General features: G+C 42.4%; 2 protein-coding genes across 3 annotated transcripts; one reads left to right on the forward strand and one right to left on the reverse strand.

Annotated features, from left to right (window-relative positions):
* Positions 1 to 14,219: 14,219 nt before the first annotated feature.
* On the reverse strand, positions 14,220 to 40,206 carry EXOC5 (exocyst complex component 5). The gene is made up of 18 exons (XM_083863941.1): positions 40,090 to 40,206; positions 35,488 to 35,579; positions 33,023 to 33,170; positions 32,460 to 32,654; positions 28,179 to 28,243; positions 27,698 to 27,726; positions 27,442 to 27,551; positions 26,914 to 26,958; positions 26,666 to 26,806; positions 25,723 to 25,805; positions 25,076 to 25,285; positions 23,736 to 23,883; positions 21,561 to 21,669; positions 20,779 to 20,899; positions 20,284 to 20,370; positions 17,952 to 18,060; positions 16,807 to 17,022; positions 14,220 to 16,660 (listed from the first exon to the last, which is right to left on the reverse strand). The coding sequence occupies exons 1-18, from the start codon at positions 40,114 to 40,116 to the stop codon at positions 16,472 to 16,474; spliced, it is 2,124 nt and encodes a 707-aa protein (XP_083720067.1). The 5' UTR covers positions 40,117 to 40,206; the 3' UTR covers positions 14,220 to 16,471.
* Positions 40,207 to 40,367: 161 nt separating this feature from the next.
* On the forward strand, positions 40,368 to 50,429 carry AP5M1 (adaptor related protein complex 5 subunit mu 1). 2 transcript variants are annotated; one of them, XM_083863358.1, is made up of 8 exons: positions 40,368 to 40,442; positions 45,085 to 45,730; positions 47,035 to 47,262; positions 47,730 to 47,869; positions 48,584 to 48,669; positions 48,771 to 48,886; positions 49,132 to 49,228; positions 50,259 to 50,429. In XM_083863358.1, the coding sequence occupies exons 1-8, from the start codon at positions 40,375 to 40,377 to the stop codon at positions 50,339 to 50,341; spliced, it is 1,464 nt and encodes a 487-aa protein (XP_083719484.1). In that variant the 5' UTR covers positions 40,368 to 40,374; the 3' UTR covers positions 50,342 to 50,429. The 2 variants fall into 2 exon arrangements, with proteins under 2 accessions (XP_083719484.1, XP_083719485.1); XM_083863359.1 differs by having other exon boundaries at positions 45,085 to 45,634.
* The last annotated feature ends 21,372 nt before the right edge of the window (positions 50,430 to 71,801 follow it).

Here is a 71,801-nt window from a genome sequence, read left to right on the forward strand (position 1 = left end):
CCCATGGCATCAGGTTCTTTTGGGATCTTCTGTCAACTCCAGGAGCTGCCAAGTGTGGCCAAAGCAGTGGCAGAGCTGTGCCTGTCGAGGCAGTTCACTGGTCTAGCAACATTTTCTTTTTCTCCCACATGACAAAATAAAAAGCAGGAGAGAATTATTTGTCAGCTCAATCCCTGTGTTAATCTGGTTGCAAGTATAATGTGATTTCCCTCCTGCCCCAGTAGTAGGTATTGCAACACCTTACATATGGATCATTTTAATCTAATATAATCTGGCTGTCTAGAAAGAAGGTTTCCCTCCACCACAGCTGCTTGTGATTAATGCTAAACATACATGCAAAGCTTCAATCAGCAAGAGTGTGCATCTTAGCTGTTCTGCATTTGGTAAATCAACAGTAAACCCTGGAAAATGCAGAAGATGCTGCAAAGCTTTACATGCTTAAGTTATATCCAGCTTTTTTTTTTTTTTTTTTTTACCCCAGATGCTTCCTCTCTTTGCCATTTCTAATGTATCACCATTTATTACTACTTTTCTTTAAGCAAAATTGATTTAAAAGCTGCTGATCACAGGAGATAAGAAGTGTCAGCTCACCTTTACAAAAAAACAAACCCTGGGCAAATACTCATTAACTGTTTTGTCCTCTTCATTTTCCATTCACTTGCTGCAAACTTCAGCAAGAGGAGAAGCATTTCTGCTGGAGCTGAGATCAAGTACATATGTTCTAATAAAGACACAAAGCCAATAAACGATAGCTTTTTTTATCACTGTTAAATACAAACATGTATTCTTATTTTACTATAATTATCAAACTAGGATTAATATAATCTTGTATATTGCTTCCCTTCACGGTGAATTAAATTATGTAAAAAGTCTCCCACCAGTATTCTTACCCAGCAAGAAACATTTTAATTGTAAATTTGCCTTTTGGAGCCTTCAAATGACACACACACACACACACACATACATTAAAAAAGGCCACTACCATGGAAGCTGTGTATCCACTAATCTGTAAATAGACTCCCAGTCCAGGACTCATCTCTGAAATGTGGCATCAATTGCACAGGCTCCCATTTAGTTTTTAGTTGAATAAAGCCATACTAGATACGCAAATAACATCAAACTTGCCGGATTAGAAAGGGGCACCTCATACTCTAAATCATGATTGTCAATCATCACCCAGGATTAAGGGATATAGTTTAAAAACCTAAAAGCAAGCACTTCCTTTTAACTTCTGCCTACTGTGCATTTTGGATTATCGCCCAGAAGAGGCATTACTTGAAACAAGGCTGCCTCCCTTCTGCAGAGTTTGGGAAGTGCATCTTTGCCATCTCCTCACCTCTGCTTGGGGAAAAAAAAAACCACCAAACCCTCTCAGCAAAGCATGCAATTTAGATTTGAGATCTACTGCTGACTGTGATTATATTTATAACTCGCTTTTCACAGAAAAATGGGGGGTTATTTTTGGCTTAATAAGTGCTTTCTGAACACAGACCCCGTTCTTGCCACAAAGATGTAAGGCAGTTAAAAACCAGAGCAGCCACTCTGTTCTTCCAGAGAAGAGTCTGGCAGCCTCCCTGAACCACCAACTTCCTCCTGAAGGGTTTTGAGGGAATTACCTGGAATGTATTTCATTGTGCTCCTTAAAAGCAGAGCAGCATCCCTTGGGTAACTCACCAGACAAGTCACTCAGCCTTCCAGCTCTGTCCCGCATCTCTCCCTCCATCACTTTCCCCACCTTCCCCTGGCTGAGCTACAAGTTGTGCAAAGTGAGAGCTGCCACTTGGAAAGTCTCCCCTTGGCTGTCAGAAAAGACCATGGGATAGGGAGATTTGGTCAACGAACATTAACATTGAGTGTGTATGTCAGCTCACTGAGCTGAGCTCAGGATTGGGACCTAAACCAGGAATAATTTATGGGAATTGTTACGAGAAGTGGCTGCTGGTTGGGCCCTGACCCATAATTGATTACCTGATTTTCCTTGTTTGTGCTTTTCCTTATCTGATGAAAAATTCAGGTCATTTTTGGGCTTTGGGGTTTTTTTCTGCCCAATGAGTGTGGTGCCAACTGATGTACCTGATGATGCAGGTTCTGTTGGAGAGCTGGACATGGATGAACAGCTGTGGGGCTGGACCCAGGCAGAAGAGAAAGCACACAAGGAATGGGGCAGAGAGGGAACCTGTCTGCACAAACAAGGACCTGTTTGCCCTGTTTGAAGGCATTTCCAGCCAGCATTCTGTGTTTCCATTCCTTTGGCTGCTACCAGAGACAACATCCATCCATCCTATTCCATAAAAATAGGATTAAGTCATCTTGCACAGGTAATCAAAGCCTTTTTCAAAATCAGTATTTTTGGGACACCTTTATAACTGAGATGGTCACCAGAACCTGGGGACAAGGGTCATACCCTCACTGATGTAAATTCACAGCTGCTCTGACTCCAACTTCACTCCCCAAAATCTAAAAGAGTCAAAGATCTTGCCCCTAAGGTACAGTTTATGGCTGCAAACTGATTAAAGAAAATATACACTGGTTCTTAAAGCAAGAAGGGGAAAAAACTTAGCTAAGGCTAATCTTATCAACATATAACCTTTTAATCAGATTATTGAAACAACATGTTAATTTATGAAAAGTTCAGCATTCTATTAAATTGCAAACAACATAGTGAATTGCAACCCAACAGGCTGCTTCATTGAATTCATGCAGCCACTCCTGGCAAAGGCATTCCAAATTTGAACTTAATTAATATTCCTACTCCTGGTTTCCATAGTTTCTTTTTAAACATGAGTACCAGCAGAAACTGGCAGTAACTTTACCCATATTCTCAATAATAACCCCCCTCTGGCTGTCAATATGTATGAAAGGAAAAATTTTTTGCATACCCCAAACAGCCTGTCATTTTCCTGTCTTTTGTCAAAAATATGTTGGCAACTTCTTCCCCCTCTTTTTTTGCTTACACAGCTTAAGATGCTTAACTATTTCTCTGCTTGGGTTGTGAGTGAGGCACCTTCCCTCCTTGGAGTACTGACCTCGAATCACAGCCACATTGCAAAAAATAAAAACCCCAAATTTCACAGAGGTATCAGGGGGAAATGCTTTCCTTGGAGAATCAAGAACATGAGTGGCTAAAATGCTTGGGGAAGTACTTGACATTTTCCATCCTTGTTTAGGAACTTCAAAAATTACTTATCTCCATCATGGAATGAGAAGTTATTACTCTAAATATGATTTAAAGCTGTTTTTCTATTCTTATAAAAACTGAACATCAGAAACACGGACTGAGAAAGCCTCACTCACTGTGTGGACAGAAAGCAGGAGAGAAACCCAGCACTGAATCCCACCTGGGCATGGAAAAGGAGGAAAGAGACATTCCCAGCAGTGCCCTGATTCCACAGGAACCTTTCCAGAGGGCAAAGCTCCTCTGCAGCTCCACAACATCTCCCTTTCTGCATGTTGTGGTCCCCAAAGCCATCTTTTACTGTTCATCAAATGAATTCCTTATTCATGATATCCTTTGACTTTTAGGGAATATTCTTTATATTTTGTGTTGGTACAAGAGGAACATAAATATCATATGGGAGGGTACCCAGAGAGCAGAGGGCTCCCATAAAAAATTTCAGACAAAAATCTGCATAGCAAATCCACCTTGAGCTCTGTGCTGCCACAGGACACTGTAACAAAGATTAATCCCTCAAGCTTTGGGACCAGTGACTTCAGATTTGTGCCTTTGGACTTCTGCACAGGAATAACCCCGGATTACTTTCCATGGGGAGCTCAGTGTCTCTGTTTCATCTGGCCAAGCAAACCTCAATTATCTCAGACAGTGTCTGACTCAACCTCTCTTAGAAGCAAAGTTGTCCAGCTGAGCTTTAAACCAGGTGAGATGTCACTGATGGCAGGTGGAAAGTCACTTCACAGTTCCCTAAATTAGGGACCAAACCTAAAATTTTTTCCTAAACCGAAACCAGCAGGTAAGCTCAGGATCTAGTCATGGATATATCCAAACTGATTTTTCTCTCTGAATTTACAGGGAGGGTGCTGAGGCCCTGGCACAGGTTGCTCAGGGAGGTTGTGGCTGCCCCATCCCTGGGAGTGTTCCAGGCCAGATTGGACAGAGTTTAGAGCACCCCAGGACAGTGTAAGATGTCCCTGCCCATGGCAGGGAAGTAGAATTAGATGGTCTTGAAGGTCCCTTCCAACCCAAGCTATTCAAGGTTTCTATTAATTTCTCAAATTGGCACATTAGTTCCATTCTAACCAAAAGTGGCCAAGGCATAGATTTTTAAAAAAAAAAAATTTAAAAATTCCCCTACAAATTTTATGCAAAAAGTTCAATGCAAAGATCAGAAATACAAATCAGGGCATCACCAAAGGCAGGCTGCAGAGTGAGTTCAGCAGCAGTTTGTTGTTTATCCCATCTGTTGACCAGCTGAAATGTGTGAACTGGTGTCCAGTTAGAACGTATGTTAACATACAGGAGATGTGGCAGATGCTGTGTGTCTCACAAGGATCCACAGCACACACAGCCACTCATCCACCTGTGGGACTGCACAGAGGATGCTCCAGAGGGATTTAGAAGAGTTCACAATCACAGAATCATTTAGGGTGGCAAAGACCTCTCAGATCACTGAGCAGAGGGAGGAACCTGTTGGGCATCACTCCCCAGGAAACCAGGCTTGGTTTACTCCAGTGTTCAACACCATAAAAGTAATTAACAGCCTCCCTGACAAAACAGGGTTTAGATGCACACAGTCAAATTAGGTTCTGCACTTCTTTTGGGGCTCTTGAATGCAGTGTTCTTTATGACCTGAATTCACTGCTGATCCTGCTTTAAAAGTGGGGGTGGGAGGACCAGGTGAGTTCCTGAGGTGCCTTTCAATGTGAATTATCCTGTGTCTATCCTAAATCTGGGAACACAAGCAGCTAAGCACAGCCATAGGTGAATTTTCCACCTGCAAAGGCTACACTAAAGAAAAATCCAAATGAGCAAAGATTAACCTCACAGATTCTAAACTGACACAGTGAGTCTACATCACATCCTCAACAGGTACAGGAGCAGACAGTGATGCCAAAACCCAACTAACCCAGCACTAAACACAACAAGGCAACCTTGGGCTGGTCCTGACACCTATTTCATTCCATCAAGGCTGATGTCAACCACAATTTCCAGGATTTTGCAGGATAAGAAGCCTGCCTTCAGGGTACCACGGTGCAGAAAGGTGATGTCTCAGTCTGTCACGCCAAATTCTGCTGTTACATTGAGTTTAATCATCAAGGCTGTGTTAGTGTTGCCTCCTGTGTTGCCAGACGGGGAAACTCAAAGCCACCTGCAAATCAGGAGGGGACAAGATGACAAGCAACTGTTTGACTGGTGAAGATCCTGTTCTTGGAATAGTTCCTGCCTATCCTGCCAAAAATGCCTTGGCTGAGGAGTGTGTGGTGGCTTGGGAGCAGGGATGAAGGGAGGGGAGGAGTGCTGAGGATCAGAGCTGCCTCCAGGTAAGGTAGACCCAAGGCAGAGTTGAAAGAGAAAGGCAGGTCAGATGGAAGGACTCTGGGAGAGATGGGCATCCAGAAGGATGTCCAGCCAAACCCAGGATTTTCTTCAAACTGAGATAAATAATTTCTCCTTGATGTTGGTACTGGCCTTCAGCTTTAGAGACTCTCCAACTCAGGGAACTGGTTAAAAAAAAAAAAAAAAAAAAAAAAAAAGGGATCAGGAAGCCCAAGTGATCCTTCGATGGGGCAAAAAGATGTTTTGTGGTTCACATTCACAACACAGAGAAGGGCAAATAGGATGACTGGAAATAACCTTCCATGCTGCACAGGGGAAAAAAATCTCTTAATTCTTCAGCTGCACTGGGAAGGGCAACAGACATTATTTCTGTTATGGCCTGATAAGCCTTAGCTAGAAATGGATCCTGGAAAACAAAAGGGTGAAAACAGTGAGGACATACGAGGGCAGGTCATAACCAGAGCCCTGCAGGAAATCAGACAGATGTGAGGTGCACCCAACACACTGCCTGAGCAGCTCTGAAACACCAAAAAGCCTGAAAAGCCACTCAGATCAGACTCAGCATTGCAAAACTCCACCTGTGAAGTGGAAAAAAGAATCAGGCCAGAGACTTGTAAAGAGAACAGGAGGAAGACAATTCCTCCCAGGAGCCAGGGATGGAACAGATGGGTGGCATCTGTAGATTGTCTAACTTGCAGCACAGCTGATGGAGCAGCCACCAAACGGTCAGACAGCAGCTGCCACTCAGGCAGGCAGAGCTGGGACCAGGGGGAGCACAGGGAGAGGGGGCCTGCTCTGCTCTGCCAAAGCACCAGCAGGTGTGCAAGGAGAGAGGTGCCAAGCAGAAGGGAACCAAGCTAGAAGAAAACTCATTTTTGTTTGAAGTTAGCCCGTGTCAGATTAAAGAAATCAAAGATCTGTTTAGGGTAAAGCAAGGAGAAATAAAGGAAGCATTTTTTCAGATTTCAGTCCAAGCCTTTTGTCCAGTTTAACCTTTTTTTTCTCTTGCTCCTCCATTTGCTTGTTTCCTTCATCAGTCGAAACAGAATGGCTCCTCCAGGAGAGGCTCATCCCTTGGCTTTGTGATCACCAAAGAGACCAAGATCAAAGCAATTGAGGAAGCAGTTTTCATGCCTGCATCACCCTAACGTGCTCCTTCACACAGCACTGCCATGGGAGATAAACCCCTGAGCAGTGCCACGGCAGCCAGAGGGGCTGTGCGGTTTCCTTGAAGGCAATTCCTGCACACAGAAAGGAAGCATTTGCCTGCTGTCAAATTCTCTGCTCTCCAGTCTGCCACCAGCCTTAGCAGGGAAGCAAAATCATCTCAAGGGTCTTCCTGTTAACAGGGAAGATGAAATCCAATGAGCCACACAAGCTGAACTCATTACAGATGGTTTTCAGGGGTCAAATTAACAAGTAGCCATGGCTTTCTTGGCCTCTACAAGTAGGTGAGGCTATGTTACTCATTAGGCATCTCATTTTATCTGGCTTAAACAAGTGGCTTGCATTCCTTCAGAAGTGATGAAGCAACTGAGACTCTTCTAGGAAGCAAATCATCTGTCCTACTTTAGTTCCACGCCGAGATGAATCAGACTTTGAAACAGATCCCTCCTCTCTTAGTCCATGATACAGAGAGCCTGCACAATGAGCCCAGTGCCCATTTAAACTCACAGAATGGGAATTTGGTAATCAGTCCCCCACGATGTTACCATGCCTGGGGAACTGCTCCACTTTTGCTTCTTTTGGCTCCAGTTGTCTCTTGTGTGGCAGTGCAGAGTAGCTGTGTTGTCTTCTGCAATCTTGTTCCATCACAGAACTGGCTCTGCTCCATTTTCCCTTGGAATCCACACGGTTCAACATCCAAAAAATAACTACCCATTGAATTAAAAAAAAAAAAAAAAAAAAAAAAAAAAAAAAAAAAAAAACCAAACACAAAAACTTTAAAAATGTCACTCTCCCATAGCTTCCTCAGCACATCTAGTTCTTTCTGGGTCTTGTTTGTACAGGGAATGCTCAAGAAGGAGAGCTATTCCTTGTCTTTTTTGGCATGAAGCAATTTCCTGGCACTGACAATTAAAAGTGAGTACACTCCAACTCAAAGCTGGAGACAAGTGTAAGGGGGTGTGTGACAGCACAATTGACACTCGTGACATTTTTTTCTTAAATCAAGCTGACAGATTCTTAAGAAATTCTAAGAGCAGACATTTCCTGAGCCTGATTAGGACCTTAGTGAGTCCTGGAAATAAAGCCCCAGGATGAAGGCTCTTCTTTAGCTGACATTACTGTTGATTTCTGCCCTCGCCAGGTGACGGAACAGTCGAGCACTCGGCGCTACCATTGAATCTTTATTTTCCTGCCTTCTCTTTCTCAGCTTGGCCCCTCACGTTGCTAAATGTGCCATTTTTCCATGAAACAAAGCAGAAAACTGCCCACCTTCCTGCTCCTTACCTCACACGGTGGGTCTGAATGGAAAACACCAACATGGAGAGAATTACACGTTGTACAAAGAACGTCTCTGGCTTTCTCGAGGGAAACAAACCACGGTTTGGATCCTATTGCTGCTGCACAAGGAATTGTCCCTCCTGATCTGAGGGTCCCTTCTGGAATTATGTCTTACAGGGAAGCTGACAGATCTTTCTTACCCTCCCCGTCCTCCCTTCACGCAACCAGCAGCATTATTTTTACAGAATTGTTGTTTGTTAAGACCAAATAAAGTAATTTCCTTCAAAGCAAAACACCTTCACAGTGTAAAGGCTTCAGAGAGATCTTTGCCCATCATTGCAGGGACCACTACAACCTCTAACCTATGTGGTTTTTTTTCCCCAAAGTCACTTTAACATATTTTTCAATTTGCAGAAAAGGGGAGTCTTTTCTTTCTGACAAAAGCCCCACCTTAGCACCCCTCTCATGGAAATATTAAGTGCTATCAGCTAAAGACGCTCCACTGTCTGCTCTGAGTTACACACCAGTCATGGTAGGTTTTAATTTGATTAGTGATTGGGCTAAAAGCAGCTAAATAAAAATTATAATGCCCAAGAGCCACTTAGACTTGTTCAGACTCTTTAAATACCAAATCCCTTCAGCAACACAACATTATCTTTATAGACAAAACTGAGTTTAAAAGTACAAATCTAATTGATCTCAAGTGCATTGGAATTACTATATTTAGGCATTGGATTATGCTCTACAGAAAGCCTCATGCTATGCAGGCAACAAAACTAATTGTGGGAAGACAAAGGTATGTGTCTAACGTGCTTATGGACTTTTAAAAATTCATATTTCCATTGAAGCTGGCGAAGTTGCAGCTGCTCACACCAGCAGTGAGTTTGGCACTGTGCCCTATATGTTGAGCAAACATAAGCCAGCTATTTCTGGTCTCCTTCAGAAGACCTGGACTTCAAGCTCTGCCTCAAAATTACTATTTAAGGCCCTCACTGTTGCAGGAAGAAAAAAGTAAATTAAAAAGCAGCTAAGCAAGATTTTTCTTCTCTTTAGTCCCAACTGGGGGCTCAGTTCACGCAGACATTTACAGCAGATGCTCTGACACTGAAGAAAGATGTCTTTCCACATTTAAAGAAGCTTTTCAAATGTAAGATGCTATTTCAGAATAAAGGAGTTGCCTAGACAAGAGGAAGGAGCAATCCATCCCCACAGCCACTTCTGAGATTGATATATATCAGCAAATATACAAAAAAAATAAAATAAAATAAAATAAAATAAAATAAAATAAAATAAAATAAAATAAAATCCCACATAGACAAAAAAAAAAAAAAAAAAAAAAAAAAAAAAAAGGTACACAAATGGAGAGATTCACTAGCCCAGGTGAATTTGTGTCTGGTTGGTCAGGAACATTCTTTTAAAGTCTTCAGATGGATGCAGGGATTCTGGCTGCTTTGAACTGCTGCTGCTTGCAATTTAGTTGCCTCCCTGCAGACAGATTTCCTCAGGAGGAAAAAACCAGCAAAATCCATATTTTTCCCCCCCAAATACAACCCCAGATCTGCATGTCAGAACAAAACAATTGTCAAGAAACACTGGCAGATGACATGATCCAAGATTACAGAATTATTTTAGTTGGAAGGGGCTTTAAATATCATCTCATTCTACCCCTTCCATGGGCAGGGACATCTTACACTCTCCCAGGTTGCTCCAAGCTCCTTCCAACCTGGCCTTGGACACTTCCAGGGATCCAGGGGCAGCCACAGCTTCTCTGGGCAACCTGTGCCAGGGCCTCAACACCCTCCCAGAATTTCATCCTAATATTGAACCTAACCCTGACAGTTTAAGATATTCCTCTAAAACTTAGTGACTCATCCCTCTGTAGCATTTCCTGCATATCCCAGAATGTCTCCTCTTGATCCTTCTTTATAAAAGCAGATGCATTCACTGGTTAAACACACTGACTTTACCCTCAGAGGCTTCCAAAAATGCATTAAGAAGGGAAAACAACAAGCAATATAGAAGACGATAAAATAGGTCTTAAAAACAGAAAGAAAACCAGAACACCTGAGTTCCATATAATTCAGGAAAATCCACAGAAGGAATCCACCTACTACAAGGGGCTGGGTTGGTTCTTGGAGATCTTATTTCAAGCTTTTCCCTAACAGGCTGGAGGGAGAAGGAAAGGATAAGAAATTCCATATGTTATTTTTTATTTCTTAATGAGCAATTAAAACCACACATGCTGGGAAACAAAGTTAAGTTCAATCTAGCCCAGCTTTACACATTTTAGCAATTCACTCTGCTGTCCGTAGAACACAGCAATATAAATATTGCTATCTCTGTTAAAATGAATTATTGACAATTTTAATACATGTTGCACAGTACATATTAATATAGAAAAATACATGTTATCAGCAGCGCAATGTTGACCATGTACTAATCCATTCCACCTGCTCAAATATTAGTGCAAATAATTATATATTTGTAATGCATCATTGCTGTCTAGTTTGAATCTCTGCCTCCAGAATAAATGTTTCTTCTCTGAAGTTGTTTGCTATTATGAGTAAAATGTTATATATTCATACTCAAATTGACTTTGGGTGGATAAGTAAAATGAGCAACCTTCAAAATTCCACTTGCCTAAGACTTAGCAAGTCATTTTAATGAATTGTTTACAGTAAAATGGATGTTATAAAAATGTTTCAAATGCAAGCTCCTGTTCACTGGCTTCTCCACAATGCTCAAACATCAGTTAAAGCAGTGGAGGGTTCACAATGACCACCTGCAACCCAGGTGAACCTGAACTGTTTATCCTGACACCTGGAGCTTGGAATTGCTTCTGGACACATCTTTTCTCCACAGTCTCTTTCTTTTGAAGCAAAGAGGGGTCCTTGATGAGGCTGAACCCCTGACAGAACATCAGCTCCTGTCCCCAGCAGGCTGATGGCCACCAAGAAAAAGCAGCTGCCCATCCAAGACACTGCCAGGGCTCCTCTGTGCCAGGATAAACCCTTGGGAAGGGGCTGAGAGGGGCAAGGGCAGCCCTGAGAAGAGATCTCTGGTGGGGTTAAGGTGAATCCATTTCAAGGGAAGAGTGTGCTGCAAACAGCCTACTTTGGGGAGGACAAATAGCCCCAAAATTGTGCACACAAAGGGGACAAATTAAAAGGGCCAACACCTCTTAGCCTGTTCTCTCCTCTCTCCCTGCTAAATCCAGGTCTGAGAACAACAAAACACAGCATGAGGAGCCTCAGCAGCAGCCACTGACCCTGAACCAGCACTTCTTCCTTCCCACTCTGGATTCAGGGCCTTGCAGATGATTTTGGCTTTCAGTGGAAAGAGAGAGAGGTGGTCACTTCAAGAAGAAAAATTTTAAAATATCAACTTTCAAAAAATGTCACACATTGGAGGATCAGCAGAACAAGGCAGCAGTGACAGCTGTGGCTCCCTTGAGATGGTCACAAATGCTTTACAACCTACATTAGTGGGGTGGAACAACTCTGACCCCACAAAGAGACTGGATAATAGGGAAAAGTTTTTCACTGAAGGCTGGTCAGGGCAGGCAGAGAATATGGGGGCTGGTTCCTCCCAGCAAAGATGAGCTGCTCAGCTGGGACCAGGACAGGCAAGGCATGGGAAATGGGAATTGGGAATGGGTGGGAATGGCCACAGCCTGTGGCTCAGCCATGCTCCAGCCTCAGCCTCAAGGTCTTCCCTCTCCACAGAGGAAAAACAGCAGTGCAGATGAGAAGGATTTTGGGACTGCTACAAGCAATCCTCAGACTTAGCTTCATCCCATATCAGGATGAACTGAAGTTACAAATAAATAAATTACCAAGAAAACTTCAATCAAGTACCAAAACAAGTGATTTTGATTTAAGCTGATCTCAAAGATATTCTTCAGAAATGGCTCAACTTTGCATTCCATGTTACTTTCCTGGCACGTTAACTGAAGGTTAAAGCTGAGATATCTGACAGTTTTCCCCCCATGGTTGGCTCCTTACATGAAGTTTCAATATAATGTACAGGTCAGGGGAGAGGAGATGGAAACAGAGACTTGCAGAGATGAGAGAATTTGGGGAAGGTAGAGGGATAAAGGGGAAGGGAGCTACACTTCTACCAGGCTCCATGTGGATGAAGAAGCACTAGATAATACGTAAAGGTCTCCAAGAAGCCACACTACAAAGTTAAAGATTTTTGCCTCTCTGGCAAAGTGGTAACAGAGGGGAAGGGATAGTGCAGTGCTGAGATCTGAAAGGAAAACAGGACACAGGGACATAAAGCTAATAGAATAAAAGTAGAAACCAAGGTTTCCACACACACTGAGGGCTGTATTGACACAGGGCTGTGCCCCACACAAGAGAAAAGACGACAGGCAAACACAGCTGCTTCCCCACTGCAAGATAAGCAGAAGATGTGGTAGAGAAATCTCCTACCAGCAAAAGAAATTAGAATGGAGGGGGGAAAAGACAAGCAAAGCACTGAACGTAACTGGGCAGGAGATCTGCCTCTCTCCCCCCCTTAAAACAGGTGTAGAAACATCAGGAAAGAAAAAAGGAAAGTCTACAACATGCCAGCCTTGATGCAGAAGCAAACAGAAATCTGTCTCCATTTACAGCTACCACAGAGGATGTGATGGGGAGGAAATAAAGCCCAGAAGCCAAAATCCAGCAGAACCTGAGGACAGGAAAGGCGCTCCTACCTTTTTGTTGTCCCCTAGAAGAGAGCTGGTGGCTGGCTTGTCCCTCCTGCTGCTCCTGGGACAAGAAAGGCAAAGGGTAAGGGCTGCTACCAGCATTTAAAGTTAGCCAACCAATTGTGCAGATATCTGCTTCCTTTGTACAGAAAAAAATTATAGCCTCAAACTAGTTCCCCTGCCCATGAGTGGTTCAACTCAAGTGTTAATCTGAATTAAGAGAGTTATTGCCATGAAAACTTAATCAAAAGAGCCACCTCCTGCTCTGGAGTTTGTAACGACATCCAGAACCGAGAATATTGTTTACTGCCATTGGATTGAGAAACCTGGAACTTTGTGTTTTGAAGGACAGGAAAAGGTGTACCCAACCCAGGAAGGGACGCAAGGGCCTCACCCTCACCAAGGCACTTTGCAAGACACAAAATCTCCTACAGAAACAGAGCAGCCAATTCGGGCAACACTCTATCACACCACCAATGAATTAAAATAACTTTGTGAAGAGGAAAATAAAACCAAGCCCCAAATCCAACCCCAGTCCTCTTACCAGAGCCAGGATAGCCTGACTTGTCCTCTGCCAACATCACACCACCCTCAAATCCAGCAGTCACTCACCTTCCCCAGCCCACTTTGGTCTTCTAAGAGAATCATAAGCTCAGCTCTGGCAAATTCTCCTTCCCTCCACTGAGGCTGCACCTTGCTGATGCATTTCCACTCCTTGCAGACTCACACATCACTACCTGTCCTTCACAGCAGACACTCACTGGGTTTGGATTCTCCTCCTGTTGAATCCAAGTCTCCAGATGAATGAACAGCTCCACAGCCAAGTGTTTTAGCCAGTTCCCCTTCTCTGGAGGCTGATTCCATTTCAGGGTGGGACGTAGCTGTGGGAATTCAATGCCAATCCTGCTTTTTCTCCTCGGTTGATGTTTGTGTTGAGTTTCCATCATTCCTATTTTAACCTCCTCCTTCATGTGCTTCTTCATTGAAAACTGCTCCTTCTCCATATCCCTTTTTAGTTCATGTCTTCTTCACTTCTTACCCTCTATTTCTCTATTTTCTATATCCCAGCACTTCTCTTTCCCCATTTTTTTGCATTATTTGTGAAGGATTGTTACAGAATTCCTTCCTGCCCTCTGTGCATACACAAACAGAACAAAATAGCAAATGACCTCAATAAATTACAGGACTTGGAAAAAGCACAGCTTCTTTTCCAGCCTACAACAGTTTACTGCAAAGCCATTTTCACCAATTGTAGACAACATAATTACACACACACACACTCTCCCCCCTCTCAGGTTTGGCTGCCAGCCTGATAAATAAATGCCTGTGTTGTAGGAGGGAACATTAGACAGGCAATACTTTAACTCATTATATGAACATTAAAAGGCATATTTGTATTTTAGATACTACTTTATTGCATTCATAAGCCACTGGAAATATTTCTCTAAATTATATGCTATAAGAGCTCTAAACTTAAAAATGTGTGAAAATTATAGTTCCCCCACCCCATCCCAATCCAACTTGTATTATAAAATAAACTTACTGACAATGCAGCCTTCTCCAGAAATAGAGACTTTCAGTGTGTGCACGGGGAGGTTTCTTAAAGGAAGGAGAAAGCTCACACCAGTGATAAATTTGGTCAGTAAAATTACTTTTATTCCTTTTTTTTGTTTGTTTTTTTCTTTTTAAATAGAAGGGCTTATACAATTGAGTATAAATATCTTTGAGGAACATGGAAATGAAATGAAAAAAGTAACTGGAAGGAATTTTTTTTTATTGAGGAAGAGTTTACATATCTAAGTGTTCACCTACTTTTTGCTGCCTCCTCTTAACAGGCATAATGGAAATATTGCACTGAGCATATGCATGGAAAACACAGCTAATAAAGCAAGGGATATGGTAAATACATTTCATACAACCTTAAAAAAATTCAAACAGTCATACAACAAGTTCTGAAGCACTTCTGTGATCTGCAATCTCAAGACGATGTTCACTGTTCTGAAGTGTTAGCAAATTGACACTTTTATTTTTATTTTTTTGTAGAAAGGTTTTGTATTGGTTCATAAAACCACAGCCTTAAAATTGTTGGCTTTCAGTTACAGAGGTAACAGAGAGGTATCATCTGAATTCACATCAGAGCTTTTGGAACAAAAATGGCAGCAGTACAAGCAGGTGCCTCCTCCAGTGTCCCTTTGTGGCTTTGCCATGGCCAAGGAACAGAGCAGAGCAGCCCAGCCAGACTCCCTGGATCCTGTGAGCCAGGCTGGCATCCATTCCCTTGTTTACCCAACAGAATACTCCCCCTAAATCCAAAATGAAGCAGGAGAACCCCAGCTAAGCAAGAGAAGTTCCAACAAGTCCTGTCAATATTGACCCCACTTGGGAATTCATTAATAGAAGAGGAAAATAAAATTTTTTGACCAACCCATAAAGTGAATGGATAGAAATGCTGCTCTGGAGGTGGGAGACAAAAAAGTTTCCATAATGTGCTGAGCCCACAATAGAAGGAACATGTTAGAAAGGATTTATTCCACTGCAGTTCCAACCTGGTTTCCACAAGAGCCCACTCCGGAAAAAAAAAGGTCTATTTACAATAATTTCCAGCTGTTTGTGGAAAAGCCACCCCGGATGTTTCAAACACTGCTGTTGCTTCAGTTCACTGTATGCAAACACTGTGGGTCCACGCCAGGAACTCCTGAATAAACCCTGGAGCACAACAGACACAGAGTAACCTCTGTCCAACATCAAAGTTACGATCAGTGGAAGAGCAGCTTGTACACACTTCAACATTTTATATTGCTCAGGCACTGAGGATCAATTCTCTTCACCACGAGAATTTGCCACTCTAGGTTTTTGCTGGAGCTATTCCTGCCACATAGGAAAAGCTGGGCTACATTTTATCCTTCCACTTCGTTAGAATTTGAATCTATTTACATACAAAATAAGACAGGAGAAAAAGTTCTTTTACAGTAACCCAACAATGGGCACCTTCACTTGTAATAAGGATGCCTTAGGCAAGGCAGCTGCATTTACTTCAGGAGCATATATAAAATTCAGTGTGCTGGTATCAAACAGAAACAATAATGTCAGATCATACAATGCCAGTACATTCCAGTGGGCCCTTGACTATTACGTAAAGAAAACCCAAAGCCAAAGAACCAAAAATAAAAAAAAACAAAACCAAAAACTTTTCGCCACTTTAGTTCTGTTTAGAATGCTACACAATGAATAAATTATGTCTTTCTGGGATAGTGTTTTACTCCTACATCTCAAAGAAATTCCAAGCTAATTAATTAGAGCAAGAAATTACATTGAGCAGGATAACGTTTTAAATGAAAGAAATGACTTAGAAACACCAATCAAAGATAATTTGATTATGATTAGCTGTGCTGAAGTCTAAGTCATTAAAATTGATGAAGAATGTTTTTACACTGGTCTAGTCTATGTAATCCATTACCTACGCTATGCTCTGTAGTTCCAGTCTAACAAATGGTATCTGATAATTCAATGTTGAAGACTAAAATACTTTCAATGCACCATTTGCTCTCCTACACCAACATGTTTCCAATTAAAAAAAAATAAAAATCAGTAGCAAGTAGATTTGTGAAATTCTTCACTGGGAGAACTTGAGTTAACATGAAACATCATCCAGATTTTTACCTGCTCGCCTTCTACATGGTCAGGTTTAAATATGGCTGCTGCTTTATCCTGAACAGTCACTGTCCCACGAAAGTTACACCCATGGTTGGTAAGAAGTAATTCCCTGTGCTTTCTAACAACTGAGGCTGCCCAAAGGTGCAAGGTTTCCTGCCATGCTCTCAGCTGAAGTGACGAGCGAGACGAGCAGACCTGTAGTCGACACGCAGCTGGACAAAGGAGTGAAGGATGTTCTTGTCCAGGTTAGCAAGTTGTTCTCCTGAGCAAACCTGCTTCAAATTATCTGGGGCTACAACCAGAAGGTTGCAAAGTGCATGCAGGGTATCAAAGAGCTGTAAGACCAGCGCAATCTGTGGGCAAGAGGAAACAAAGGAAAAAACAGAAATAATTAGAGTTGCTTGAAGTCTTACAACAGAATATCCATTCTACATCTTCAAAACTCTTTCTCCCAGGAGAAGATTTACAACCACCACTCCCTCCTCGTGGACAGGCTCACCTTGAAGTCTTTGGCACACTTCCTGTACTCAGCCACATCACAGATGGCCAGCATTCCTCCCATGCAGCTGTAGGAATATTGCTGTAGGTGCTCGTAGATGAGGCGATGGAAACGGACCCCGAACTCCATCAAAACAGTGTCCACATTCTTACCATCCATGGAATTCCTGATCTTTTCCACCTGTTTTCTAACATAGCCACAGACTTTGACACAAGCCTAGATGAATAAAAATAAAAAGAAGTAAATAAGAATTAGGTAATCTGCTTTCCTTCACATCACAACTTTAACATCAGTTGCTAACTTTAACCAAACTCAATGATGTGTTATAAAAGTTTATTCTCCAATTTTCCACATTTCTTTTTATTTGCCACACAAAGATGAAAAAATGCAAGTAGAAAGATGGATGCAAGAAAATATTCAATTAAGTTATAGTTCCTATCAGTTCAGAATAGAACATTTTAATTTGGATTTTTAATCCAGTGATCCACCAAAGGGGTGCACGATTAAAAGCCTCTTGTGAGTCACAATTGTAAATCCAAATTAACAGCCATACAGAGATTTTCACCCTTCCCACAGAGTACCACACTCTATATGTGCTACAGCTGCACTTCTCCCATTCCCACCTGGCTGCAGACATTCAGGGAATGCTCTCACTTCTTCCCATTGGGTTTGTTCCCTACTCCTCCCTGCCTTTTTCCCCAGTGTGAGCCACCCCAGCAGCCCCTAGGCTGGGATTCAGACACACTGAAGAGACACCACTGTGCAGCAAAAACGTTCTGCTTTGCCATGTTCCTGCCATTCTGAGAGGAAAAAAGCACCCAGCAACTGAAGAGTACCTGATAATTGATTTTCTGAAACTGATAGTTTAAAGCTAATTATCAGCTAAAAGCCTTGTTCCAAATTTGGACCTCTTGGGAGGGGAAAGAATGTGCCAGTTCCTCCAGCACCCACTGATTTGTGCCTGACACCAGATAAAAACTACTCCTGTTCCTTTTCAGCTTGAGAAAACAGTCCACAACAGAGTTTGGAGGTGCTTGGTGCAAAATGGAAGTAAATTAAGTAAATACACATGTTGTCTAACAGGAGGTTGGTAAGGAACATCTTGTAACTGATAACACTCAGGAGCTGGGACTTGGCTTACTTACATTTGTATATTGAATCAGAACATTGTTTTCATCTTCTGGTTTGAAATCTGTCTTCTTTTGTTCTGCAGCCAAGATGTGCTTCATCTGTCCAATCATACAATTCAGTGTCCTTTAAGGTTACAAATACAGATTGAGTTTTAAGGGGAAATTTATAATTTCCTTGACTTTTTTATTTATATATACTGGCATAATTCTGGACAAAACTAAACAGCAGAAAGCAATGAGGGGGAAAAAACTCCAGCATTTAACATTTTTTTTACAGAGAAGATCTGCTTGATTTTATGTAAGCAGGTAGAAAAAGAAGCATCAGCCAAAAAAAAAACCCTAAAAACTTTTTCCTCCAAGTTCAGTGTCTTGGAGCAGAGCACAGCCTGCTGCTTTTAAAGGGGACACATTAATTGTGAGGTAATCCATTCAAATCCAGCTCTTCAGAGAAACTGGATAGCATCCTTTAACACAGAGAGAATCCAAAGGAAGCATTCCAAGGAGTTTAGCAGAATTAGATCACATTGCATCAGAAAAACACTTGGAAAATGAAGGAAGAGTGAGGGGGGAAAAGAAACTTCTTCCTTTGCCAGAGGCTGGTATTTCTCTTGTTCCCAGGAATCTAATGGAGTTTTACAGTATCAATTATTTCTCCTTTATAGGATTTATCTGTCCAGAGCACTATCTAAGGTCAAGGCCCTGCTTTCCTTTGAGCCTAAAGCAAAGATCAAACAGCAAAGCAGGTGAGAGAGGCTGCAAACCTCTCCCAGTTCCCACCTTGGTCAGGAACATCCCCCTGCCTCTCTTCCCCTCCCCTTTCCTTCACACCCCTCATCCTCCCAACCTTCCCAAAGAAAACTGTCAAGGACATTCCAGGTCTTGAAGGATTCAAGCCGGGGTGGAGAAGAATACATGTATCCAGAGAGGGAAAAAAACTCTTTTTTTTCCTGTGCATAGAGCTCAGGCTTGTAATTTCAGATTTACTTTGTTTCACAGTCCACATACCAACAGAAATTTAAAGAAATAATATCTTGCATTCTCCTCAATCTCTATTTGGAATAAACACTCCCAAGGAGGCTGTTTACACAAAATACATACTGAGAGAAAGCCAGTTGAACTAATTCTGTTTGGCTAATAAATCACTTTTACTGAGGTAGATAATTGCTGTGAATGGTTTTCAAGAAGCTGCACTTGGACTTTCCCAGATTGGATAAAGCTGAAACCATCAACGTTTCAAAAATTTGCTTTATTTTTTAAACTCATTTCTTTAAGCAAGACAATCAATTCTCAACAGCATCAGTAGCACCACAAAGCAGCATGAAACAGCCCCACAAACACATTTTACATGTAATGTTCATCTCAAAACTAATCTCTCTTTTTTATGTGCTGAAACACAATTTTTTTTTTAATTCCTCATCCACAAACCTTTGAATGTACTGTCTTCTGACAAGAACTTGTTCTCCTAAGCCTTTAAGAGATGAATTATTTAACACAAACAGATACAAACCATTGTAATACTGATGTCTGACCTGTATCTGTCTAGATCTAAGCTTATGGCCTCAGTGCTTCAAATATTTCCAACTTTGTGTTTAAACCTCTAAGGTCACCTGCAGCAGGAGCAGGTAAAATCTCAATTGCCACCTTACATCCCCTATTTCCACCTTTCTCCTTCCACTTGCAGAAAATAATACACCAAACCAAAAGTAGGGCATCACACAACAGCTCCATTTCCTAATATTAAGCTCGTTAGTTTATTATTTTCCTCTGCTGCAAAACAGCTGCGATTTTAATTTGCAATTTTTATAGCTATCCCCTCATTTTTATTCTGAGAAATAGAAAAAAGATTAAATGAGTCACAACCTCAAAGCAAGTCAATGTCAGAATCAAAATTATTCCAGGTCTCCAGACTTCCACAATTCAGTCTAATCCATAGCACTGTACAGATCCCAGCAAATCATTTAACCTATTTTTGTCAAACCTTGCTCCTAATGGAAATCCTGCAAGTGTTTAACCTATTTCAATCATCATTTCTCCCTCTTTCAAAGTAGAAAAACATCAGTTTGAGACAATAAGGTAACAGTGAATTATTGCACTCTTTCAACATAAGCAAAATCCTTTAACGTCCTTCCAGAAGCATTTATGGGTCAGAAATCTGCCATGGAAAACATGACCCTCTAACCACACAAAATCTAAATTTCCTATGCACAATAAAGTATCTGTTAAAAAAACCCAAAAACTTAAAATATCAATTTTGAGTTCAGGAATAATTCATGCTTAAAAGGCCAGTTGACATATATCACAAAGGTGTGGTTTAAAAGATTAAGAGAAAGTTTTAATCTCTACTTGCCTGTCAATGCCCATATCCAGCTTCACTTCCATTTGTTCTATGATATCCTTTTTCTTCTGAAGGCATTCAGATAATTTAGGAGAAGAACTGCAACAGCACAGAAGATGTGTGACAGTGTTAAAATATCAAAATGAATTTGTCTGCTGGGTTTGCTGCTTCCAACAGGATCTAGTGAAGATTTCCCACCTCAGCAGGAAAAGGGCACAGCCACAAACCACCTTGGAATTCCCACCTGGAATGCAGCAGCAAAATCTCCAAAGAGCAACATGTCTTTCCTTCCTATCAATATTCCTGAAGCTCACCCTCTCCCACTTGTTTCCAAAAAAAACCAATTTGTTTAAACTTCCTTTCTTCTCCCTCTCACAATAGTATTTTATCTTCCACAATATCAAGTTGAATTACTTCAAGCATAAGAGATGAGAAATGAAAAAAAATTGCTTTCTTCACCAAAAAAAAAAAAAAGACCAGAGGAAATGTTAATCAAAACAAAGGTACCTGATCAGTGGCATCAGATGATCATTGAACTGCTTGTCAAATAAATGGAAAATAGTATTGGCCTGGTGGACAACATCCAAGAAATAAAGATTTGCGTTCTTTGAATCAGAAGAGGGAATGCCTAAAGCAAAGAAGGTTTCATTAGAATTGTAACGATATGCAGCTCTTATAATTAGCATGATGACTTTTTAAATATGCAGATTTCTTCCATGAATGCTTAAATCACAGGCTTAGAGTTTCAAAATTTACCACGGTGCCATATATAGAATTCTTCTCCTAGCTTATACTGGTAACAAGCATAAATACAGAAATACCTTACTGATAACATTTCTGAAAGCAAAACAGAGCAGTCAATTTAAGAACTCCTTCAGAATGTGAGTCTTACAAGACAGGTTCTCACTGTCAAGATTTTAACTTCTTTAAACAAGCAGTTTTCCTATTTACTGTCACTCTAACCACACAAATACACAAACAAGCACAGAATTCCTATAATCATTAAGATTTAATACAAAACTATTCTCCTGTCATGACACAGAATACAGAGGATATCCCAATTTCTGTGATAAAAACGTTTCTAAAGACAGAAGCATGTTTCCATCTGTGCATCAATTTCCCAAATGAAAGTTACACTTCAGAAGCCATTAAATGTCGACCCCCAAACACACAAACCAGATTTAATTTAACCAACACATCCTGAACAAGGCCAATCAATAAGGCACAGCAAAGATCATGGGCACAGAAAGGCCAAGGAGATGAAATGCTCAGGAAATAACTGTACTCACCAGCAAGGCCTGTTTCTAATGCATAATCGATGTGTTCAGTACATAAGAACTCTACAAGCATAGAAAAAATTCTGAAAGCATTCTTGGGTAAGTCAGAGGGATCAGACAGCTTTAAAGAAAAAGAAAAAAAAAAATATCCTAAAGGTCAGTTCTACATGGATTTGAAAGTTTATTGGATATTGCATAGGGGATAAGCTTAAAATGTAACAAGTATTCCAGAATAATTGGAATTTTACTTGAAATGGAAAGTATCCATAGAAGGAATTATTCAGGAACAGCCTATAATATCAATAAACCCTTCAGCATTTACAGGTAAACTGAAGCTGTCAAAGGATGCTACAATAAACAAAAGCATTAACAGTTCCTAATAATAATAATAATAAGAGTAACAATAAAAGAAGATATTAATTAATAGTCCTTAGAACAGTTTTCCAGAGGCAGTCTCTGGAACTACCTAACCTGCATACCACTGGATGCTGGGAAAATATATAGAAAACAGAATACAGAAGAGATTACTCTATGCATATCCTATATTTTTATTCTTTTAATACTCTCCTGGCACTGACCACAGTGAGAAGCAGGACACTGGGTTAGCTGGACCTCCAGTTTGTGTTCTTTTATCACTGGAGCAAAAATAATGCAGCTGAACCTGGGCTACATTTAGCACAGTTCAGCTGGAGTCAATGGAGCATGAACACTTTTATTAAGTGCAGCAATGCCCACATTTACACTCAGCATCTGAACTTTGATGAGCTGTAAGCAATGTGGGATTTTGGACAGCAACCTGTCAGTAAATCCCTTTTCTAAAGAAAAACGTGACAGGGCTTTTGTACCTAGGAAAAACAGCTTTGGTTCCTAAGGAATTAGGTGAAGACTTTTATAAAGCTTTGAGGAAGAAAGATTACTGCTCCAACTCCAGGTAATTCACACAACACTCACAAATATTTCTGTTGTACTTCCCCCCAAAAAACTCAAAATCCCAACAACAGAGATCTCCCAAACATGAAATGCTTCAATATATGGCTACATCAGAATTAGCAATTTATTTTTCCTAAAGCAGTCACAGCTGGCAGAACCCTGCACACATCTGCTATGTGACATAAATACCACAATTAGTTAGCCAGAGACTAACTTATCTTTTGCACAATGAATTGCTTTGACCACAAACCCCTAAATTTTAAGACCCTAATTCTGGAAATCTCCTCACATGCCAAGACTCATTGGGGTTTCCACTCAAATACAATTATTTTAAAATAATTTATATTAAATCTGATCCCAACAGAAAGGGAGAAACACATGTGGAAAATAACAGTTTATATCACAAATTTAGTAACTGCTTCTAGCAGCTATGATATTGAGAAAAATGATGATCTACTTGCTTGTCCTACAGTCATTGATTCTCACCCTGAGGAAGGTGGTGATCCCAAGGGTGTGCAGGTAACAGTCCTGTGTCTCTACCTTGTTCTGTCTTTGGTCCCACTAAGTTTACAAAGTATTAAAACATCTAAATAGCTGAAGTTTTTCTGCCTTAAGCTCACTGAGAATGTTAAAGGAATTAAAATTTCCTAGAAATCAGTGTGTTCAGCTGATTTTTAAAAAAATCATATTAAAATCTGCAATTAAATTTCAAGGGTTTTCATTTACACCAAGTACCAGACAAATATGATTGACAGGCAGTAAAACCAGCAATTTAATCAGTAAAGTAAAATACCTTTTTTATGTTAGACTGAAGCATTTAAAGAACTGTAGAGGGTTACCAAGGTAAATAATGTTTAAGATTATTCCTCTCAGCATTTTATTGGTGATCATTTATTAATGTACAAAGAAATTACACTTGAGGCAGGAAAATAACTGTTGAACTACTCAGTGTATTTTTAAAGTAGGAAAAGAAAACCACACTAAAGGTTTCTCAGGTTTTCGGTCTAATTTAGTTAACCATCCCCACTTCTTCCAAAAACACCCAGTGTTAATACTCACAAATTACAACTAGATCCACATGGAAAAAAACAAACCCTCAGCCTCCACTCTGGCTCCATTTCCATGAAAAACACAAGAGACAATTTGAAAATGTCCTTTCCTCTTCCTATATCACACCTCAACCAAAAACTTAAGCTCAAGACTTAATCTCACAGACAAAATTGTACCACTAAGGGAGATCACAGGAAGCAAACTTACCCTGTGACATCTTTCAAAAGCTTGTTTGGTTTCTTGCAAAAGGTTAACCACCACATCTTGTGACAGGAACGTTTCCCCATGTGTGTCAATGCTTGGCCCCAGGGGTAAGTTTGTTCGTTGTCTTAGTCTCTCTTTGAGGTCTTGAATACTGGAACAAAGACAGACCCCAAGAAGATTTCACCAGGTGGAAATTTTGGTACTCAAACTCAACAACAATTCAGGATCTTTTAGTTGTTAACTCAAAAAAAAAAAAAAAAAAAAAAAAAAAAAAAAAAAAAAAAAACAGGACCCAAGACACGGTTTAGGATGTGCAAGCATTAAGACAAGTCTTGCAAGCTTTAAAAACAAAAATTGCCAGTAAATGCAAAACTACCACCTTGATTCCACGGTCAATTGTGTTCAGGAATGGCACATTCACACATGGGAGCAGCTATTCCCCTTGTGGGATGAGTAGATTTCACTGGAATCCTACAGCACTTCTGCTCTGTGGATAAATTTAGCCTCCATCCACTCTGTCACACTGCACTTTCCAAACACTAATGAGAGCTTCCTATCTCATCCACACCCACAAATCCTCTCATCCTCATCCATTATCTCAGCAGTCCTTTATTTAGTCAAGCATGCTTCGACACATTTCCATGCATAAAACAACCCATACAGTTACACACTACAATAAATTTAATTTTCCCCAAGAAAATTAAATTTTCATCTTTGCTCTAATTACTTCACTGCTGCTTTTTCCATATCACTCCTCATTTCTGACACACTGAACCCAGCAGCTCTTTGAAATATGCAGTAGTCTTAGCACCTCTGCTTCACACAAGTTTTTATACCTCCTATCCCACTTCTCACTACTCCTTCATTACTTTTTCTACCCTGAGGATAATGAAGTCTTGTTTTACCTTTCTCTAAGTCCATTGCATCTTCTGGGCTCACTAAGAGCTTTCTCACTGACATTGCTATGGTCTTTTCCCCTTCCTAGGTCTTGGGAGGGGACCACAAGACCTGGGCAGGTGAAAAAAAATGTATGCTTTTAGATACACACATATACATGCTTTAGGTACCTTAGTTTTGCTTCAGTCCTTTTGTGGATCTGGATCCTAAGTTGAAACATAGGTTTAACTGGTATTTTTCATTTCCAGTATGTACAAATACCATGCACTGAGTACATTTCACATGTACTGAGAGCAACATACTTTTGAGCAGAACATAAAGTGAAAGCAAATTATAAAAAGCTGTAGGTCTTTGGCAGTTCATCACTGTGCATCTGACACGGCAAATACTCCCCTCACCACCTCCCTTCCACTTCAAAATTATCAAACTTCCCAAAAGGAACTTACCCTCCAGTGCCAATGGACCTCTTCTGGTGGTTTTTGGAATCATAATAGCGCTGCAGAATCATAGCACTCCTACTTTTCAAATAGCCAATTTCCACCTCAATGTAATTCTCCAAGTAGGAAATGAAAATGGCCTTGATAAGCTTAGACAAGAAAGTCTGCTTATCAGTACCCAAGTTAAATTCCATCAATTTGCTTGACAGATTAGTGGTTCTTTATGCAAAAGAAACAAAGAGGAAAAGGTTGAATGTGGATGAATTACAGCATTACATGTTTGTAAAGTACACAGCACAACAGAACCCTGATGGTGATTAAGACTTGGAGCAGTTTCACATTTAAGTAAAGAATTTCACATAATTCATGTTTAATTACACACAGCACCACTGCAATCAAGTTGCCAGTGAGATGGAGAGGACTGGGTTTTGCACAGTTTTAAAATTACTCTTGAAGATCACCATAATACCCATTGAAAATAATAATGGCCATTTTAAATTTTCCTTAGGAAACCCATCACTGTAAAGGTTAATAGAAATAAAACATTTTCAGCTTTTATGAGAAGTTTACATTTTGGGCTTTTTTTTTTCTTGACAATAAATCTGTTTATTTTCCAATAGCTTCAACCCAATAATTTCATCATTGATTATAAATACCTTGTATATAGATCATAGAGATTCTTAAGATACTGTTCTGCATCTGATTTCCTGTGTTCTTCCAGCTGGTCCTTCACATAACTCTGCAAAATTTGGTACATGTATTAGAAGATCAACTGACAACCACAGGTCATACTCACTACCTCCTAGATTATATGGAATTTCCTGCAAAATGCAGATCTTACTTAAAGAAAATTCATCTCTCCTTTATCTTTACATCTCTAATTACATATTTGCTTGTCATAATACATACACAAAGCTTAGAGCCTTCTTATTATTGAATATTTGGACAAAAATATTATTTACCATAAAATACTAATTCAAAACTGACACACAAAATTGGGGTTGAAACACAATCTCAATCTCTACACTGTAAGAGCAACATCTACAGGGAAATTGCCTTTTGCAAGGAAAGTCATGCTGTTGACTTTAAGAACTTAAGTGAGTGTATTCGCAGGATGAAAAACTTAGTAGTTTCAATTATTCTAGATTTCTTAAATGTTGCATTGGCTGCAAGAGAGTATTCACAACATAAATTATTTTCTCTAATTCAATGCTAACCTCACACAAGACACCGAAATCCAAAAATGAGCAAATTAAAGATAGGAAATGTGGAAGTTCTTTTCCTGATATATTCTTGGTAGGGGGCATAGAGAAGAAATCAAACTCTTGTGTGACATCTCATGAATTACCCAATGAACACAGCAATTCCCTAATAATTCTACATATTGAGTTTGAGTATTTGCAGTCACCTGGCATTCAGAGCACAGGCAGATTTATTTGATATGGGCTTGATTATCTGTCTGAATTGTTACAGAGCAAGGAGTTGATTCTACACCCTTACACAAAGGTTACAAATACTGTAAATTCTCATTAATTACTATTACTAAATAAAATATTTTTTATTAAGAGGTTCCTCAACAAATGTTAAATTTTGAAATACCTGAAGTTTAACTTCAAAGATATTTTGAATGAGTTTGGCTAGCACAGTCTCTGGATTGCTAAAGATTTCTCCAACTTGCTTATTCACTCTCTGGCAGAGAATGGCTGCATCTTCAAAGACATCATTCCTCAGGAATGCACCCTAAAGATTGAGAAGCACATTTTAGAATATATTTACAAAAACCTATAGACTAAATAAATCAATAATGTAATGTACATAAAGAAATGATGTAAAACAAACTGCATTACCTCTTGACACTGTTTTATGTACACATCAACACAGTGGGAATAGCCCTGTGGAAGGAGCAAAACAACTCAGTGTTAGAGCAGGTTGTTGGTGCTTTCAGTACAGAACTAAATCAAGGAAATACAATGCCTGTGAAAAAGTTACTAAAAAAATCCAAAACAAACAGAATTCATTTAAATCATAGACTTTTCCAAACCCATTTTTGTTACATATCTAACATGACTCCACTTACCACCACTCTATGTGGATCTATACCTCAAGTTTCAACATTCTTTCTCAAGCACAAAAGCCAGGTCACACCCATGCAAGGAGAGATTCTCTTAGAAAGTTCTCCACTGATGCTGCCCCCAATCCCCCTCATCTGCCTCCTTTATTCCCCTGCACTCAATTTCAGATTGAAGAGCTCAGTCCTGAAGTGACACATTATCTGACATCAGGGCTGTGCCCACGCAAATACATTCACTCTCAAAACTTATTGTACCGTGGGTTGGTTTTATTCATGTATTTAAATTAAACCCCTCAGTTTTTACCTTAAAGTGAAGCAAAACTGCTGCAACTTCTCTCATCCTGGAGATTTCTCCTCTGCGCTGAGCACTGGTAAACTCTTGAATTAACTGGCACTCTAAATCGTGGTACTTACCTGGAGAGCAAAGGGGATAACAACAAAAACCCATCAGGCTACGTAATTCAGGCAAAAACTGTAATGCTGACAGCATTGCTTACTTCTTTAATCATCTTTAACAATTCAAATACAGCAATATGGATTGAACTGGATAGATAACTTACTTGCTATCTTTGATTTTACTTCAGAAAACCTGTTAACAACAACAGAAAAAAAAATAGCACGATTAAATTCAAATCCACATCACATGAGGAAAATCACAGGCATCCTGGATCATGAACAGCAGGCACTCTGCTTAAAAATGAAAACATGCAGCACAAAGACGACAGAAAAGTTCCCCGCTTTATATCCCTAAAAACCTACAAGCATCTAATTCAAATCTAGCATTAAGTCAGCAAAGCAAAATTATCCCATTAAAAGTCTGTTAAGCAGTTTAGGATGTGTATGTAAAGATGATCCTACAACACGAGCGCGTGAACACCAATTTGAGAATAGAGGAGAGAGAAATAAGCACACAATCCAGCTCAAAAGCTCCATGAATCACTAAGCACAGCAGCACCAAAAGGGGAGACAAGGGAAGCATCAGGAAAATCATAGCTGTGCCAAGATTTATGGTCTTAAAAAGATGTTCAGATAGATTTTTACCTGTCAAAAGGCAGTTCCTGTGCAATCAAATGTAGTTTCTGAATAATATCAGCTGCCTCTTTAATCTGGTGAGAGGGAAACATGATAAGAGTCATTAAAGAAGGTCTGATTTTGGGCTGTTCCTTCCCTCCCCCTGCCCTGTCCAATCTTCATACACAAAGTTCCTATCTCTAAAGCTGGTTGAGTTGACATACCCGTGGAAGAGATCAGCCCCTTCATGCTCCCATATGTACTTTTAAGATGCTTAAGGTATTTTTCTTTAACGTAAAGTAATATAGGTCAAAATATGATGAAAAGTCACATTATATATTCTCGTTGGGGATGTCTGTGGAGGTGTGTGAGCTGTCTGGACAAACAGCTCACAACAAAAAATAGCCATGACCATGTTTGGCATGGAAAGGGGAAAAAGGGGATCAAAGCAGAGCATTCTCCTAAAGAAGAAGAAATGTAAAATGTATTAGAAATTATAAACTCTGAGGTCCAAAGCAAAAAATCAAGATGGGAGTCAGGTAGTTACACAGCTACAAAATAAGAATAGCTGCATGAATACAAAAGTTAATAAACAGGTAACACAGCATGCAAATCTGTGCTCTGCTCTGGGCAGCAGAGCCTTTTATCAATTATTTTTCCACCATCAGTCAGCGCAGGAAGTGCATGTAAGTGGTGCTTAGTGACTGCTTTGTCAGGCTGAATAAAATGACAGAAAACACAAATTTCAAAGTGTGGGGAAAGCAGCTGGTTGCAACTGAACTTGAGTGGATTTGAGCAGTGCTGACTGGGCCAAAACTGACATAGCTGGAGCACATCTGATGAGGAGCAGCTGAGGGAGCTGGGAAAGGGGCTCAGCCTGGAGAAAAGGAGGCTCAGGGGGGACCTTGTGGCTCTGCACAACTCTCTGACAGGAGGGGACAGCTGGGGGGGATCAGGCTCTGCTCCCAGGGAACAGGGACAGGATGAGAGGAAACAGCCTCAAGTTGTCCCATGAGAGGTTTAGATTCATGTTAGGAAAAAAATTTTCCTAGAAAAGATTGTCACTGGCATTGCTGACCAGGGCAGTGGTGGAGTCCCCGTCCCTGGAGGGATTTAAAAGCCACGTGGATGTGGCACCTGGGGATTTGGGTTAGTGGTGGCCTTGGCAGTGCTGGGGGAATGGTTGGGCTTGAGGGTCTCAGAGATCTCTTGCAACCTGAATTATTTGATGACTAAAAGCTTTATAAGCTGACACAATGGAGAACATGGAGAATATGCAGTTTATCTTGTTCTTCCAATTACTGATGATCCAGGGAACTGAAGTGAGAGGGAAGGAAGTAATGAAATCCTATTCTGCCACCACTTAGAGCAGGCTGGATTAAAACTTTTCAAGAATAGAAGCAGACACACAGGTAAGAATAGAGAGCACAGGCATCACACCAGGCTGGTTGTTCAGCAAAAATAGGGGCACTTAAAGTGTATCCATTCTGACTATTAAGAGCAGCTTATGTTTTGAACTGTCAGCTTACAATAGCCTCTTAAGGCAGAAGCTGCTACACTCCTCAAATAAATCCAGTGAGAGAGCAGTTATTTCTATTAGCTTGCAGCAACATTAATACCTAACAACTGGGATCAACAGAATTGTCTATATATGAGCAGTTATTCACCAAAGCTACAAAATCAGAACAAACAAACAAACAAAAAAAACCAGCCAAGCAATCCCACAAACAACATTTTCTTTGTTTCCTCTTCACACAATAGCTGTTAACTAACTTAGATTTTACTGAATTCAGGACTTTTTCTATGCACAAGAGAAGCCATGATAAATCAATTCTCCATGGTTTCTGCTTAAACCCGGACATCTTTAATTTTTAATTGAATCAGGATTCTGCAAATCATTAAAACTGAAATAAATATCGATTTTGTAAAATACAACTTAAAAGCTATAATGTATCTGGGAAAGAAAAACAACTGAAAAATCATGGAGAAATAACGGCAAGGGAGAATTTTGACATAAAACATGCACAAGTGAAAAGGCATAATGAAGTAATATTAAGTACAGAACATAAACATGGACATAAGAATAATAGTAAACATATTAAGCAGGACAATGTTATTGCACGATAAACAAATGAGATGCTGATCATTTTGATAGTTTAATTGTGTTGAATGGAATGATTTGCTCACACCAAGACTCTTCAGTAGAGGAGAAACATTGCTTAGCTGGCAGCACAAGGGAAATGATAAGGATTCAGAGGATGAAGACACAATGCACAGAAAGGGACAAGGCAGCAAGGAAAACCTTTACAGAGGTAAGTCAGAAATTGCTCAGTATGGCTGCGAGAAACTGGGAAGCAACAAATGGAGTGTAGGGAAAGAAAGGAATCCAACAGATTTTAAGAATACACACTATTGACAAAAGTATCAATTAGAACATAACTGCACTATGTCCTTTTTTTGTGCCTCTCCTTTCACAGTATCCCCTCAATGTCTCAAAGAAATATCCACACTTGTGAGGGCTGGCAGAGCACAAAAATCACAACATCCTCCATAACATTCTCTAAAATCCCCATCAGTTTGAAGATCAGAAGACACTGACAAAGCACTAAAGGTTTCACATTTAAGAATGTTTGTTACCATCTCACACTTTAGAAGTATTTTTAGTACAAAGATGCATTAAGATGTAAAAGCTCCTGTCTGGGCAGGTTCTTTTACAAACACTTCCTCAAGTTATGGTTTAAACTAGGAGGCAAGAAGTTAAAGAATCCACCTAGCTGAAATTAGGCTCAGTAAGACAAACTGTGTGACAATTCCTGTGCTCTCACACCTTTCCCCTGCACACTGGCACAAGATTTAAGGCCTTTACATTTGTCTTCCTCCATATTTGATGAGTATCTTATCATTCTTTGGGGTGTACAGAGATTCATTTGCTTACAAATATCTAGGTTTATCCTATTTATCTACCAAATTTTTCTGGTACTCCAACAGGATGTATCATGAAACTTTTAATTTACAAATGAAGTAAAGTCAAAGAAAGTCAAATTCTTTGATCCTCTTGAGGAGACAACACATCATTCTCTAACTTATGTTTTGTTATTCACCATGCTGCCATTAAATATTTGTAAAATACAAGTTTCATTACTCCTTAGGAGAAAAGAAAAGAAAAAAATTATGCAGCTCTGGGAAAGCTCCATAGAAGAATTTCCAGTATGCTGAAACCTTTCTGTTTCTCTTGGAAATCAGGGAAGTTTTTCTCTGCTCCCTCTTGAATTAGGGCAAGCTATCAACTGGTAATTACCATATATCCTCAGACCATGAATCCAAAGTCACTGTGCAAGTGATTCCTTGGGAATACAACTATATAAAATGATTAGCTTTTCATTTCCCTGAGAGATACCTCCAGCTCAGTGGGGAGGGGGTGACTATTAACCTGTTCTCAGGTCTTCCACGAGCTGCATTTCAAGCACATATTTTTCTGCTGAATGTGCAAATCAAGTTTTTGCTGTTTCCACATATTATAATTTTTTTTCCCTGACTACAACCATACCGTTGCACAGAATTTAAGGAGGGAAGGAAGATTCTTCAGGACACATCACACACACAAAAAAAAAAAACCCAAAAACAAACACAACAAAAACCAACAAACCCAAACCAACAACTTTACTTAAACTGCACTGGGAAATCCAATGTGTTCTTTTGCTTAGAGCTGGATTCTTTTCCTTCAGTTTATTTCTGTTTGTCACACCACTCAGATTGTATTTGCTTCATGAACGTACTCTTGAAGCACAAGAAAAACAAAATGCTTGAACGTTTCTTTGAAGTTTTCCTGCCTGGTTCCTCTAAATTCCAAGGGTGGAGACATAACCACAGGACTATACAAAGCCCAAAGGCATGCTGTGACAAAAAGGTATCCAAGGCCAGTGGACTGACCCAACAGAGCAAAGTTGCACAAAGAAGTTGCATTCAGAAACGTTCTGCTTTACAGGATGGATCTGAGGCAAGGGGTTCAAAGGAAAAGAGGCAGATATTGTATTGCACTCCAAAGTTGCCCTCCCAGCGTTTCCCAAATCTCCGATAATTTCATAAAATGAAAAATGCCAACATTGCCACATTAAGCATCACTGAATACAAATGCTTTATCAGCAATCTGCAGCCCAGTGTTGTTAATTTACATTTCAGAACAATGAAACTTTAACAAGTCAGTCACTCAGTGGTTTGAAGTCTGACCATGGTAAGTCATGGTAGCAGCTTGTAATTAGGGCAGTCCCGCTTATTGCTTTGAACTGCTTTCATCCCGCTGACAGCTCTTACCTTTTCAGAGTTTGTAAAAACATCAGACTTCAGCTCTCCATCCAGAAACTCATTAAAGTATTTCATCAGCTTCTGAGCCTCCACAGCCCGTTGCCGTGGCGTGTTTACCCCCTCCAGCTGGTCGCCAAGGTGACAGACCTTAGTTGCTACATAGCTGATGTGCTCATCCAGCTCTTGGAAATGTTGGAAGGCAACCTGGAGAACACAGACACTAAACTCATGATTTCCATTTCGTGGACTTCAGGAAACACAAGATTTCCTTCAGGATGAAGTCCAGTGAATGCAGGTGCTGCCATCTCAGAACTGCTAACTAATTAATTACACACAACCCAAATAAAGTTTAGAGTCTTCCTTTAAATTATTGTGCAGACTCCCCACTTTCAGCATTGCTAACCCTCATCACTGGAACATGCAGATAAGCCTCCTTTGACAGGAGAAATTGTCATCAAACCCTCTTTATTCTTATCTCAAACAGCAACACCCTGTACCAAGAAAAGTTAAAGGAGCACAGGATGCTTTAAAAACTTGCACAGCTTCCCACTGACTCTGCCCTTTGGATTTACCTGGTTGCTTTTCTGCAGCTCTTGCACTTTCTTGGCAAATTCCTTTGCTTCCTTCTGGCACTGTTGTTCTAGTTTCTCCACCTTCCTCTGAATCCTTTCATCCATTACCTGTAATTCTTGGATATGATTTACAAATTCTTCCAATAATCTGATTTAGAATAAAATACAGGAAAAACAGACTTTAGTTTGAAAGACGCTGTCTTCTGAAAAGTTTTAAACACCTCAAAAGAAAAAGCAGCAACTTACATACAAGGCTGATCTAACTTAGAAATGTTTCTAGACTGTAGATTTAAATAAACAAATATAAAATTTAAATATTTTAGAAAATATTATTATTATTATATAACATTAAAAATATTTTAGAAAAATTCTTTCTAAAACTTCATTTTAAACTACATCACCCTGGTTGTGTACTACTCTTATAACAACATAAAAACTCTGTGCACAGTGAGCCAAAAGAGAGAGGAACACCAAATTATCAATCACTCAAGCACATGGCTCTGCCTCAGATACAGAAAACCCTACATCCCCATCTTCCCTAAATAAGTCTTATATGGAAAAAAAAAAGCTTAGGCCGCTACATCCCTTCAGTGTAAGGGATACAACAGAAAAATATTCTCTACTGTACATGTTACTGTAAAGTTGGAAATCAGCATTACAATCAGTAATTTTTAATAAGTAACTGATACAGCCATAATTTCATAATGTTGTTCTGGCTGACTTCACTCCTTCCTATACCCATTTTAGAGGTTTTTTTCTGCCCTTTCCCATCATTAACTTTTTTTCAGACTCATATTTTACTCCTCCCAATCACAGCACATCTGAATGCATTCTTGAATTCCCTCTGTTCTTTTCATTCTATTCTCAACATCTCTGTTTCTCATTCCTGTTTTTGTCCATTCTGTCCCATTTCAGTCATAGTTTCAGCTCTTACTTTTCTAAATATCCCAGTCACTGGTCAAGGAATGGATTACTCCCAGATCCTCCACAGCCATAAAACTCATGCTAAGAACTGAAAACATCTGAAACATTTCAGAACTTTACTGTCCAGGTTTAATGTCAGAAGAGGCTTTTAGCCCAGTTAGTTACTCAAAGGCACAACTTCTTAAAGAAAACTGGACTGAGGCAGATGTTGGTGACTCCTTTCCTTCACCCCCTGCTTGCCAGAAGCCCAAGAGCAAGAACATTGCAGCAGATTCCACAGAACACCACAAGGAACACATCTGAGTTCATAGAAGTACATGGAAAATCAAATTTAAACAGCAGTGACACAAAGCATACTTTCAAACAAAAGCCTAGAGAAATGCAGGCACTCTCTATTAATTTTAAAAAACTGATTCAGGCTGGGGTTTGTTTTCTAAATAAGCTCCCTGTGTCAATTCAGCACTTATTCAGCAACACTGCTCAGTATATTGAGAAAGGAAAGAAGCAGAAGAGGCAGCTGCCGGTCAGGTTTTCAGAAGAGAAATAAAGACTCCAATACTCTTTCTAGCAAAAAAAAAAGCCACATATTCTAAAAACAAAAAAAAGAGAAAAAATAGACACCAAAAGATCTGTTTCTTTTTTAATATTAATTTTGGCTCCCTGCCCAATACTAGAAGATGCCACATGAAAAATATTTACTGTTGCAGGTTTTGTTCGCTTGTCCTGAAAAATATGAAAGTGCCTCACAGAAGTTCACATAAGCAAACCAGCAGAAATGCAGAAAATCTGTTAAACTGAGTAGGAATTGGTGCAAACTATGAACTACCCTAATGTATATACTGGGCACAATCATGGAGAAAGAGCTCCAGGGAATAATGTTGTGTATTTTCAGGCTTCTTCCTGCTTAAATCATAGTAAAGCTCTGATAGGATACAGGCCCCAGACTGAATGCCAAGGGTTCAGCATCTTGATACAAATCCAAAAATATCCTTTCTCTGCTCACATGCCTCCAAAGAGCCAGAGAGCTCCAGAAAAAATGTCCTTTGACTGTGTCAGGTTAATTTTCTGACATTTCAGTAAATCAGATTATCTTGAGATCTCATCCCCAGAGCAGCCTCTCTTGCTGTTCCACCTTTTTGTGCCTTTTATTTGCAAACTATTGTGTCTTAAAAACAAGGCAGCTCAGGAAACTAAAATAAGAAACTCATTAAATTGGCTTAACTATCACAGCACTGAAGCCTCATATTATGCTTGAATCCAGCAACTCCAGTACTTAGGAACATTCAGGTCAGACAAGCACAAACAACATCAATTCTCCTTCTTTCAAAAGGTCTCAATCAGAAAGTGACCTTCCCTACTCTCATTACTGAATAATTAGTTCTGAATAACCAACTCGTGGTCACAAATGTTAAGAGTTTTTCCACATGAAAACCTCCTTGGACACACAGCCCCACTGCACACAGGCTTGTTGTTATATGTGGAATAAAACAGCATAATTAGAGATACATCCACTTTGACCATCGTGCGGTTTGATTTTTTACCTTTTCGGATCGAAAGCTTCTCCACCTCTGGAACCTCCCCCAGGTGTTCTCCATGCCAGCCGTTCAATGTATTCATCTGCCACAAAAGGCTCCTGGCCACAGAAGGAAAAACCCTTTACAATGTGCCACAGCAGGTTGCTCCTTCAGCAGGTGCTCACACCTCATTTTCAAAGTGTTTAGAAGCTTTTACTATAATCAAAAGTACAGTGTTGACAATTACTCCATTACCCCTTGGGCTTACATATTTATTGTTGGGAACGCTGCGTTTAATATGATGAGTTTGGAACATCGAGTTTAGGTATTATCAGGCTGCTTGCAAAGAATGTGCTGCAGGTTTGTGAAGAGCTGGCTCTAAATGACATTATTTTGCAGCTGAGCTTGTGGCTTGTCATTCCAAAGTGCCTGAACCCTGCAGCTTGATTTTAGAAGTTACACCACCAGAGCCAGCCATCAGCTGCACAGCAAAACACATCAGAGAATCCATCTGCCTACAAAAATTATGTGGCAAAATAAGGGGTGTTTACAGTTTTCAACTCTCTGCCACACCATGGCATCACACACAGAACTGACCAAAAAAATCAGCCCAAAAAACCCAGCACGAGATGCCACTGGACACAACCCAACATCAAACTGCAACTGCAGAAACAGAGCAGAGAAAAATGAGGGGGAAAAAAAGGCATAAAAACAGAGGATGAATTTGATTTCCACGAGAAGAAAAAACATGGCATGAGGGATACTAAAACTCAAGGTTACACAAGTCTCTTCAATAATATTTGCTGGTTCTTCCATAAAAACACTGCTCAAGGGTAAAAGTTAAGATTATTTCTCCACCCAACATTTTCTGAAGGCAGAGGCCTCATTTCTAAACCCAAGACCTCCTGTTTTAGCTGGCCTGATACTTCCATCAGCTCAAACACTTCATCATGTAGTTTATACCAAATTACTCTAAATACAGTCCAATTTCAATCATTAATAAAAATAGTATTTATCACTTCAGCAGCAGTGCTTAGGTGCTAACATCAGCACCCCTAAGACCAGTCAGAAAAGTATTCACACAGGAATTATAGAAAACTTTTAAATTACAAGCAGTAACAGTTCTAAAACTGTGAAACAACTCTTTTGGGAATGGCTTTGGCTAAACGTGGTTTTGATGAAACAACTGAAGATGCCACCACTGTTTTTGATAAAACTTGGTTGAAAAAAAAAATTAAATAGTAAAAAATAAACAGGTCTCAACAGGTATTACATTGGTTACTGCATCAATGTCTGAAACTTTGTCACGAGGAATAAGGAAGGGGAAAACAGCATTACAGAGTTTGTTTCATAAGTAAAACCAAGGGCTGAAAAGCAAATATTGCTCCTTCAAGGTCTGTTTCCTCAAAAATAAATGATGCCCTACACAGCCAGGCCCAGCCACTAACTAAGAAGATAAAAGGTTTTTAAATATATTCTGTTACACTGATAGACAGGGCAGAAATGTTATCACTCAGTAACTCCTCATCCACAGACTGACCCAAGTAACCCTGCTGTGCTCAGCCTCCTTGGCTAAACTTCAAAAATAACTGGGTGATACCACAGAAAAACAATTTCCCTACAAGTCACTCTTCTCTTTAACCAAGTCCTCCCTGATACACAACGTGAAGTATCCTTTACAAGAATCCTTTTCATCAAAAGCCACAATGCCATGTTTTCATGCCAAGTGTAAATTCCTCCCTTTATGCCATCTTGGTATCTAAAAGTTTGGGGACACTTTTGTAATTTAATTATGGGTGAAATGAGTCATTCAGTGCAGCAACATTCCCTTCAGGGGAGGCCTCCAGCTTCCCAATTACCTGAGGGCTCTTTGCAGGACACCTCCTTTATATGAAAACACACAATTTTTCCTCTGAAGACCCTGTAATTCAGCTGGAGCACCACTCTGCTTACAAGGATACTAAAGCCAAGTATGGAAAAACCCTTAAAAAAGGGTTTACTGACACTCTGTGTGTGTAGACAACATTTTCCACATTTCTCCCTTCCCAAAATGTTCACACTTAAAGATAATTCACCTACACACATATAATGGCTTTAAGTATATTTTAAATTTTTGTAAAACATTTACAAAGTTTTTCTGCAAGCTTCCTCTCCTAGGGAAATTTAATGTAGATGCCTCAGAATCCCAAAAAATATTCTAATGGCAATCCTTCTCCACCCATCATGCCTCTATAGACCTCTAAATATTCCTTGAGTGCATGTGTACACAGACCACCTGCAGCTCCCTTCCTGGAAAAGACCTGTTTTTCCAAGAACACCTACACAGGAGACTTGTCCTTCAGTTTTTTTAACCATATAAATCCTGTTCTGTATTATTTAAGAAATATTAACTGCAATGGATATTATATGCAAGATATTGATCAACAGAGAAATAAAATGAGTTTTTTTTCCAATTTTCCATAGAAGTTGTGCTAAAAATAAACTATTTGATTTATAAGGAATAAATGAAGTTCAACAGTGACACGATTTTCCAGGTTCCGACGCAGATCCAAAAGTTTTTACTTTAGTTTGTATGTTCCATACACATTTGCTTTTTTAAATGCTATCTTGATAACAGGGTTACTCATAGCTGACAGCCTAATTCCCATTTTAAGTCTCCTATCCTGTTCTGCAGAAATTGCTGAAATTCAGCTATTACAAATGTCATTTGCAAGTCCTTTGCCTGTTATCAGATGAGCCCCAACAGTCAATTTCTTCAGCTTTGAACTCCCCTCTGGCTCCAGATGAATTAACGTGATCCCATCCATTCAGCCAATACTCCTGATTTAATAAGAGATATGCCTGGAGTGGGTGATAACCTGGTTTGATCTGGTGTTTACAAATGAAACGACACTGGACCCAGGCCAAATTAAAAGCCAGTTTAGAAGTATCCACTGTTAAATTATGCTTTAAGTTACGTGAGGGAGAATTCAGTCCATGTTGTGTCCACTTTCAGCACAGATCGTGCTATACAATTTCCCATATCTGTATTGAAATTTACTATGAAAATATAGTAATCAAATTCCACCCTCAGCAGACATCTAAGGGCTACTCCCATAACAAGCACATTTTTATGTCCCTATATAAGGCAGCAACTTCAAACTAACAGAGTAGGCAACATTAAAATAGTGGACATCAACAAAAACTCTCTTGGCTTGGAGTGAAAGAGAAGTGAAAGCAGGAGAGACAGGAATACTGAATTCCATGTTGGAAAACATAATTTCTAGCACCAACCTATCTCCAGGCAAAAGTCTCACCTAATTGGCAATTTCATCTTTACTGCTACTCAAAATGGAAAAAGTTGTTGCAGGACCCAAAGCAGCCAAAACACACAGCTTTCTTTCCATATTCAAGTTACCTCACGGTCAACACCCCACAAAGAACAGAAGGGCACTGTCATCGTGTTGAGAAATCAAGGGGCTCCTAGAGTGGTGTAGGGAGGGTACAAAACCTGGCATCCAGCTACAGGAACACAGGATTTCAGTCCTGCTATTTTTTTAAAGCTACACAAACCAAAAGATCTGAGTCATAACACTCATGTGCCACCGGTGATTCAGAAATTCACATGCACACAATGCATTTACATAAACCTCATTATAGGATCTTCCAGAGGAACAGGAAGACCCTTTTCCTGAAGGCTGGGCCAAGTGAGTGCCAGTGAAAACCCACCAGAAGGACAACCAGCTCTTGAGTGACTTGGAGAGCAACTACAGGGCCCTTGGGGATGACACCATGTCCTTGTGAAGAGGAAATGGGGACACCACACACGTTTTGTTTAACACAGGTCACATCATGAGAGCTCATGGGCCAGGCCAGAGCCACAGAATCACAGAAGGGTTTGGGTTGGAAGAGACTCAAGAGATCATCCAGTTCCAAGCCCCTGCCATGGCAGGAACACCTTCCACTATCCCAGGCTGCTCCAAGCCCCATCCAACCTGGTCTTGGGCACTGACAGGGATGGGGCAGCCACAGCTTCTCTGTGCCAGGGCCTTGCCACCCTCACAGTCCACAGAGTGACATTACTCTTCCTAATATCTAACCTAAACCTTGTTTCAGTTGGAAGCCATTCCCCCTGTCCTGTCACTACACACTCCTGTAAAAAGTGTCCCCCATCCATCTTTCCCTCAGCCTCCCTTCAGGACGGAGATGATCTTTGTGCGTCTCTTCCAACTTTGGCCATTCTGCAATTCCACGGGAAGAATCTGACACACTCCTGCTATTCCTGCCCTGCTCCTGCGTGGCCTTGGCTCAGCTATTCTCCCTTCCGTGCCTCGCTTCCAGTGCGGGTACAGGGAGGGCAAAGTCATTTCCTTATTCCACCCCAGCCCCGCTGACACCGCCGGGCCGGGCCGGAGGAGCGCGGGGCCGGGCCTGGCGTGGCCCTGTCACCCCCTGGCGCTGTTATAGCGGGGAACCGGCCGGGAGGGAGGCCCTGCACCGGGGCAAGGTGGGCACCGGAGCTCCCCCGCTTCCCCAGCCCCGCACACCGCCCGCCCTTCCCCGGGGAGAGGCCGCCGCATCCTCTCAGCCCAGCCGAGCCGGCCCGGCCAAAGCGCCGCCCGCCCCTCGCCCCGCGGGGCCCGCACGCACCTCGAAGAGCTCGGCCGTGGTGGCCATGGCCGCGGGGAGGGAGGGAGGGAGGGAGGGAAGGAGGGCGGCGGCCCCTCAGCGCCCTTTCGCCGCCGCCGCTCCGCCGCTGCCGCCCATTGTGTCCCCCGCCCCGGCAGCAGCAGCAGCAGCAGCGGCGGCGCCGCCTCCGCCCGCCGGAAATGGGGCTGCGCCCGGCGGTCACGGCGCGGCCGCGGCTCCTCCCCGGCCGCCATCGGCACCGGCGGCATCACCGCCACCATCGGCACCACCACCACCACCATCGCCATGGCCCTGCGGGCGCTGTGGCTCCTCAAACACGACCCCGCGGCCGGCGGTGCCGTGCTCTTCTCCAGGTAGCCGCGGTTCCGGGCACAGGCGCGGGCACGGCGGGCTGGGCACGTCCCGGGGTTGGGCTGGGTGATCTGGGGGGTCTGGGTGAGCTAGAGGGGATCCAGGTGTTCTGAGGGGTCCGAGTGCACTGGGGGAATCCGGGTGTTCTTGAGGGGAGGGGATGTTTTTGGGGGTCCGGGAGCTCTGGAGGGAAGCGGCCGCCCTGGGGAGAGCGGGATGCGCTCAGGGGCCGCGGATGTTCCTGAGGGGGCCCGGCTGTCCTGAGGGTCTGGATGCCCTGATGGAAAACCTAGTGGCTTTCCCCCTGAGGGGTTCGAGTGCTGGGGGGTCTGGGTACCCTGAAGGAAATCCTGGTGCCCTGGGGGGATCAGGTGCTCTGAGGGCTCTGGTTGTCCTGGGGGTTTGGGTGCTCTGGGGGTCCGGATGCGCCGGAGGAAATCCTGGTGCTCTGAGGAGATAGTTTTGCTCTGGGGGTCTGGATGCCCTGAAGGAAATCCTGGCCCTGAGGAGATGGTTTTGCTCTGGGGGTCCAGATGCCCTGGGGGTTGGGGTGCTGTGGGGGTCCGGATGGCCTGCAGGAAATCCTGATGCCCTGGGGTTTGGGTGCTCTGAGGGCTCTGGGTGTCCTGGAGGTTTGGGTGCTCTGGGGGTCCAGATGCCCCGGGGGTTTGGGTGCTCTGGGGGTCTGAGTGTCCTGCAGGAAATCCTGGTCCCCTGTGGGGATCGGCTGCTCTGAGGGCTCTGGGTGTCCTGGGGGACATTTCTACCCTGTGGGGCCGGGGTTTGGCCCCCAAAACAGACGTAAAAACACCAAAACCATCTGATACTGGACAAATCCCTTGTCTAGTCCCCCAAAGCGCTGGATGCTCTGCGTTTCTGACCCTGATTTCCAAAAGTTTACAATCAGGTTCACAAAATGTGCTTTTAACTAAATATGGAGGTTTTTTCACAGCTTCTGCATTTTGCATGTGAGTTTCCTTGCTCTGTTCCTCTTTCTTGTTTGTCACTGTAAACATTTTGCCCAGCTCTTCTCCATTCTAACACAGAAAAGCACAAAGCAGTGATTGTGAAATACTGTCAGATTAACAAAATGGACAAAGTAGAAAGCATATATTATTGCTTGTATTTTACTTGTATTCTCTTTGTGTTGTTCTGTAGGTGGACAAAAAATAGAGTACTTTCAGGCAGAAATTCAGCTTTCCGTTTGATGCTAATTTTTGCATATAAATACTTTTTTTTAAGTTATTGGAGGACTTTTAAGTTACTGGACACTTAAAAAATCCTCCAAAGGAAGAGTTTTATTCAGAATTCTTGCAGGTATAAAGTAAGACTTTGGGCTGGGCAGGTTACTTTTGTGGGGCTGGCAAGATTTGTTACCCTTTTTTTTTTTTTCTTCTGTGACTTCAGAGAAATCCAGACAACGAGAAGAAAAAATATCTAGGGCTAGGGAAAGTTTGTTTAAAAAAAAAAAAGACCTGGATAAAGTGACCTACAGACTTAGTCTGAATTTAGTAAAACCAAAGAGAGAAGCTAGGAGTAAAAAAAGAAAAAAAAAAGTAAGTAGACTATCTTCCATCTTCAGGTGCAGACAGATCTCTCCATTGGACACTCCTCTGATTGTTTCAGGATTAGTATTATGGTCCTTGTATTACCTACAGGACTAGAGATGAGGCCTCCCCTCTACAAACAGAGATAAAGAGAAAACCTTGTCCCCAAAACCTCGGGGAGTGTAATCACCACGGGGCAGGGGGGGCTGGTGACAGCGGTGTCTGAAGTGACTTGTCACACAGCGAGCAGCAGAGACAAGGAGTAGCACTCCTTTGAAAAGGGCAAACTATCCTTGATGCTTCAAGTGACTTCCAGACTTAGATCTTTCAAGTTCCCAGAGGAAATAATAGGGCTGTGGAAGCCCCCAAGTTTATCCTCCTAACTGACCTTAAATTCAACAAAGCGCGCAGACAATAAGAAGAATGGCCGGATCACATGGAAACTGTTGGTTTCAGGACTTAGGCACTCAGCTGGAGATACGTGAGCCCTGATCTTTAACCTCAGGGAAGACATCGGGGACATCAAAGCATTCCCCCCTTTTTTTCTTTTTCTGGAGTTGATCATAACTTAATTCAGGCGACAAGGATGGTCTGTCTCTCTTGAGTCACCGAAGCTCATTCATCCCTGGAAACTTTCATCTTTTTTTTTTTTTTTCTTTTTTAAAGTTTGCATCACTTTCTAGAAGGGAATACTGAAAAACTGGGATCTGAAGGGCTAACTAATGATCTAATGACTCAGCTGGTAAAATTCAGTGGAAGGAGGAGGAGGAGGCTGTTATAGTGTGGGGACAGCTTCAGCAAATGGAGCAGAGAGACTGGGACTTGACTAATACAAAGCCAGACTGAAATATCTCCTCTTCCCTTGTTTTGGAAATGTTGGCCAAAAATAAGAGCTGCTCACCAAGGTTACACATAGCCTCTTATCAACACCCTGGCTCCACAAAGCCTCATAAATTTTAGAGCTGTAAATCCACTTTGTTTCTTTGCTCTTCAGAATAAAATGTGAGACCACAGGGAGGTGTTTTGCTGTCATCTGTATCCTGTTTATGAAATTTTGTAGCTCTGGCTATGTTTGCTTTTCCCTTACCAAAAAAACCTCAACCCCAAAAGCCCTGGATGCCTGATTAAGAATCAAAGAAAAAAAAAAGCAGTCTCTGAAAATAAGCCTGAAGAAATGTAGCTGCCTCCAGCTACTGAGTTAAGAAAAGATGATGAAGGTGGGACTTAGAGGCAACAGGATAAGATCCATGGAAGTGCTCAGGAGCAGGAGGGAAGTGCTACAGATGGAGGTCATAGATATAACAAAGTCACACAGTGCTGGGGCTGCAAGTTCCACGGCAATTTAAGGAGCAGACTGTCAATGTGTCCTTTAAAAGATGGTATAAAAAGGACACCAAATGAAATTATGAAAAAGTCATAAAAGCTTTAAGTCACATATATTGCAGTGTGGAATGATTATTATTATTGTTATTATTATTAGTGTTATTATTGTTCTAGCAGCAAAGGTCTAGCACTAGTGTACTCTATCTAGGCAAAAAGCTGTTGTAGTTGCATTTTATTACATAGAACATCCATTTTCTTAAATATCCAAGAACTTGTCTTCAGTGTGATCTCACCTCTTAAAAATATTTTCAAGTTCTGCACTGGTGGGAGTTATTCCTTAGTGTCACACAAACATCCTGTACCTTTGTGTGACAGCCAGCACAGATGGACAGATTCACATTTTATTTTAAAAAGCAGGTATTTACTCATGAGAATGTATTTACTCAAAGTTTAGACTTTGCTAGAAAGAATCCTAACTACTCATGGAATGGTTTTATTGACAGTGGTTTATGTTCTGATCCCAGCACTGCTTCTATCGAGTTGCTGCAGGCTTCTGTGTACATGAGGTTATTTTTAGGCCCAGTGGGTTTTGGGGAGTTGTTTGAATAATGAAGAAAAACCCATTATCAGTCATCCAAAGATTTCCATAGTGCTTTTGCAGCCGGAAGAGGGCTTGTGTGGTTCTGCCCCCAGAGCTCTGCTTTGGGGTGATGTCACTAGACGGACACAAAACAACAACACTCACGCAATTGGGTTGTAAGAGCCAAAAAAAGAGAGATGGTTTATTTTGCCCTTGGGTTTATATGACCTGGGATTGGAGAATGAAGATTGCCACCTCTCCAACCCCACTGGGCAAACTAGAAGTCCATCAATTGTCCTTCCTCCAGAGAGGAATGTGAAAACATCAAGAACAATTTCCAAAACAAGGACAGTTGCCATAACATCGCTTGAAAGTCTGTGAGAAACTCCAGTACAAAAATGTCTCGGGTTTTAGTTTTCTTTCTCTGAGATTTCAGGCTGGTAGTTTGAGTGGGTGTATTTCTGTCTCTGCTCTCTTTGACCTCTGAAGGCTTTAGATTTGAGTTTGTGCTTTGTGCGAGAATGGAGTCTCAAGGTCTTGGTTTTCTTGGTTTCTTGTGTTGTTTATTAATTCTTATCTTACAAATTCTTTGTGTCCAGCCAGGGTGTTCACAGCAGCTCGGACACAATGTGACTCCCCCCGTGATGGGAGGTCACTCTGCCTTTATACAGATAACTACGTGTCTCTTATTTACAATTCTGTGCCAATGGCTAACACCTGTACAAGAAGGGTCATTTCTACTTTGACCCAATCCTATCAAACTGCCTTGTGCCCACGTCACTGCAGAAGATGGATGCCAAGGGAGAACAAGAAGAACCCAGGGTAACACCCTAATTCCACCATCTTGTCCCCAAGTCAGCGCTATTCTAAAAACCCAAAACTACAAAATTTTCTACATGGTGATTAGTTACACTACGATCTTTTACACATTTGTGACTTGTAATTCTTCTCTATTTTGGAAGTTTTTCACATGGACTAAAATCAAAGCCTGTGTCTTCCTGGGCTCTGTGGCAGGGTTTCAAACCCCCCTGTACAAACCCTCCTGTCCAGGTTTCAAACCCTCTTGCTCAGGTCTCAGACCTCTCTACTGAGAGAAGCAAGAAAGAAATATCAGAAGGCTGAAGAAGATCAAAGTGACATTTTGGGTGTCAGGAAGGCGTGTGGCACTGAGCTGTTCCCATTCCCTCCCCGCAGGCGCTTCCCCACGGTGGAGCTGCGCGCCGAGACCTTCAACGGCTCCACTCACGTCCCGATCCCCTCGGACAGCGCCTTCCTCAAGGCCCTGCTCCTGGAGCTGCGGCTGGTGGATGAGCACATCTTCGTGGAGCAGCGGGACACCTGCACCCGGATCAACCACTCCTCTGTGCACTCTGTGTCCACCCCTGCAGGGGAGCTCTGGCCCGTGCTGGCCTTCCACAAGAGCGGCCTCATCTACGCCTGCGTCCCACTGGTGGAGGGGAGCCTGGAGCCGCGGCCGCCCCTCCTCACCGTCACCGGGCTCTCCCAGGGGCTGGCTCTGCTGCTGGGCATCATGGACTACGTCTCTCCCAGCCGGAAAAACGAGGCCGAGCTGAGCTCCAAGGTCGGGCAGCTCCGGAATCTGCTGATCCAGGCCTGTCCCCTGGGCACCCCCCTGAACACCAACATCCGCAGCCTGAACAGCTCCTTCGACGACATCCAGGAGCTGCCTGTGGATAAGGATCAGCCAGTCTGGAGATCCAACACCTACAAGGGCAAGCCTCAGGTGAATGTCTGCATCTCTGAGAAGGTCAAGTGTATGCAGTACGACCAGAGGGATGTGGTGGACACGTGGCAAGTTTATGGGGCTGTGAACTGCAAGGTGAGAGCGTTTGATGTGCAAAGTAGTTTTTGTGCAAGAGAAATACTCATTTGATGTAAAATTTTATATTGAGTTGAAAATTTTCCCGATTTTGTTGTCTGAGTCACTTTCAGGAGTTACCTTTGACTCCTTAGATGAACCACTGAAATGCCTGAATTAGATAAAGTATATCCAGGCTGAGATGTCTAAATGTCTTCTAAAAGTGTCTTTACATGAGCATTTTTAATTATTTTTCCTGCCAAATGAAAGTTTAATCTTCTGTCCTTCCTTGTTCTACTACAACATTTTAATCCCACAAATGTCGGTGTTGCATAACATAAGAACAATTGATAAAGAACCTGGTGGAAGAAACTGGTTGTATCATTATTTTGGATAGTTTGTATGTGACAGTGGTTTTCTTTGTAGAATCCCAGAATGGTTTGGGTTGGAAGGGAACTTAAAAATCATCTCATTCCAACCTCCTGCATGAGCAGGGACACCTTCCACTAGACCAGGCTGCTCCAAACCCTGTCCAACCAGGCCTTGAGCACTTCCAGGGATGGGCTTCCCTGAGCATTGTTTAATATTAAAATATCTCATTGTTTCATATTGCAAACTGGGGACTATTGACTAAATATATCCATAATAATTATGAAATATATTAAAATTTGTAACTATAATTTGTACTATAATTCATTCTTTGTTCTGAACTATGCTTAGGCAGCACACAATATTATCTTGGCACACTGTATTGGTGACTGCCACTGATTTACAAGGAGAGAGACCTGCTAATAAAGTGATAATTTAATCATTTGCATGGAGTGGGATAGTCATCTCCAAAGGAGGCCAGCCTGAATGCTGCACTCCCAAAGCCTGGGTCATTTCCCACCTGCCATGCTGGTAGGGACTGTGTGGGTGAGCAGCTTCCTGCTCTCAAAGGGACAATTCCCAGGCCATTTTGCAGGGTGGGTGGATGGTCTTACACAAGAAGAAAGTCCAGGTGTGATCATGGCCTGCAGAACTGGCACAGGGAGGGACAAGACAAGGGACACTCTGCTGTGACAGAGCTGGCATGGGACCACAGAGGCCATCCAGAGCATGCTGGAATCCATTAAATGGATGTTGTTAGAGCAACATAATTAAATTGTCAGCAAGCGTGTGAGTGATGTCTTAGTACTGATGGTTAGTACTAATGATCAAAGCCAACTGAAAATTGGTAGGGATTTTATTTATTTTTAATGCAAAAAATGTGTTTTAGTTTTGAACATCTCACTGTGACTGGACTCAGATGTTTTAGAATAATGTCTTGACTTCCTTTTCCCAAGTGCGACATTGAGGGGTCTGCGCCCAACGTCACCCTCAGCCTGACGCTCCCGACGAACGCGCCCCCGCTCCAGGACATCGTGGTCCATCACTGTGTCACCTCCGTGGACCCTGCCATGCTGATGTCCACCAGTGCTGAGCCCCTGAATGACTCTGTGTACAATGGACCTTACAAATTCCCCTTCATTCCTCCTTCAGAGTCCTTCGACCTGTGTTACTACACTTCCCAGGTAAGAACACACCCCCAGCCCGTGCTGTTTTCTAGTGTTCAGACAGAAATAAAAACACCTGTGTGGGCATCAGCCAACATAGGCGTGCTGGAGTGAGTTTGAGTCCAATATAGATAATAAAATGTTATATAAAATGGGTTTTATGTAATAAGCTGCTTGGAAGGCACTTAAGGACTTGAGTTGTCTGAGTCACGTTCAGGAGTTACTGGTACCTTTGCTTGGCAATGCTGCTCTTACTTTAAATCAGCCAAATTTAATGCTAGAATTAGACAAAATATATCCAGGCTGAGATGTCAAGTGCATGCCCCCCAATTCTCTATCACAAGGAGCCTGAAGACTTTATCCCAGTCAGTAATTAATGTATGTTTGGGGTCTTTTTTAAACTACTTTAGCAATGAAAACAGTATATAAATGATCTTGTGATGATGGTGTTAATATATCTTGAGAATGAATATAGTTTTTTCCAGGTTCCTGTTCCACCAATTTTGGGGTGTTACCAACTCGTTGAAGAGGGATCTCAGCTAAAAATCACAGTTAATTTAAAGCTCCATGAAAGCATAAAGAATTCTTTTGAGTACTGTGAAGCTCGTATACCTTTCTTCAACAGGTAAGAATAAAGAAAGCCTAAATAAATTTCTTCCATTTCTCTGTTATCTTCCCAAAATTAACTTGCTAGGAGTCAGTATAACAGATTATGCTCCATAAGGGTGTTACCAGTGAACACCAACCTTGAAATTCTTTTAATTTCCAGAATACAGAATTATACCAAAATATTTGGTAACATTCCAAACACTTCTGTTGCTCATCCTGTTTCCCTGTGGTATTTTCCCATGTGAAACACTGCCACAGTCCCCCAGGTGGATTAAGGTGGAGATCACTTCCAAGCCAGGGTTACCTGTTCCTTAAGACTGCTAATCCTAGCTACAGATCAGCTTATCAAAAATACAGTTATTTCAAATTAAAACGATAGTTTTCATCTAAGCCTCTCTGACAGCTGCCACGACCACACTGCCACCTAATTATCATGAAAATTCAAAGATGGGAATGATACAAAGTTGTTGATTCTGATCATAGTGTTAGTAAAACACCATCAGTGAACTAAAACATCAGCAGCTCCTTTGTGATTACTGGGCTGGGAGCCCGGTGATTTCCTCCTGCTCTGTAATTTCTTCTCATAAATTAGCAGTGTGCTCAGATAGGTGTCTGTACGTGCACAAATAATGTCTGTCTGCTTTTCCTGCCTTTCTGTAACAAAGCAGGCATTAACAAATGCTGAATGGTAGTAATTGCAGAGATTTTATTTCTCCTCTCTCACATGTAGGGGCCCCATTGCTCAGTTAGAGTACAAAGTGAGTCATGGCCAACTGGATTTGTCCCGGGAGAAAAGCCGCCTGGTTTGGATCATTGGTAAGGACTTCACCCCTGGGACTGCTCTCCCTCTCCCAGCCCCTTCTCTGCAGCCTGGGCATAGCTGGATGATTTCTAAAATATGCTGTCTCTGCCTTTAGGACAGAAGTTCCCCAAATCTTTGGAAGTTTCCCTCACTGGAACTGTGTCTTTCGGCACCGCAGGCAAAGAGCACCCGACTGATTTTGTGTGCACTGGGAACACTACTTATGTAAAAGTAAGTCACAGGCTCTGGGAAAAGAGGCCTTAGCAGTCACTTTTTATTGTCTTCAGTTGAAGATACATTGATTTAAAATCTCATATTCTCAAAAATACGGATTTTTGTTCTCCTGCCTAGAGGATTTGACATCCTGTCACTTTGGAGTACCCTTGCACATCCAGAGCGTGTGACACAGTTTGTCAGGATTTGCACAGCAAGGGTGACAATGTGCATCTGATTGTGTTTTTCCTCTCTTTTTGTAGCTGTATTTTAGGATCCCAGACTTTACACTTACTGGATGTTACGTAGACCAGCATTCTGTTCAGATCTTTGTTCCAGGGAAGCCCAAAATTACTGCATGTAAGTTGCTAAAATTAAAAATTGAAATTGAAATTATGAACTGGGTATCAATGACTAAAATTACATAACTAAAATTGTACTCTTGTTCTCTGCTTTTGAGTTGGGTTTTTTTGTGATGTTTAAAGCATCCCAGGAGTAGGGACTGGCCTCTCCCTTTGAGATGAGAGCTCTTACAAAGCCAGCCTCTCTCTGGGGCTCTCTGCCCTGTGCTGGCTCCTATGCTCCCCATAATGGCAGAGCTTTTTTGGGGGACACAGGGAATGACCCTCCCTAATCTCCTTTTTTGGGACACCTTTGTCAGAGACATTTTCAGGTGGGTTGGCAGTACCCAGGTACAGAACTCAGCTCCTGCACCCAAGTTGACACTGCTGCTGTCAGTGTCACCACACCAGCACCCCTTGGTGGCTGTGGCTCTACACTGAACATGTGTGTGGAGCAGAACCCAAATCTGCTTTCTGTTAACACATGAGCACTGCCAAGCCTGCACCAAAAATACCCTGAATGGCTCACAGAAAGCACTCATTACACCTGAGCAGCTCTGCCTAATGGAAGTGTTTTTATTTGTAGCTCTCTCTCTCTCTCTCTGTTGCAACTTCTGCCAGTCCTGGTAGCAGAACTCTGTAAATGCCTTTTGAAAAGCATGGGCTACACTGTTAATTTTGTGACAGGTCACACTCAGCCCTAAATTGTAACACAGAAAAAGCAGCGTTTTCATGTTCTATATCGAGCATGCAATTTATATTCATTGAACAAAATCCAAGCCATCCACCTGCTTTTGACTTAACCTCTGTTTGAATTTTAAGCTCATGACTGATACATTAGTAAAGGTAATTGAAGCTGAGACTTTAAATGTCTCATTATCAGAAACGATTTTCAAATAATAGTAAGAGTCTTACAGTTTAAAGAGGCCATTATACCTTTTCTGTAAACTGGCAAGGATGGATTAGTAGTCACTTAACTTGGATGAAGGAATGTCTGATTGTAAGGCACCCTGTAATGCTTATTTCTCTTGCCTGTTTTTTCCCTTTAGCCCGGGAACTGATTTCTTCTGATTACTTCATCTGGAATTCCAAAGCACCAGCACCTATGTTGTACAAGCCCTTACTTGACTAATGAACTTGGGAAAAATTTTTATATTTAAACAAAGCACAGTGTTAATAAGATTTATGTTATGATACAGTAAAATAAATATTCTTCAGCACTTTTGCTTTCTATGTGTTCTTAAAAGTTTCTGTTGATGGAAAACAAGATGTCACTTGTCATATAAAATATAAAATTGTTGAGTCCTGGCTGATAGCCTAGAGAGGACAATTTGAAATGTACTTCCTGTGGCTGGTTTTACTTTCCCTTCTAACTTTAACTTTAACAAAATATGTCCCTGATGTTACAGGTACAGACATTGAGATTCCCAGTTACTCCCAGTTACTTCACTGGTTTGCTGTTGCAGGGTAGGAAAGATTTCAGTTTCCTATTCCTGTACTGAAGTCACAAGAGTCTCATCAAGCTCCACATTCAGAGAACAATTCAAAGCAGAAGTTCTATTATTTTTACAAGATGTGTACAGAACACACGCCAGTCACTAATTTACAGGGATTTTCAAGAGGAGGAATACTGCGTGAGCAGCACTTCTGAAAGTGGAGGCAATTTTAATTAAGGAATCTTTATTGCCTCTGGCAGCAGAAGTGGTGAGTTCCCTTGCACACATGCCTGTGAACTGCTTGCTCTGAAAGCAGAGGTGTGAACTGGGTTTTTCAGCTCACAGACTGGTTCTGAGGAGGCAAAATCAGCTAAGTTTGCTAGAGGTTCCAGAAACCATCACTGAGCTGCTTTTCCTGGAAAAGTAGGTGGAAAATGTCTCAATTTACAGATACAAACCTCTGATTTTGAGATCTGCAGGAACACAGGAAACATGGACTTCAGGAGAATTATCAAGAATTGTGCAGATTGTGAAGGGCTGGTGAGGAGCTGCCAGAACCTGGAGAGCAGCACAAAAGCAAAGGATGTTGAGTCCTAACAGAGCTACTCCTGCCCTGCCTCGTGTCTCACTGTGGGGTAAATCAGATCAGGGAATTCTGCAAGGAGGGACGTTTTAAGCTATAATCTGAAAAATACTTAGATTGATAGAGTAATCCAACAGGTTGGTTAAATGTTCTAGAGGGTGGATTTGTTCTTGTGAAATGCTGTTGAGCTGAAACTGCTGTGCAAACGTAGAGCTATGTTCTGTACTCTGTTTCACACAAGTGATGTGTCTGGTGAAGTGTCTGTTTTGTTTAGCAGCACAAGGTGAGTTTGTGATTTTTTCCCAGCACCCAGCCCCTCCCTGCCGGAGTTGTCCACATGCCTGGACACCACAGTGTGAGGTGGGAAGAGGAGCTCTCTCTGCTGGAAGGGTTTAGAGCCTGTTCTGGACACCAGGCCATGATGTTCGGCTTCCACCTGCCCACGAGAAAGGGGGGAGCTCTGCTCTGCACAGCAGCACTCTGCAGGAATGGCTTTTCTTACTCAAATACTCCCCAGTAAATTCTGGGAAGCAATGGCAGTGCCTAAATTCATGGTATCTTACAGGATTTGCACTTAATAGGAGGGGATTCTTCTAAAACCTGATCCTTTGTGTTTCCCTCTTGCCTGTGTCTCTGAGGAGACTCATAGGAGAGTTATGGTGCTCAGGAATGGAGGGCTCTGGCTTTGATAAGCTAAAAATGCCCTTTATTTCACAGAAGCTGTGAACTGAAATGATGAATTGGGTGTATGAAGTACACATTGTACCCAGTAGGGCAGGTTTGCAGGGAGGGAGGGGGCAGGTGATGTTTCCCTTCTCACCCTGAGCAGCTTTCACAACCTCACATCAGCCATCACCTGTTTTGATTTGTTATCAAGGTTTGCTCTGTAGTTGCTGCAGTGCTCTGCTCAGGGCCAGCTCTGTAGTGACAAAATTGGGGGAAGGAGCCCTGTCTCCCTCTCTAAGAGTGGCTGAGATCTCTCTGCTGATGTGAGTGTGCAGCACACCCTGTTTTTTGGAAAGCACCAGGAATGGGGAAGGTGGCAAAACACACCGGGGTAAAGGCACACAGTTTCACCCAGCATTGTGCAACCCCTGTGAGACACCCACACTGGGGGAGAAGCCAGAGGGGGAGCTTCTCCTGGCCTTTGGGAAGGGCCCATGCTCATGGATCCTTCATAAATATTAATAAGGTAGGAAAGTAGTAAACTCAGCTTAGAAAACTCACTAAATTAGGGGGCACTGGGTAGATAACACTGGAAGAGTTCAAGGAATTACAAATGACTAAACCTTTCTGTGTTTGTCTGTTCCCTCTGTGGTTGCCCAGATAATTTCACTGTTTCTTTATGTGCTCTGACCACCTGTTCTATGAAAGGAGAAAAGCCCTTCAAAACATAAATCAGGAAGATCTGATGTAGAGCTCACATGAGCCTGAGGACTCCCAGGATTCCAGAGGTTCTGGTGGGCTCTAAAGGTGACCAAGTTCAGTGGCATTTCTTTAGCTCTTTAATAAAATAAACAAGTTTTTAATACAACAGTTACTTTAAAAATCTGTTAAAGGGAAAAAACCCCAAAATTTTCTTCTGGTACAATGTTGTTCCTTCTACCAGAGTGTTTGCTGCTTGAAGTACTTAAAGTACTTCTATTTATCATTTTGTGACAGGCATATATTATATGAGATCTTTGTGAAGGTAACTTTGCATGAAGACTTTCCAAAAGAAGTGGCCAAAGAGTTTTCCAGACTTTGTATTCTGTTTCAGCGGGCCAGAAGAAAACTAAGATGCAAAGAACTGAAAACAATAAATGTAAGGACTTTAAAAATGGGTTGCAAACCTGACATTCCCCCCCCACCCCCCAAAAAATACTGGATATGAATAAGGAGTTAATATGGAACTCACTTCATTAGTGAAAATAATTTGTTTCATTTCATTAAAATTTGGGAATAATTTAAGGAACAGCAATTAAAATTAATTTAAAGCAAATACACACTGTCAAAGCTTTTGAGGTGAGACTGTACATTAGTTGGCCATGAGAATTGATGTAACAGACCTCGAAAGAAATTAAAATAATGCAAAATCCATGTATAACCCAGTAAACACAGCAAAAATGGCTGAGATTTCCAAATCCAATGGTTGGGAAACCCTAATCAAACATGTTTTAGAGCCCAACTCTTCTGCTTAACATTTGTGGAAGGTGTGGAAGGAAATGGGGAATTTGCACTGAGGTTCCCAGAGGCTGAGAAGCTGCAATTCCTGTTCCTCTCACCACAGAAGGGAATGAGTCCCCCTAACACAGTTCCATGTTATCAAATCTGTCACTGGTCACTACTCAGTAATTTGATGGTTTTCCAGTTTTCTGGAAGCCCTTTCCTCCCACCAAGGTATTTGGTGACAGCTCCAAGATGGTTTATGCCAGTTCCTCAAGAATTTTGGGGTAAATCCTGTTCCTTCAGATAATTCGGAAGTAGTGACTTTTTTGACATAATTCAGCTCTTTCCACATCTGCATTTTTTTCACATTAACTGCTGTGGCCACTTGTTACCAGTAAACACTGGAACAACAAGGCAGCAAACATTCCATGGTTGTCCCCTGTTTATTCATGCTGCCCCAGGAATTGGTCACACTTTGTCCTATTTATACAAACCCTGCTGAGATTTAAGCCAGGAGAGAGTTTATAAGTCCACGTTTGTCCCTCACTACTTTTGCTGATTCCCTCACCACCACCTCCCTCTTCTCTCATCCTTTTATCCAAAATAAAAGGTACTACCCACACCTTTTACAAGTGTTGGGGAAAACCAAGCCCACACAAAGCTGAGAGCACCATGGCAGGAAATCCCTGCAGCCCTCAACCCTAAATGAGACATTAGATGAGAATTTTGTGGATCCTAATTTAGTAAGTCCAAGCTTCCCTGGGAGAGCTGCTGTAGCTCTGTATGGCTGTCAGTGGGAATCCCACAGGGGCACCTTGGGGTTGCTTCTAAATTTCATTCCCATGCCTGTATTCCTCTCTTGCTACCAGAATCTTGCCACACAAACCCAACACAAACACAACAATTCAGGTGCAGAGAACAGAGATTTAACTCTGACTGTGACTCCCCTGGACATCCTGGGGCACAAGTAGGAACCCCCAGCATGGGGATAGGTGCCACTCATTGGCCACCTAAAATTCCTCTTCCTTATTTCCCAAAATCTCATGTTGCACCAGTCTTTTGATTTTTGCAGGAATGAGGTGGTAATTCAATAGAGTGGTAATTCCCCCTGCAGGGCAGCAGGACCTGAGAGGAAAAAGGGCTCTTTTCTCCTAAAAATGGGGATTCCCTCTCTTGTGAGCAGGCTGGCATTAAAGCACTATATCTCTCCACACACACACAGACCCAAAGGACCCGGGGGTCGTTGCTTACTGCAGCCCTGCAGCAGACAGGACACCCAGCCAGTATTCCCAAGTGGTTTTCCAAGGAAAGCAGCATCCTTGGGAGCTGGAGTGCTGCATGTGTGGGAGGACAGCAGTGCCACCAGCCTATCCCAGGTGAAGGGGAGCTGGAGGAGAGAGGAGCTGTGCTTCTCCCAGGGATTGGGATGGCCCACTGCTCCCCCAACCAAACCCCACAGTCCTCAAAGGGGCTGTAGGGCTCTCTAAAGGCTTCCACTAAAGATGCACCTGTCCTCCAGGATGCCACACCCTCAACAAATCAACCCAAATACTACAGGGAGCTCTCAACCCTCAGGGGTGTTTTTTTCCAAGGACTCCTGACCCACAGTGCAACGGAAAATCAGATATTTTAAGCCACAGGCCTGCCCCCTTCTCTCCTTCTTGCTTTTATGAGGCCTCCAAGAAACCTGGTCGAGCTCTAGATAATTTTTTGAAAGCCTGATGCCGTTTAGAGAGACACATAACAGCAGAGAACTAAACCCAACCCATTTTCTCCCCAATGAGATCAGCTGGTTGCTTTTGATTTTCTCTAGAAACCTATCTCTTCAAGACCTTTCTTTTTTTCCTTTTTCTTTATTTTTTTTTGAAGTCAAAGTCTGTTTCCCGTTTGGTAGGTGACCTGTTTAATGTTTTCCCTGTGTCTGGGAACTCCTTAGTGTAATTAGCGACCTTTGAACTCCACAACTAATCCTGAGCTATTTTGTATTCCTTACTCATCTTTAAGGCTGGACCTTTCTTTTCTTTTGAGTCCGCTGCCACAATTAAAGAAGAAACAGCTGCATTTCAAAGGGATTCCAATTCCAGAAGCTTAATCGTGATTGACACGTTCTTATTCTAAGCTATAAGAAACTCTAAGAGTCCTTTCTTGGGTTAAAACTTCAATCATTTTCTAAAAAATTATCTCAATATGGATTTTATTCATTTTCTTTGATAACCATTCTTTGTGATTTTTTTTTTTTTTAACTTGAAAGATGCTTTGGGTTTGTGATGAATATGAACTGCGCCCACCGAAAGAATGAATGGTGTCGGGCTCGGGCTGGATGCAGAAGTGCCTAAATTCCATTTATTGTCAAAATCTGATTATGAAACCTGACGTCCTCCGTGTAGCTTGACATCACTCCCAAAGGAAGGAGAGGTGGAAGCTCTTGCAAATGAACCCCAGGAAGGCTGGGGAGGGAGATGGCATAAAGCATACTCCAGAAATAGATACATATATTTTAAGTTTTTTCCAAATTTTTATAGCACAGATTAAAAAGCCATTGCCTTCCAGCCCTGGCAGGACCCCTTTTCACTCTTGGAGAAATGAATTCCCAATGAAAAATCCTAGCCATAAGCAACTGCCATAATAAAACAGGGATAATTGGTGAGGTTTAAAATTATTGCCACAACCCCACAACAAACCCTAAATCTCCTCCAAGGGCTGATCTTAGAAAATGATGGGAGCCTATTGGGTCCCATTATTTAATTATCTCCCTTTCACTAATATTCAAATTCAGCGTGACCTCCGAAATGTGGGCTTAGAAAGGAAAACAAAAACAAAAAGCAAAAACCCTGAAAATCTGTTTGTGTGTTTGCCCAGATCCACCTGATCTTTGGCACATGGATCCGTGGGCATCACTGATAGTCTAAACCTGTCCCAAAATGATCCCAAAGAGCCCCAGGAACGGCAGCAGGCCAGACCTGGTGTTCCTAAGACAAAGGTCAAATAAAAAAAGGATGTTAATAAACAGCCCTCCAGTTTAAAGGGACTTTTTTTTCCTTTTTTTTTTTTTTTTTTTTTTTTAAGGATTACATCTTAAATTCCAACAAATCAGATTTAGGAGTTACTGAAAGTGAAATTGATCCATCCCTCAGCCAAACTTTGCAATACTTTCCTGTTCTGACATCATTTAGATAGTTAGCTGCATTATCAGATTAAAAAACCATTGTACAGGGCCGCTGAAAGGAAAAGGAGCCAAAAAGCCAAACACTGCCTGAATTCTGAACCTTTTAACCTGGCTGAAGTACGGTGGGGTCCCTGTTATGCAAATACCTTCAATCCTCTGCTAAGTTCAGTGGAAATAATTTTCTTGAATGACAGGTTTATTCAGCAAGGATTCAGTTGGCGATTAATCCCCCTTTGATCTAAGGTATTTCACTTAACTACCAGTTACCTCGTCCTGACAAAGTGCAACCGAGATTAGGGAGATCACCAGAACACGGCCGGGGTGTGCGTTTATTCTCCCCAGCCGTTCAAAGGGAAGGGCCAGGAATGCAATCTATTCCCACTATTTGAAGATGGAAAGTCCTGTCTCCCGAGTTAGAAAGTCAATTGAATACCAAGTGGGGCTTGGGCCTGACCAAGCGGCAGCTCCCGACCCGAGATGTTCCCACTCCTCAGGATATTTTTGTTCTGACCCCACTTTTCACTCTTCCAGAGCCGCCTCTTTATTTCTGATCAACGCGTGGCACTGTGGAAAAGACCTTTGCTTTTGGGAAAATTGGGAAAATGTTTCCCCAATTTTGAGCTGTTATTTCTTTATTTTTGCTAAGAAATCCCTTTTTTGCGCTTCTCTAGCAAGTATAGATATTTCTTCATGTATAATAGATATATAATATAAATGAATATTACATGTATTATAAATGCATATATATTAAAAGCTGATAATAGAGCTAACCACCCAAATTATATCAGAACAAGAAAGTTTTGCGGAGAGATGGATCAATCTCACTTTCAGTAACTTCTAAACCTGATTTGTTGGAATTTAAGACATAATTCTTTAAAAAAAAACCCCAAAAGTCTATTTTTTAACTGGAGGGCTGTTTATTAGCATCCCTTTTTTAATTTGACCTTTGTCTTAGGAGCACCAGGTCTTGCCTGCTGCCATTCCTGAGGCTCTTTGGGATCATTTTGGGACAGGTTTATATGGCTGGATACCTATTTACACCTCCAGCAGACGCGGTGAAAAATTTCTGCGCCAAAGCCTATTCATGAAGGAAAACACACCACTACAGATGACAGAATCATCCCCTAAAATATAAAAACATCCAGTCAACTGCTGCGTGGCTGCCTGACATCTGAAATAAGGCATTTTTCACTCTGCTCGTTCATTCGCCGATACGTTTTTCCCTTTTTTGCCGAATTACGACATCATTTTGTAGCAGCATCAAACTCCAAAAAACGCTGCAGCGACCATGGGAGCACGGTCCTGATCTGGGGCTTAGCTGGGTCAGCCCGTGAGAAGCTGATTACGGGATTGGGCACAAAGCTGCATTTCCCTATCCGAGGGGAAAGGCGGAACAAAATCATTTGTGGGATTCTCCCCGCGGTGAAAGTGGCTGGCGGGATTTCCACTGATTTTAGGGGGTGTTGTTTGTGTGTAAATAGGGCTGAGAGAAGGGAGGAAAATTATCTTATTTCACTTTTAGGGCTTTATCCCATCCTGAGATATCAGACAGTTGCTTAAACAAATTCCTTGTCTGTAGAATCTGTTAAAATCAACCTCCTGAAGCATAACCGTGCTCGTAAGTCCTTGCAGAATTGTAGTTGGGTATTTCTCCACTCCACGGGCAAACTGTAAATCATCCTTCATCTGGGTTGTTATTTTTTTACTCCCTTACAGGAAATAATTGGGATTTTTAAAAAGCTGCTCCATAGGGTGAGGTCTTCCACACAAAGGAGCTGGAGCCTGCCCTGGGGTCCCCCCACCCCAGCTGCACCCTCTCCTCATTAATTCCCATTTTATAGAATCACAAGATCCTGGAATGGTTTGGGTTGGAAGAGACCTTAAAGATCATCCAGTTCCAACCCCGTGCCAGCCACAGGAAGGGAAATTTTAATTTCCAATGAAAAATTTCCTCGCGGGATTCCACAGCGTCGAAATCCCCCCAAAGGCTCATCGAAGGCCCCCATCACACTTGATCAGGTCAATAATACACAAACTAAGAAGGATTTGCACTCGAGACAGTAACAGCTTCTCAAGAGCCATTACAGTGTAGTGGCTTTAGGAAAGAAATCCCTTCTAAGAAATGCCAGACTCTGGAGTAATGTGATAGTCCAGAAGGCTTTAGGGTCTTTCTAGCAAATATAATGTTACAAGTGCTTTCCAAGGGAAGTTTACCCACTTACAAGTCAGGAAAAAAAAAATAAGATGAGAGGGTTTTAAAATATTTCTTGTATTTGCTTTATTGACTATATGAACTCTGCAATGAGCCAGTGAGGGAAAAAAAAAATTATATTTGAAAATAAGTTGTTGTCTGCATAATAAATACAGGGGGACTGCAAGCAATGAAAGCAAAGAGGAACAAACCCCATGCTGGTCTCTGTAGTGCCTCATCAGTGACAGATAATTGATGACTTGGTTTAGCTAAATTAAATTATATGGAAAATAATTTTAGAAAATTTAATTTAAGTTAAATTATATAGAAAATTAGGCTGTGTCTGTACAAGAGTCAGAAAATGTTCACTCCTGTTTTGAGCAAAAAGAAAAGTGGGGAGGGGGTGTTGCTGTTTTGTGATATTTGTGTGAGTCTGTTGTCTATACAATAAATATATATATAAGTACATAAATAAGATGAGAAATACCTTATGGCAAAACAGCTGAATGGCATTTGTCAGTCTTGTTGGATGTTTTTCCCAAATGAAGCAATTAAAATTTTTCATCAAATACATAAGATAAGATGAGATTCTATGCTGATTAAATTAAAAGCTGTTTACTAATTATTTCTAGTAATCCGACGGTTAATTGATTAATAAACAGGGTTTTGTTCAAAACCAGAAGGCATCCCCAACATCCCTGAAATGTGGATAATTCCTATTTTTCACCCCTCAGCAGTATTTCTAGAGGAGAAATACCCCAAACCACTTCACAGAGCTCTGCTTTAAATACAATGTGCACTAGGGTCAACCTCCCGATTTCAATAAAGGGCAGGGATATATTAATAAAGGCAGAATTTCCCTCGCTCCAGCGCTGCTCGCAGAATTCCTGGGAAAGGCTGATGTTCTCCAAAGGCCGTTCCTGCCCCCCTGTGGTGGCACCAAACCAGCTGCAGCCCCAAACCTCAAAGGGATGGAGCCGGCTCTGACATTTATTTCTCTGGGGTCTGAGGGGCACTGGGTCACTTTATTTTAAGGGGGAGGACATTTCACAAAGGGTCTGGAGTGACAGGATAACTAGGGATGGATTCAAACTGAAAGAGGGCAGGGTTAAATGGGATATTGGGAATGAATTCCTCCCTTTGAGGATGGTGAGGCACAGGGTGCCCAGAATAGTTCTGGCTGTCCCATCCCTGGAAGTGTTCCAGGCCAGCTTGGACAGGGCTTGGAGCAACCTGGGATAGTGGAAGGTGTCCTTGCTCATGGCAGGGGGTGGAACTGGGTGAGCTTTAATGTCCCTTCCTGTGATTCTGTGATTCACTGGTGTGACTGGTTTGCTGCAGCCTCCCGTGGTGTGAGCACTGCAAACATCTTCACTCTGCTCCTTCAACCCAGCCACCCTCATCCTCACCCATTTTTTATTTTATTCTGTTTATTTTAGTCTGTATATTTATTTATATTTTATTTCTCATCCAGGCAGACAATTTCCTCAGAGTCTGGCTTAATTTTGAGGATGGGAGAAGGTTGGGAATGACTCTGTTATCACAGCTTGGCCTTTGCAAGCATTTAGGGTCATTCTCAGCCTCATGTCACAGCAGCTCCTGTCCCCTCTGAGCCTGGAGCAGATCCAGCGTCAACCCAGGCCACAGCAGCTCCCTGGGATGGCCCAGGTGAGCAGAGGTCCCTCACTCTGCTCAGACTGTTGTAGCCACCAGAGGTTTTCCCAAAGCTTAGAAATAGACTCAGGATTATATTCACAAATTTCTGCGGAATTGTTTTGCCACTGGCAGAACTTCAAGGTTTCTTCCAGTTTTCAGAATTTTCCCAATTTCAAGACACAGGAGTGCAATATTATGCACCTTTCACCCCTAAACCTCACTAAAAAAGTAGTAGCAATCATGAACTGATTTGTGCTTCCATTTTTCTACTTCCTGGCAGAAAAAGTGTGTCCACACTTATCCCTGAGCTTTGCTGAGTGCCAGTAGAATCATTGTCAGGCTGGTTGTATTCATCAGTACCAGAGGGTGAGCTGGGATTGCAGACTGGGCAATTAGGAAAAATAACACTTTGCATTGCTAAAATAGACACATTTGGCTTGGAGCCACAGAGAGAACAAGCAGAATGAAGGGAATATTAGCCCATTCCTATAAAATCACTGTGCTCCAACACATCCACCCTGTTCCTCAGCCTCCTCCGTGCCTGCCCAGGGATCTGCCTGGAGAACAAACAATATCAGGTGAAGGGAGTTGTATTGTCTGACCAGCCTGAGAGCAGAACTGGGGGCTATTGCCAGGGGAATAAAATCATCTCCAGACATTTCTTCACCTCCTCAACAGGTGCCTGTATCTGTTTCTGCGGCCGGCGGGAGCCGCTTTTCCGACATGAAACCGTAGATCCGCCGGCCAGCGCCTGGTGGCACTTCCAATTCAATTAACTTACTCACTGGAACTCCCAGAGAAACTGAATATGACGAGAACAAGAGGGGAAGCTGGGCCAAATTAATAGGACGAGATCCTTTTACAGCCCCGGCCAGCAATCCTGAGCAGCAGCCCTGAAAAGCAAATTGGAACAAGCAAATTGCTGTTGAAAAATTCTTTCAGCACTCGGCTGTTGCTACTCAGCCGGTCACTGCTGGGAGTCAAAGGTTGAAAAATCCTGGGATGGTGCTGACAATGGAGGCATTCTTATGACAAACATTTACATTTTATTTATTGGTGTGTTGGAGGTAGATTAGTCTCATCTTCGGCCGCTCGGGATGGGCTGCGCCCTTTGGAGAGGAGAGTGATGGGAACAAGCGTTTTATTGTGGGGGAAAAAAACAATAAAATCATATTTCCTGCTCCCGGCCTAAGGAAAGGATAGTGAGATTTTGGAGATTACCCTCAGGAGAAAGCTTTTGTCCCCAGGAAATCCTTTTAAGGAAAAAGCACATTATGGGGGATTTTTTTTTTTTAAATTATTATTCCAAATTAAGTTCTCTTCAAAAATAATGTCATTTTATGCATATGCCTGACTTGCCATGTGCAAGCCAGGTAAAAGTCCTGCTGCTTTCCTTCATGGAGACCAGGACACACAGCAAATAATTCTTTCAAAGTGTCCAATCAATGCTTTGTAGAGATTCAAACTTGTGTGTCAGCGTTGTTTAATTGTGTGTGGTTGTGTAGCCCCATATTCATAGGAAATTCATTAGTTTGTAAAAAGAATAATTCCAAGTTCACAGCTGCAATTTCACTGAACCTTTCTGACTTTCAGTGAGCTGTGGAGAAAGAGAAGGAGAGGAATCTCTGCTGGGGGAATGGACACAAGCAGGAAATCATAAGCACATCATGAGACATCCTTCTTCTGAATTATGCCCCAGATTTTATTTTATAGATTAAATAAAAAGCACCAATCTACCTGCAGGATAAAATTCCAAGAAAAAAAAGAAAAAAAAAAAAAAAAAAGGAAAATGCCCAGCTGTGACCCAAGCAAATGGTTTGAACTGGAAGAACAATCACAGTGATCAAGTTCCTCTCGTGGCAGTGCTGGTCCCATAGAGACTCCTGTGCCTGGGGATGTCCCAGTGGGGTGCACCATCTCCAGGACTCTGCCCTAAAGACCTTGGGACAGCTGCTACAAGGGGACAATCCCCTCTGGCCCCCTCCTCCTTGGCTCTCGCGTGACAGGCACACAGCAGAGAGCAGGGCTGGTGTTGATGCCTTCCCCAGTAACGACCTCAAATCCAGCTCTGTCCTTGTCAATTATTTGGGAAAGCTAAGCCCCAAATCCCTTTACTCTCTCCTGCTGCTCATGCCTGCTGTCCCCCAGACAAGAGCTGAGGGAGTGTTTGCTCACAGAAAGAATTTTTCTATTTTTTCAGTGGTTTCCTTCTCTTCTTCCTTGGTATCTGGGGGCAGAGTGGAAGGAAAGACCACAGAGATCATCAGCAAGGGGAGTGTTGGCCCCAGGGATAGGATTTGTGTGCTGGCTGCTCTTGGCCACCTCTCTCTAGAAAGGCAAGAGCTTTTTGGGGGTGATCTTTTGCCTGTGGATCCCAAACTGGAGCATTCCATGGGCCACAAAATCTCTCCTGCCCAGCACTCCAGAAGCAGCAGGAGAGTAAATCCCAAGGCAAGGCAGCAAGGTGAGCCCTGCAGCAAACGCTGGATGTTCACTCTGGCTCTTCCCAGGAAGCAAAGAATGAGCCATAAGAACTCCAGCCCATGCTGGGAGGTCACTGCCACACTCAGCCAGCCCTTGGATGATGACCAAGGTCCATTTGATCTCCAAAGCTGCACCAGCTTGACTTGAATGAGGCCACTCTGGCCAGCAAAGCTTCTGCTGCAAGACTCACATGCCGACAAGTAGATTTGGCTTTGTTTTCCTCCTGAAAGCCCAAAACTTCCATAAAACATTTTTTGTGTAATTTTCCTCCTCTGTTACCTCTTCCCCATCTTTGCTTTCTGTCTGGCACAATGCTGCCATCAAATTCCACAAAAATCCCACCTTAAACAATTTGTCCAAGCAAAAATCTACTCCTGTCCCTGCCCAGCTACATTGGATTCTGAATGAACACTTGGAGCATCATCATGCACTAAGAAAGGATGGAGAGGAAAGGTGTCCTCTGGTTTTCTTTTCTTCATGACCATTATGAAACAAAATGAGCTCACAGAAGAGGGACTCTTTCCAGGAACTATAGAGATAAGATGAGGAAAAATGGGTTAAGGCTGAAAGAGGGGAAATTTATAATATACAGAATAAATTATTCCCTGTGAGGGTGGGGAGGTGCTGGCACAGGTTGCCCACAGAAGCTGTGGCTGCCCCTGGATTCCTGGAAGCGTCCAAGGCCAGGTTGGATGAGGCTTGGAGCAACCTGGGATAGTGGGAGGTGTCCCTGCCCAACCATTCTGTGATTCTGTACCTGTTCAATTCTAGATGGGATTTGCAATAAAAATCCCTTTATCTCCAGAGAGGGGCTGTAGGATTCCTTTACACACCCTTGTGAACCTAAAGCAACCCAGCACTCTGAGTATTTGGACTACTGACACCTGATCCAAAGAGCAAGGCCACTGTATTAAAAAGTATTTAACTTTGCACCTTTTTAATTGTAGTGGCCTTATTTCAAGCATTCAATATTTTCTCTCATTTTTGATTCAACTTATTTTTAGCTTTTTTTTTTTTTTCCCACTGTCAAATGTATTGAAGCTGACATAATTATTGCTCTGCCTCCCCCAAAGGCATGTATTTACCTACTTGTTAAAAGGCTTTTTCCATGCTGCCATGCTGTTGCTGTGACAAGATGACTTTGAAGGCACAGTAGGTAAAATAATATTGTATATTGCACAGCAACCCCAACAACGAAATGTTAATTTAACCAATAAAGTAACCACATCGTAATTATAATAATCACTGTTCCTTATCTCTTAACAGGGCTAAAAGTGGAAATCAGATTTGCCATGCAGTGCATGTCAGCTCAGAAATTACTACACAAATCACTCAGAGCAGTGAAGTTTTTAGCCCCACCACCTCTAACTCATGGAAAGGATTCTCTGGAGAGTTTAATGTGGTCTCAGAGCCATCATTGTCCTCAACCAGCTCCCTCCTGCCCCAGCATCACTCTGGCAACAAATCACCCAGGGGCTGTGCAGGGACACCCTCTCTGAGCAGGTAATCAGGATTTAGCCATCATCCCTTTGTGCTTCCAAACCTCTCTGCTGGCTTTGAGGCTCCCACCCTGCTTCTCATTCCCAATGTCATACAAATAAATGGATGCCAAGTTCTCTTTGAAACTCAGTTACCAAAAATAAAGTAAATCTGTGGCAGTGATGGACATCTCAGAAGGCAGAGAGCTTGCAGTGGGAAATAAAGGCAAGGAGAGGGATGGAGAGTCTTTTTGTGTTTGTAGGCATGGCAAAAAACCTGCTTTTTGCCCTTTTGCTGAGCAGCAAGTTAGGAAAAGCAGCAGGTCCAGTGCAGCTTGAGGGAGGATGATCTAAAGCTGTACAAGAGAATTAGCACGGCTTAGTCCATGGCTGCCCCCCAAAATGGCAAGGCAGGAACCAAATCAGGATGGGTGCCTCAGCCTCAGAGAGGAAGAGACTGGAGCTGCACATCCCAGTGCCTGGATGGCACTGAAGGGGTCCCAGACTGTGCCCAGGGTCCCACAGGGAGACTCCAGGGATCCAGGACTGCTTAGGAATCATGCCCAGCTTAAGCACAAGGGGCTCCTTTTCCTGCCTTTACAACCTATGGCAGAGATGGGATGGTCCAGCTGACCCTCCCAGCTTAAAAATCTGTGCTGGGAAGGCGCCACAAACCCTCCAGGGATGTGGGGCAAGTGCACATAGTCCTGCACAGATGGAACAGGGGCAGGTGCAGACAGAAGAGCCCATAACAACACCATGGGTTAATTCCTGCCCCTGCTCCGGGATGTGGCTTCCAGACCAAAGCTGCCTGGCCAGGAGCCCCTCAGTAAAGGCATGGTTGTTGTTCCCCTGAGGGAAGGATCTGTAAGTGATCCCAAGGAGGTCCTGACATCCCCTACAGAGGGGCTTTTGGAGGATAATTCTGTTACAGCCTGAGCAGTGTTGAGATACTCCAACACCACGAGTCTGTGTGAGGTCCGAAAACAGATTTTTCCCTTCTCACATTTTATGGGGTGTGGAAATAAAGCCAATTCCCATCCCAGGCCAAATCCCCCAGCCAGATGCCAATCTGGCTCCTGACTGTGATCCTCAAGCTAATATTAACTTGACACAGAGGTAACAGCAGAAATGAGGAATTTGAAGAGTGGGCTCGGGTCTGTGCTAATGTGGGTTTGGAATTTTAGTCCATAACTTTAGATCTAAAAATTGATCTGTGGCTTTGCAACACAACTCAGGAGCCACCATTAAACAGCAGAATATCTAGTGCTTGCTCTGGGCAGGTTTTCAAGATATCAGTCTTTCTCTTCCCTTAAGAAGTCCTGGAAACAGAAATATTTCAGGAAACCTTGGTAAATACTGGGATGCACTGACTAAACCACCCCAGGAGAAATGAAAGAAATGAAGCAGCTCCTGGTGTGGCCAGTGGGTGTTGCCAGCCAGGGCTCAGGTTGTCCTTTTGCCAATATCAACCCAGCAAGATATTTCTTATATTTCCCATTGCTATCCCCAAAGTTGCTCTTTCTTCTTTTTTCTCCTCTGGGGCTGGACACCAGAGAATTCCCCATGGTGACTCCATCCTTTCCTCGGGCTAATGAGGAAATGCAGCAGTAACTCTTTCCTCTGTGTTAAATAGAGGGGGTTTAAGCCATCTCCACATGGCTTCTCCTCACCCCAGCACTCCCAAGAGCATTTTAACACCAAATCTGCAGCACCCGTGGCACTTCCCAGGCCCTCAGTGGTGACAAAACTTCATTGTCACCTGCAAATGCCACTTAGTGCATTCTGGGGACTAACGGTGAGAAAATGTAACCGTGCCTCTTTTTAATTTTCTCATCAGATTAGAGGCATGCACGTGGCAGGGGTTAATTGCCAGCAACTTTAATTGTTACCCTATGACTCCTGCTTCCCTCGTGTGTTAGTGGCACACAGTCAGGGCTAATAGTGAGAAAATTTGACTGTAGCTCCACCACTCTCTCTTCATTAGGCTAATGGAACATTTTCCTCTCATTTTCTCCCCGGGGTAGCTGTAGGAGTGCTACCTTATAATTGTTGCTCTTACTGTAATTGGCAGTAGTAGGAGGATGTATAATCTCATTGTCTTTCCTGTGCAGTGGTAGATTTATTTATGACCTATTGACAATTCCCAGCCAGCAGTTGTAGCACAGTGAGGGCTGCATTAGCCTTTCCCCCCCCAGCAAAGGGGAGACTGCACAAAGGCTGTGATTAACCAGAAAGAACAGGAGCCAAAGATGTCCCACAGGACCAAATGTTAACATCAGGAGTGGCAAACAAAGGCACTGCTGACCCTGAAGGGACATTGGTATCCAATTCTCAGGATTCAGAACAACCTTTGTGGGTTCTCATGGTGTGTTCCCATCTCACTGGCAAAACACAAAGGGTTAAATTCATCTGCAGAGCTGCTTCAGCAGCACATTGACACCAAAAGTGGACCAGACTGTCTTCCACACTAACTTCCACCATAGCTGGGTGAGGAAATGAGGTCCTCAAAGCCTGTAGGTGAGGGAGGATATTCCAGCCCCACTCAGCAAAGCACTTAAACTTCTGCTTAATTTTCAAGTTCTTGCTTTGGGGTTTTGCTTCACAGGGCCCTAAACTGGTTTGGCATGAACAAACCTGATCCTTCCTCCCAAACACAACTTTTGGATCCAGAAGCATCTTATAGGTCATGGCTGCTGTTGCCAGGTGGCTGAAATATAAGTTTTTCCATGGATGACACCCTGCAAGCAGCTATTTCAATCAGAGGCTGGCAGTGATCTTATTTATGTCTCCATGTCTTTTCCACCTAGAAGCTGCTGCTCCTTTAGTCCCGTTCTCCAGACGAAAACACTTTGCTTTTAGTCACAGACCAGTGTTTTCATAGCAGCAGCCTCAGACCTTTAGAAAGTTTGGGTCAGGGTAAGCCATGAAGCTTTCCAGGCTGGAGGAACATTGTCCTGTGAACAGTGGTCCCAACAGAGCCAGGATCAGGCCCTGAGACCCTGATAACACCAGGTTATCCTGCTGTACCTCAGGAGGAGAAAATAAATAGAGCTAAGTCAGGATCAGAGCTGGAATGAAGCTCATGCAGAACTCTCCCTTCATGTTTTTCCAGTGGCTGAAATGCTGCTCTTTTTTCCACCTCATCATCAAGGCTGAATCAATCAAAGCAACACTTGGAAAATCCCTGTGTCTCCAAAACAAGGAGCACATGAAATGCAAATCTCTTTCCTCTATGCTGCTAGCTTTATTTATTTATTTTCCCATCTTCTCGCTGTTTAAAAAAAAAAAAAAAAAAGGAAAGAAGAGAACAATCAATCAATCAAACAAACAAACAAACAGGGAAGCAAAGATTAAAAATACTGACCCAAATCCGGTAGCAAAGAAAAAAAAAAAAAAAAAAAAAAAAAAAAAAAAAAAAAAAAGGGGAGGGCACCACAAGATGCATCCTGGTTCTGTGCTCATGCTCACGACAAGGGTCCTGCTGACCTCCCTGCTGCTCAGCCACATCTGTCTGTGCTCCCATCTCTTCCCAGCCCAGGAAAAGCAGGTTTGGGGCTGGTCCATAGCAGGCAGATTTTCTCTTACAAAGGAATTTGCCAGCTAGACCCCAGAACGTGACCCAGGTAATGAGCTTTGTCATTTGTGGTGTCGTGTGCGGGAGCTATTTTGGGAGCCAAACCAGCTTTTCTGCACTGCTGAAATGCTTTGAAATCAGAGGGGTTGTCTCAGGGATGCCTCTGACAGTGAGAGCCATAACAGCCACCCTGACATATCTAGCACAGTTTGTGGGGGAAGCTTTCCCAGGAAAGGCTGGGATTTTCCAAGGGAACATCATATCTTTGGGTAGGATGGAGAGCCAGGCTCTCCAGGGAAGTGGCCCAAGCACCAAGTCAGCCAGAGCTCAGGGAGGATTTGGACAATGCTCTCAGGCACAGGGTGGGATTCCTGGGGCTGTGCAGGGCCCCAGGAGTCGGACTTGATGATCCTTGTGGGTCACTTCTAATCCAGGATATTCTATGATTCTCTGATCCTTTCCATCCAGAGGCAGAGATGCTGGAGATGAGGCTGCCTCATGCTCAGCTGCAGCCTGGTGGGAAACCCAAGCACAAAGATGCTCTGCAGTGTTGCTTTAATTTTCAGCCTTCTGATGATTTTATTTACATGCTTTTTCTGAAGTTTTTCAAAACAAAGTAGATTGCTTTTATAATTTTTTTGTGATAAACTTTTGAATTGACTACTGGGGTCAGAAAGGTTTTCTTCTTGTTTTCCAGTCCTTAATCAAATTCCAAATCCTGTTTAAACCCCAAATCATAATAAACTGCCCTTCTTTTCCTCACTTCAACCTGTGGTGAGTGTGGTTCTTTCGTGTCGTAAATTGCGACACTGCAGGACCAAGAGCCTGGACTGTCCCATGGGAGCAACAACCCTGGGAGGCCCCATGGTGACTTTGGGGAGTTGTACCAGGAAAACAAAGTGTTCAAAGAGAAACATTCATGGCTCATCCAGGAGGAGATGGACACTCGAGCCCTGTGCATCCCAACACAGGGAACAAACTGATATAATTTTTGAATCCCATCATTCATCCCACTCCTTGTTCTTTGTTCATAGCCAGGGCCTGAAAGCTGCTTGTCCTTCCCACCCCTGAAATGGGGTCAAGTCACTGAATCCCAGACAGGCTTTGGTTGGAAGGAAACTTCAAGATCATCCAGTTCCAACCCCCTACCATGGGCAGGGACACCTTCCACTATCCCAGGTTGCTCCAAGCCCCATCCAGCCTGGCCTGGAACACTCCCAGGGACGGGGCAGCCACAGCTTCTCTGGGCAACCTTTTCCAGCTCCTCCCAGTCTGAGCCTCACTGGATGCCAGTGGAAGTTTTACTTCCATGAGAGGGAAAACCAGCCCTTATCAGCCCAGGATCAGCCCCTGCCAAGAGCAGCACACACGTGTTGATAGACAGGATGGATTTTCGTGTCAGAAGAGTGGTTTTGCTTATCTTCCACTGCACACAGATGAGCTTATTAAAGCAAAGTAGGTCAGGCACATGATATAACAGTGTGATCTATGTGAAAGGCACTGGGAGGTGTTCATTGTGCTGAGACACTCCACTCCTGATGGATTTATTCCACTTCACACAAAGAGACTCTGCCAGAGCCAAATCCCCCCAACAAAGCCAGAAGCAAGCTCCCCACTAACTTCAGTGAGACCAAGATTTCAGCATCAGTCCCTGGTTTCTGCAGAGAATATTTAAAGGAGTCCACAAAAGGAATTACTACCTCTGGATTCTATGAAAAAAATAAAAAGAAGACTAATAAAATTAAAAATAAATAAAAGAGTACAGTGCTGACTTCAGAAGGAGGCATGACTTTACTTCTCCAGGCTGCAACAGTTTGTGTCATCATGGAATGTAATCACAGAGTCACAGGATAGTTTGGGTTGGAAGGGACTCTAAAGTTCATCCAGTTCCACCCCCTGCCATGGGCAGGGACACCTTCAACAGACCAGGCTGCTCCAAGTCCTGTCCAGCCTGGCCTTGGACACTTCCACAACACTTGTAGCTCTGCAGAAACAGAAACAGCAACATCTGTGCCTTCATCCAGCTGAAAATTAACCAGGTTTTGTCCTCCCTCAGTCCCATTTTCCTCCTGTCCCTGACCTGGCTGGCCACAGCACAGATGCTGATACAGGCCTGAAGACTGGACTCAGCCCAGGAGTTCATTTCACCTTCTTGACAGAAGATTATTCTCATTTAGGCATCAGCAAGTCCTGACTCCTCACTGGTGAGCAGCTGGAAGTGGTTTCTCCTTCAAGAGGTGTCAGATCCAGCAGAAGATGCCTGCCCTGGGCTGGCAGAGATTATCTCTCCCTCCCTGGTGACAGGCACCATCCAACGTTATCAAATCCAGCTCGTGGCTCATGCTCAATCAGCAGCTTATTTAGAAAAGTCAGTTTGCTAATTGGGAAAAGTTTAATGAATTTTTGGTGTACAGAAAAAAAAAAAAAAAAAGAAAGAAAGATTACTTTATATTACCAATGTGTTCATTTGAAAAGTTCATTACATTTATGTATTGTGTTTTCATGTAAATACCTCAGCCAAAATGTATTAGCAAAGAATACAATATTATGGTTCATGGTTCATGTGGTATCTGAAAGGAATAATTGTATAACTAATCAGTGAAAACAAAGTAAATGTTCCTCTTGAGCTTGTACAATAAAAAACTGAATTAAAACTATTCAGGCTCAAAAATGCAAATATGCCATGTTTCCCATCAGCAAGAAAATAATAAAAAAAATAAATTAATATTTAGAAACCCACCTGCAGTATTGGGTTCAAGTCTGAGGCCCCAGCTTGAGAAGGATGTGGAGATACAAACCACTTCCCTGTTCTACAGTCCCGTTAAACAGTTCAGGGCTGCACTTGGGTAGTTCAGTTTTGGGGATGGTTTTTAAATGCAACTTTCTCAAATGATCCCTCCAGTGTTAGGGCAAAAAGGGAACAAGGAACAACCCCAGAAACTCTCAGAGAACAACCTGCTGTTGAAAAATGTATCTGAATGCATCCAAAGCAGACAAGTGATGCTGGCATTTGTAATTCCACTTCAATCCCAGTTATTTCCCATCCATTTCTCTCTTTTCATGTCCTTATGTAGCTCAGGCTGCCACCATGAGACAGCTTTTCTTAGGGACGTCTCAGAGATCCCTGAGACCCACAGATCAGAGCTGCACAGAGATGATTTTTGGGAAGTAGAGTTTGGATGAGCAGCACAGCCCCTGGAGTTGGTACAGCAGGGCCACAGCCTCTGTGTTTTCCAGAGGGCAGGGATATGCTGAGCAGCTGAGAAAGAGGGGAAAAAACCAAGGAGAATCCTCCTAATTCTGGGCACTCCCAAAAATAGGGGTAAAGGAGGTTTTGCTCAGACTATGAAGAACTCAGTGGGGTCACTGATGCTGTGTCTCTGTTGGACCCCAGGACCTCAGGCAATGCACAGTGGAGCCTCCTGGATGGGATCTGCATGTCCTGACAGCAAAGAAAAAAAAAAAGAAAGAAAGAAAGAAAAAAAAAAAAAAAAAAAAAAAAAAAAAAAAAAAGGGAGGGAAAGGGAAAAAATCCACTTCCAGCAGCACTTGGTGACATTCTGATTTTCACAGCCAATTGCCAACAGCTCATACCTCACTCAGGTGTGAGCAGGGCTGATGGGCTTCACCCAGGCTGACAGCAGGGAAGGATTTTGCTGCTCCTTCAGCAAAACCCCAAAGAGCAGAGGCAGAGGACATCCAGCACCCCCAGCCAACTTCCAAGGGTGGGAGATGGAGAGCATCCAAAGGACTTTATTTATTCCCAGGATAAATAAAATCATAAAGGACACTCTGTGTGGGGTAACACGAATCCCACAACTCTTAATGGACTGAGGACCCCTAATCCCCACCCCCAGCCCAGCAGCTGGGGTG

Source organism: Zosterops lateralis (assembly GCF_965231275.1).
Source record: "Zosterops lateralis genome assembly, chromosome: 6".
NCBI lineage: Eukaryota > Metazoa > Chordata > Aves > Passeriformes > Zosteropidae > Zosterops > Zosterops lateralis.

Excerpts from the sequence above, each read along its gene's own strand:
- EXOC5 (XM_083863941.1), bottom strand. The coding sequence starts at position 40,116 with ATGGCCACCACGGCCGAGCTCTTCGAG. Across the intron at positions 33,171-35,487 it reads GAAGCTTTCGATCCGAAAAG|ATTATTGGAAGAATTTGTAA; the intron begins GTAAAAAATCAA and ends ATTCTAAATCAG. Across the intron at positions 27,552-27,697 it reads AGTAAAATCAAAGATAGCAA|GTAAGTACCACGATTTAGAG; the intron begins GTAAGTTATCTA and ends TTTGCTCTCCAG.
- AP5M1 (XM_083863358.1), top strand. The coding sequence starts at position 40,375 with ATGGCCCTGCGGGCGCTGTGGCTCCTCAAACACGACCCCGCGGCCGGC. Across the intron at positions 47,870-48,583 it reads CGTATACCTTTCTTCAACAG|GGGCCCCATTGCTCAGTTAG; the intron begins GTAAGAATAAAG and ends TCTCACATGTAG. Across the intron at positions 48,670-48,770 it reads CCGCCTGGTTTGGATCATTG|GACAGAAGTTCCCCAAATCT; the intron begins GTAAGGACTTCA and ends CTCTGCCTTTAG.